At 25.3% G+C, this 72,089-nt stretch overlaps 3 protein-coding genes across 3 annotated transcripts in view; 2 read left to right on the top strand and 1 right to left on the bottom strand.

Moving 5' to 3' along the window:
- The window catches only part of LOC135924073 (MFS-type transporter SLC18B1-like), a 13,843-nt gene extending 2,888 nt beyond the window's left edge, over positions 1–10,955 (bottom strand). Inside the window, exons 1-7 of the mRNA XM_065459121.1 lie at positions 10,854–10,955; positions 7,784–7,879; positions 7,479–7,613; positions 6,538–6,606; positions 5,156–5,249; positions 4,469–4,643; positions 2,415–2,510 (exon numbers count right to left, since the gene is read on the bottom strand). Coding sequence (XP_065315193.1) covers positions 2,415–2,510; positions 4,469–4,643; positions 5,156–5,249; positions 6,538–6,606; positions 7,479–7,613; positions 7,784–7,879; positions 10,854–10,955 — 767 coding nt within the window. The remainder of the gene's footprint in view (positions 1–2,414; positions 2,511–4,468; positions 4,644–5,155; positions 5,250–6,537; positions 6,607–7,478; positions 7,614–7,783; positions 7,880–10,853) is intronic.
- Positions 10,956–21,544: 10,589 nt separating this feature from the next.
- On the top strand, positions 21,545–22,794 carry LOC135924969 (m7GpppX diphosphatase-like). Its single transcript, XM_065460103.1, has 4 exons — positions 21,545–21,880; positions 21,917–22,056; positions 22,111–22,344; positions 22,388–22,794. The coding sequence occupies exons 1-4, from the start codon at positions 21,619–21,621 to the stop codon at positions 22,637–22,639; spliced, it is 888 nt and encodes a 295-aa protein (XP_065316175.1). The 5' UTR covers positions 21,545–21,618; the 3' UTR covers positions 22,640–22,794.
- An 8,852-nt stretch (positions 22,795–31,646) lies between these two features.
- Positions 31,647–38,031, top strand: LOC135923135 (uncharacterized). The gene is made up of 7 exons (XM_065457726.1): positions 31,647–31,811; positions 31,859–31,889; positions 31,948–32,060; positions 32,099–32,209; positions 32,250–33,993; positions 36,203–36,728; positions 36,805–38,031. Exons 1-7 carry the CDS (start codon positions 31,671–31,673, stop codon positions 37,973–37,975), a joined length of 3,837 nt encoding a protein of 1,278 aa, XP_065313798.1. The 5' UTR covers positions 31,647–31,670; the 3' UTR covers positions 37,976–38,031.
- Positions 38,032–72,089: the final 34,058 nt, after the last annotated feature.

The raw sequence follows: 72,089 nt of genomic DNA, 5'->3' as shown, positions 1-72,089 counted from the left end.
AGTACTGACTTTATATATATCTTTTTGTCGACTATTTAAATATGTTTTAATAAATCAATAAGCAAATGATCAATCATTTTAAGTTACGCAAAACAGAAACTAAATATAAATTGTGTCAATGATATTTTTGATTGCCCTAAGACGTTAAAATGTTAAAACTAAAATAAATATCAATAAAATAAAACTAAAACATAAAATAAATATATATAACAATCCCTCCTTTGTTTTATTTAAGTGGGAAGTTTGCTAATTTAAACTTTTCGATTCAGTAGCCCCTACATTTTCTGAAGGATCGAAGCAGAATACCCACCTGAAAAGTAACCCCCCCCCTATCGAAAAAATGTTTAATTATTTTTTGACACCCATAAATTTTAAAAATAATTTATATTGCATCAATCTTTAATATATAATGTAAATAAAATGTAAAAAAATATTATTTTTAAATTAATAATTTAGATAAATTGGGGGAAGAGAAAACAGAAGGATTTGTAATTCCATCAATATTTAATTGTTTAAATAAATTTTTTCCCAATGATGAAATTAGATTTCTCTCCTTCATAAAATCTTGTGCCTTTGAAAAAACATTCAAAAATTATTGTTATCTATTAGGATTAAAAAATAATTAAAGACAATAATTTAAATTATACTTCTCAAATTAATCAGATCTTTTGCCAATTGAATTTAATTTATTGCAAACCCTACATCCTTCGAAATGTTGGAAATTTTGTACAAGCCAAACTTGTTATCAACAATATTTTATCCAAAACACAAAGTAATAAAATTAAATTAAATTTTTAGGATCTTCAGGATCCTTTAAATTTGTTAAAGCTGCCCTCTGAGAACCTCATTTCAACACCATTAAAATATATATAAATCTTGTCTAATATTCCTAAAACATTTCGCAGTTCTTTTATTTACATAATTGAACAATAATTAAATTTAATCGATGACAATAGCATCAAAAGTTGCCTTTGGCGACTCCGCTCTAATCAAAGCCTGCACTACATTGATTCTTCCACTATGTTTGAGACTCTTTGCCCAACTAGGAAATTCAAGAGGTAAATTCATGGAATCAAGTTTGGATATTATATTCTTTTCAATATCGAGACCAGTTGTGTTTCCAGTCAATATATGTCTATCAGTCTTTCAATGGGCTTAGGCTTCTTGCTATTTTCAACATATCTTACTATCAAAGTTATTTCTGATTTCGAAACATCATATGTGCCATCAACTATGATTGAAAAGCACCTGTTAAATTCAATCTCATTTTGAATTTTTTTTATAACCATATATTTTCATCATTTCAATGAGAATATTTATGTTATTATATGATAATAGATTTGAATATAATTTCGTTTTTAATCCTTTATTTTTTTTTCTCCCTTCTTCATTTTGTTGTATATACATTTTGAGTACAAGTTCAGAATCTGCAATGAGTTTAATAACCCATCATATTGCCTTCTTGTTGCCTGTTCTCCAAAAGACTTGGTTACTAGATATTAAATAACTCAGACATCTTATTATTATTCTTAAGATAGAACGGTTAATATCCACACATTCTCTTAGGGGTATTATAAATTGTAATATGGAATTTTTATTATGTTAAAGCCTTCCATAATCGGCCATCATATGTGCCTGTGAAGATTCATGCACAATAATATCACGAATAAATTTTATGATCATTATCAGAGTCAGATACTATATTTTCTTCACATTTTCGTTATTATTAGTACACTTTTAAAAAATAATTATATTAATAAAAATATTTATTATACTAACAGCATTGAATTCCCACTTTTTACTTCTTTTTCCTTAAATTGTGATTTATCACCCCTTATAAGATAAGTATAAACAATTAAATATTTAATAAAAAAATTACTATTGCTATTTGTCCAATTTTGAGAATATTCTTAAAAGCTACTATTTCAAAGCTTTTCTTTATATCATTAAAATTAAGCCCACCATGTCTTTTTCTAATGTGGTCTGTCCATTTATCATCTCTTATATTATGCGATGTGCAATTTTTCATTAAGCATTTGAATTTTTTTTTTGGTCAACATTTTTGGGCATTGAAATTGGAAAAATAATTTATGACAAGAAATCTCGGATAATAACCTAATTTACTAAACATCGACCAAATTTTCCGTCAATACATATTAAATTAAATAATTAGGAGGGGGGGGGTGTCCTTTTATTACATACATAAACCAGAAATCAATTGGTTATGGAAGGATGTAGCAAAAAAAATAAAAGAATTAAATTTTTTTTAAAAAGTACCCCCACTCAAATTTTTAGAAGCAGTTGCTTCGGATCCCCTCCCCCCCCCCGTTGTAGGGGCCACTAAACTATTGAAGATCGGGATATTTAGCTTTAAATAAAGAAGTTCTAACTATTTTGAAATAATTTAAAATTACCGTGAGTATTCGAAAAGATCAGCAATGGCAGGAATAAGTTGAGAGGCGTACGCCAATCCCAGAAACATAAACAGTATAGAGTAAGCTAGTTGAGGACTTAAAAAATTTACATAATTGTAAAAAAGAATTAGAAAAAGTCAGATAAATTGCATAGAGATTAAATATTTTATACTGAAACAAGTCATATCCATTTATTTAGAAGTCTTACAATTGAGTCGGTCCGAACGAAAGCCCGTTCCGCGGGCTCGGTCGGGTGTTTTTGTTTCATTTATTAAAATAAAATGATAAATAAAAAAAAAATAATTTTATAAAATCTTAGCGGGGGTCAAGATTGTGCCTAAGATATATTTAAAAAATCAGACAGGGTGCCGGGTTGGGTTCTGGTGTTAAAAAAGAAATATAAATCGGACAAGGCTTTAAAAATTAATAAAAATAGCTCAGACTTGAAGAAATTGAATTTGCAGGCTTTATTTATAATAACAACTATAAATTGAGTATAGAATAATAATAGTCTATTCTTAAATTCAAATATTAAAGATGAAAAATAACTGCAAATTAGGAAAATCTAATATATGGGTAGAAGGTTAAGCAGTGTTTGAACCGTTATGTATAAGAGTTCAGTTCCATTCCGTTTCTTAGTTTAAAATTTTAAAACAGTTTGGTTCCATTTCCGTTATTTTTGAACCAAATGTTCGTTGCGCTTTAGAAATTTATGTCAAATTTTTCAACGATTGCTTACATTTCGTATTTAAAGATCAACCTCGGGGCTAATAACATATATATCACCGCCATCAGAGTAGTAGATATAATCATAATTATCATTCGACCCCATTTGTTCTAAAATTTTCAAAACAGATATAATTAAAATGGTATGGAAGCAGATGTAAATATATTATTACTTATACCAAAGAATCTTCGAAATAAATAATCTCCCAGCTTTAATCATATAATGTGAAAAAGGAAGACCGGATTAATATTATAAACTTTAAAAATAACGACTACATAAAATGTCCATATTTCAAGATACCACCCGAGTTTTTTTTAAGTCAATGTGCTATTTTCAACTTTTAATAATTTTTTGAGGAAATTTTATAAAATTTAAAATATAATTTGTTGGAATATTCCAGCATGTTTAGAAAACATATGTAATTAATTTTTAGAAATTTTGTAAAATTTGTAACTTAATATAATTTATATTAGTTTTTCCATAAGATTATTTTTTATACAAATTATAAATATTTCTATGGTTAGAGCTAATTTGTCTGAATTTCATAGGGATAGATATTCTGGAATACATTTCTGATAAAATCAAATTTTTTTTAAATTTAAAAAATAAATACATGATAAAAAAAATTGGATTATAACACATTGACGTAGTAAAATTCGCTGCACAATATTCTTAGTTACATTAATTTCTAACTTCCCCACTATTTATTCTTTATATTTTTTCCTATAACATCATACATAGCTATAACAATATATAACTATTTTTAATCATAAATTATTATTTTCCCTAATACATGTAACTACTTTTTTTTTAAAAAAACATACTGTCAATTTTTTTTCAATGCTAATTGTGTGATAATGACTAAAAATTGAGATGAGTTTGAAACAAAAATCTACAAGAAATCTTTGAAAATTTTTTTTTAAAGAAGGAAAAAAAATTGATCAAATTTTACCTTAAAAATGCCATGAAATCTTTTTTTTTGTTTTCAAACTCCTGAAAAAAAATAAAATAAAAATGAAACAAATGTGAAATGAATGAAAAAACTAAATATTTGGTTAGACGTCCGATTACTACAGTGAAAACGGTAAAACTGAGCGATAGGGACATGAATAGCAGACCGATCCGAGATGTTTTTAGAGAAAGCTAATCAAAATTGTGATAAATATTTTAAAAAATTGAAAATATTTTATGGTAAATTAATATAATTTTTTAAAATAATAAAAAATAAACTATACTTCAATTTTAAAAATAATATATTTTAAAGATAAAAATAATTCAAATACTTTCTACCATGTCTAATTTAAAGATAAACAGTTTCTAGATTTACTAATTATTTATGTTAACCCTTTCAAGGTAAACAGCCACGAACGCTACCATATACGAAATGCTAAAAGACCCGCCTAAAACCAAGATATTAACGCAAAACACTCGTCCATCTTTCAACAATGCAGCGAATTGAGACAACATATTTCCATTTTCTCGTCTTTCATTGATTTCTGCTTCTAAAGATTTGTCAAAAAATAATTGATGAAATTAAATTAAATAATACCATATTATGCTAAATCTTTCTTTTTATTAACGTGTAATGTAATTATAGTTAGATTTATGTGAAATTGAGTGATTAATAATATCACAGATAATTCCATACTTTTGGTTGGGGGTTTATTAAATATCTATATCTAACACTAGATTGTATATTATATATTTCATTTTCTATCAATATTTAGTTGACTATGGGTGGAACTAATTCCATTACATCTTTGGTCAGCAATTGGTATTATTGGGTTTATATATTGAAACGAAGACCAATATACAATATTTAGTATTTTTCAGCTCAAGAGTAGGCCGGCCATTTGAATTAGATGTAATTACTTTTTAGCCGATTTGATTTTTATTATTATTAATGCATTAGTCTATATATCCTTTAGTCGCCGCTAATAATAAAACTGTAAAGCTACTTAATATTAACAACTTAAACTAAATTTTAAATAAAAATATATATAATATAAATAACCAATTCTAATTTCTGGTATAACAAAATTGACGATGATAGTTGTCCCCAAAATGATCATTCCGAGAACTATGAAAGGAAACTTGAACCCTCCATACTAATGTTCAATATCATTATTTTATTTAAAATAGTATATGTAGGTGATGATGCAAAATCGCTCCATTCGAGCCGATATTTAAAAACGGCGAACTCAATATTATAGCCAGAAATATAATACCTAAGCCTAGAGATTTCTTTGGACATATATGTCCAAACCTTTAGGACATTTATGAGTAAAATCTTCAGGCTTGCGTAATATTTTTTTGGATTAAATATTGAGTTAGTTAGAAATCGGCTCAAATGGAACGATTTCGCATCACTATATTCATGTATATATATATATAACATATCTATATGCCAGTCATCTTCGTATTTCCTTATTTTATCTTATAAAGTCTGAAATTTATAGATCCGTGTATTCCACACAAGCTATAATACATTTCCAAGAAAAATAGATTATTTAAATTTGAAAAATGCTGACTGATTTAAAGTTGATAAAATAGCTCAGTAATTAATTTAAAGTGAAATGAATTTGTTAAAAATATATTATAAAATACTATCCTATATATTTTCAGATATTTTGATCATGGACTTTCGAAACATTTTTAATTAATATATTTATAATACGCAAATTAATAAAGATTTGTATAAGTGTATATGCGAATTGTCGGATTATGTGATTTGACTGTAACATACACAGTACAAATAGGTGCACATATGGGCACAAGCCTCCTAGAAACTTTAAAAAGTATTCACAAATATTTTTTTAACTAATTTTAAGTAAAATATCCCCCTCATTTTAGAATATAAGTACCTTTTCGCAATTTTAAAAATTTTCAAAAAATAAGCCCAATGAAGTTGAAAAAGTTAGTTATGCCCTGACAAATATTATAAATAAAATATATAATTTCTCTATCTAATATGAGCACCATTTGATAGAGTTATAAGTATACCGATTACCGATACCCTTTTTAGAGACTAATTTTTGATAAAGTTTATGTATCCAATTTGTAATAACAATATAAAAGGGGATCCTACTTTTTCCTCATAATTTTTATGATCCGTTATTTTTTATATATTGGAGTTGTCAATCTCCGATAATTTTTTAAATTAAAAAAAAAGAAATGATCGAGTCGTTCATTTATCAAAAAGTCGACATACCCAACTCTTTTTAAAAAAAGTAATATCAAACTTTGATTTTATTAAAATAATATTATATGAGTGTATTATTGTTTACCAAAATAAAATTAAATTGATAGTCTTAATAATTAGTGCTCAAATTAAATATTTATTATATTGTATTTGTATTGTTATGAAGATTGATTTATTGAGTTATAAATATTTACCATGAACAGCCATCCTCCTAGACCATGGCCTCCCATAGCTCCTAAACCTTCACACGTTTCAATAAAACCCTAAATAAAATAAAAATAGATTTAAGATGCTAAAGTGAAAACGATAAAGGTGCTTTAAAAAACGATAAATTTATTTATATAGCTCTATGAATATAATCTAACGTACCTGCAAAATTAACTAAAACTTATGAAGATGATATTTTATAAATATTCAGATTTTTTTAAATATTAATTTAAACTTAGGGTCATACAGACAGGTGGGCGAGCGTAGACATTGGGGCCGCCAAATTTTGCTATTTTATTCAATTATTTTTAGCCTTTTGAAAAATAAGAATTTCTACACAGAATAAAAAGAGATTGGCTATTTAGATTATTATAAAAACAAAAAGAATAAGGTGTTAGTTCAAAATCTAAATAGACTGGTCAAAAATATGATGAATCAGGGCATGTAGTGTTGTTAAACGGCTCGTTTTGAGCCGATTTTTAAAAACGGCTAACTCAATATTTCATTTAGAAAAATATTACGCAACCTGAAGATTTTGCTCATAGAAGGAACAAAGGTCTAGACATATATTAACGAAATCTCGAGGCTTAGATAATATTTTTCTGGCTAAAATATTGAGTTAGCCGTTTTAAAAAATCGGCTCAAAATGAGCCGTTTAACAACACTAAGGGCATGGTCTTTTGTGAGTAATGCCGAAAGTTTAATGCTTTTAATGATTTGTTCATTCATTTTATAAAATATGTTAATTTAATTTTTGGTGCTCACCATATAAATAGTGCTCAAAATATACATTTTTTTATAATATAATACTACCCATTTTAATTAATTTTTTAAATTACTATTTTTCAAATTCATATGAAACAAAATTTGACGGCCCTAAATGCCCGGTGCCGCCTCCTCATCTGCTATGTAAATATAAAGAAAATACGAAAGCTAATCCAATGTTGTCATTAAACAGCTGTGAGACGTACACGAAAGCCGCGAGTAAATATAAACAGCAACCTAGGCCTTGGAAACCTCTAGCTATCATGCAGCACATAATGAAGATCCAAGGTTTTTCGGTCTTGATAAATTAGTTTATATAAATATATTTCAAATTTCTTACTACTCATTGGAATAATTTGATCTCAATTTTTTTATTATATGTTAACCTATAAAATTAATCTTTTATAGTAATGATTTCGTAAATCAAAATAAATCAATTTATTTTATATTTTCACATTTATAACTAACCATCTTTATTTCGCTGACCATAGAAAATGCTAGAGTTGAAGTGGCCACTATCAAAACTCCACCAAGAAATGCTACTCGATAACCTATCTTTGAAAGCTTTTTTTAAAAAAAGAAGTTTAGACAAAGCTTTTTTTAAAAAAAGAAATTTAGACAAAGCTATTTTTCAACGAATATTAGTCTTGATTATCATTATAAAATTAATTCTCAGCATGTGCTTCTGTGTCCTGTTTCCAACCCCAATAACTTTGGTGAACAAGGAGGGAAGTGCATCAAAATGATATTGGGGCGTATCTTATGGAGGTGTATCACTCCTCAGTAGTAATTTGATATATAAGCTACGTCACCCCTTGTTTCATTATATACATAAAAAGATCCCTTTTACATATTGAATTTTTGTATATGTGCGAATAATGAGATATGAAATCTTTGGTTATTCTGAATTTCTCAATTTTTAAGTCATTTACTGTGAACGATTTTGAAATTTAAAAATTTGATATGACTGGAAATATATTCCGGTATGTTATAGAAGTATCTACACTACAAATTTCAGACAACTTTGCCTGTAAACTTTTGAACGACTCTTCATTTATATCAGAGTTTTTAAGGAGCTACATTTTTAAGACATCTGGAGCGCCTCTCCTTTTTAAAAATGAGAAGCGGGAGTGGGAGCTAGTTCCTTTTAGGGCTGGAGTGGATGAGCGCCGCTCCACTGCTCCTTTAAATTTAAGGTATAAATTAAATTATTTTTTAAATATTAATAATATTTGTTAATAAATTCGATAAAAATGAAATTTTATTTTATTTAAATTTATTCATTATTAAATGTTGAGCCGAGTTTTATATTGGTTTTTCTTCTAATCATTTAAATATTAAACATCAAGTTTTTCATTTTTATATTGAAAATTTTGTGGAAAATTTTGTAAGTCATATTAATATTTAATAGATATATAATAAAAAACAGTTTTCGATATTATGGATTTAGAGATCATAGAAGAAGAAATCGAATTTCCATTTCCATCTAAAGGATTGATCCAAATTATCAAACAAATTTAAGGGCAAAATGCCTTTTGTGTTTCATTAAAAGTATTTTATTTTCAAAAGTGAGCAATTCCAATCTAAAAAAGCATCTAAAAGTAAAAAAATATTTCTTACGAAATGATGACTATATTTTTTTTAATTTGGAATAATTTTTTTTAAAATAGTTATAATTATTTTTGGTCAATTCATTATAGTTGAGCTTGGGTTGTTGGATATGATGCTTGTTTAAATATATTTTAATATTTATTTTCATTTTCTCATTACTTGTTCAACCTCCTTTTTTATACCTGAATTAAAAAATATCTTTATAAAATACAATACCCCGCTTCCCTCTAGTGCTCCTTTTAGTATTGCAAAACGGGACTTAGGGGAGAGTGGATGTTTGTTGGATTCTAATTTAGAAAATTTATTACTTTTAAATGCTAATAAAAGATATAAATATTTTGATAGATCATTTAATATAAAAAAACTTTTTGATAAAAAAATATGATTTTGTTTCGTGTCCTTTCTGAAAAAATGAAAATCAAAGGAGCGGTTATGGAATGGCACTCCATTACTTGGAGCGGGAGCTAGCTCCTTTTGAGAAGGTAGGAGCGGGAGCTAGCTACTTTTAAAAAGGAGCGTTAACAACTCTAATTTATATTGATTATGGTATTGCATTTTATTCATATACGCAATTTGGCAAAATTGTCCGAAATTTAAAAGGCGAGAGTTCTATATTCTAAAAGGAGTGTTCTAATGGAACCTATGATATAATTATATTCTTATGTTAGATTATGAAAAAGAAGAAATTCAAATCATTTAATAACTTTTTAATAGAATAAAAAAGAGATTAAAGCAATTTTCAACTTGCATTCAATTCACTTCCTTATATTTTTAAAAAAAATTGGCTAGAAATCAGGATTTTAGGCAAATATTACCCAACACTCAAGATTTCGACTATGGCGGAAAGATATGGCCAACTTCTAGTCAAATCTCCAGGTTTCTATAATATTTGTTTGGATAAAATTTACCGCTTTTAAAATATATCTAGGTTTTTAACAACACTAGTTTGGGAAAGAGAGGAACCTATTTAAAACAATAAATCATAATATTGAATAAAATTTACTTTTGAGTAAAAAATATATAAAAGAAATGATAAAATTTTAGGGTCAGTCAACTTATACAAAATATTTTTTCAAGGCTAGAAATAAATTAGCAATATATTTTAAAACTTAGTTAAAATAATGCAGTATTCCCCCGCAAAAAATTATAACGGGCTAAGCCAAAAAATTCTTATTTTAACGGGAGGTGGGGGGGGGGAGGTCCGAACCGTGCCGTGCGTATCTCATACTAAATCATATCTAATTAATAGATTTATTAATATTTAAATGAAAATTTCACTAGGATATTTTCCTTCTACTTAGTTAAAATAAATGCTGTTAATATTTATTATATACCTTTGGACTCAAGATTATGAAAAACACAAATCTAACCATCTGGAACATTGAAAAAATCGCTCCGATCCAAACATGATTGACCCCTCTTTTAAATGCCTGAATTTTTTTTTTTAAATATAAGATTTTAAAAATATTCAATTTTTAAAAAAAGAAAAAGAGTTTAAAAAAAATAAGGAAAGTTAAAAGATTTTTGACGTACACAATCCGTGAAAATATAAACTCCTAGATTATCTTAGTCTCATTCTTTAACGGTACGTTTTAAAAACTTGGAATGTTAATAGTTAAAAGTTACGCCTATCTTTTAACATTAAAAGAGTTTTAAACGTAGCATTAAAAAAATGTGGGTGTCAGGACATGGCCTTACATAATTACGACTCATTGGCAACACGTTATATTTTAGCGTAAATATATATATAAAAACTGAAAATATATGAATAAATATTTTAGAAAGTTCATTATGTTATATAATAGTATGGTACTGGCAACTATTTCTAGCTTATAAAGATAAAAGATAAGAAGGTTGAAGGTTTACTACTTTTTAAAAAAAATTTAATTTGGAATATTAAATATTTTTTTAAAATTCCTAATATAACCTCTTTTGGAAAGAATGAGGAAATGATGGAAAATGAAGCGTTGGATTGAAGATCCAGTATGCCAATCAGGATTAGAATTAGTATATCTTTCCAGACTACCATGATTAATATTATTTAATCATTAAACCTCCGTATTTGAAAATAATAAATAATAAGGAAAATATATTATTATTTATACTTATCGTTGTCTATATGTAACATTATATCTACAAAAAGCTATAGGCGCAGAAAGATTACTATATATATATATATATTATTTTTTTAAACCATAATATAAAAAAGAGTACATAAATTTAATGGTCATTTTATAAATATAAAATTAAATTTAAGTTTTTTTTCTAACAATTTGATTAATAGTAAACAAATGTATTTTCGATTTTTTTTATTCCGTATGGTAGTTCACTAATGATAAAGATATTGTGATATAAACAAAGTAAAAGAGGAGAAAATTATAAAAATATGTGCCGCTTTATTTATCTACATAAGTGAATACTACAGTTTTTCCTCAGATCTCAGATCGGAAAAATTACCCGACTGATTCAATCACAACATTTTTTTTATTTTATTTTAAATAATCTCGAATCCAATCCGGTAAAAACAAATTAAATTAAATTTGGACTTTTGAGAAATTATACGATATTTTAAGGAAAGTGGGAAAATTATTAAAAGCTAATGAAAAATATAAGTTTTTGGTGTTATTCTTAAAAGAAAATATTTTTGAAAAAAAAAAAATTTTTAAGTTTGTCGAGGTTCAAAATTGACCCGAATTTAAATTTCAAAATAAGATTAGACCCCAATAGATGAGATATTTATCACATCAATTGGAAAGACTGTTTATCGAATACCATTTATTTCATAATAAAGATTGACGTTTATATGATTCACTTTAATACGTTTACGAGGCGCTTTATCACAACAATACTTTGTTATATAAAATTTGATAAAGCGATTCATGATCACGCGACTTTTAATTACATTTTAAAAGGGATTTATTGATTTTATCATTTACTAGTGATGGGAATTACAATAAAAAGGATTGTACAGAAGACTTATTAAAATAAATATAAAATTTTATGATTTATGAGTTAGGCTAAATACTAGCAAAAAAATTATATTTAAATACAAACCGGAGGTGATAAATTTTTGTTTGCAATACCAGTGATAGAGGGGTTTTAAATTATAATGGTAATCCTTTCATATATTTTAAAAATAATAATTTAAATTCTCAATACCCTACTAACTATCATAATGGTTAATTTTAAAGAGTTATTATTTCAAATATGAATAATTAAAAAACCCCTAATTTAGAATGGATGCCTTATTATCAGGGTCAGACTAGCGATGTTGCGGCCTCGTGAGCAAATGTTTTCTAGCAGCCTTATTTTTATGAGGGATTCCCCCATGCCCCAATCTGCGGGTCTTCGGCCCGCTTATACCCGGCCTTCAGTCGGGATCCCTTTAATGGCTTATTCATATTCGCATGTTTTTACTATTTCTTTTAATTTATTTTTAGACAAAAACATATCTAAAACGATGGGTTAAACACAATATTAGTTATCATTTTTATTTTAAAAAAAGATTTATATGAAATGATAATCACATATTTTATTTTAAGAATTGTATATATAAAATCATTAATTGCATATAAAGACATCCTTATAGTAATTGAGCATATAATAAAATATATATTACACATATAAAATAATATTAATTGTACATATAAAATAATATTAATTGTACATATAAAATTATTACATATTGATTGCACTATAAAATCTAAATCATTCATTACATCATATTGCACCGAAAATAAGACTTATTATACATATAAAACCAAGCATATTGCAAATATAGTTTTCCAAATAGAATTTAAATAAATCAATTAAACGAATATTATATATTCTTTTTCAATGGGCCCTAATAAAAATTCCAAATAATTGACCCCATATTTACCCTTAGCCTATTTTTATAGTTTTAAATTTACTAGATGTTCTTTAACAATTTACCAATATGTTGGGAAATTTATTAGTGTATAAATTTTCTTCAAGGATTTTCAGAATACCTTAGATATTTATTTCATCAAAATTCCTGGGATGTAAATATTGCACATTCTGTATAAGCTCTTTATTCCCCGAAAATCTTTTGATTAAACTATTTATAATGTAATTCATTATAAGAAATTGCTTAAAAAAATATAGAGATTAGTCGGATCTTCGTTCATATTTGCATTGATCGCTATACATCCTCCTTGTTAGACTTATTCTAGTTTTTTATATTTCATTTTGAATCCAGTTGTTATCTGGACTTTAAATCAGAAATATTTATATTTAAATTTGTAGCCATTTTTATGTCTTAATTTGATAGGAGGTGGAGGTTATAAAAGATACAGAAGATTTGGCATCTTCAATCATTTTCCAAACCGATCAATCTAAGAAAATTTCAAATTCTGTTTTGCCTTAGTAAGCTCTCTTCATCATATAACTATCTACGGTCATTTTGGCCCATCACCTTGTTTAGCTTCTTGTACTACATATTTGCAAACTAAATTTTTGATACCTAGCTCCCTTTTTTAATATTTTACCTAGAAAAGCATTAATAACTTAACGGTTGTTTTTGTGATAAAATTATTAGAAAATTTCTTCCATTGGATTGTGATTTATCGGGAAGTTTCAACTTGTTTTCCTACGTTTGCTCCTGTAAATAGTCTTTTCAAAATAGTGTTTAAGTATTTTATAATTTTTTATATAATTTGAACCATTTCAAGGAAATTTCTATGAGGCTAGATTTCATTTTCAAGATTACTAAGCGTTCAATTGTGGCCTTAAAAAATATATATTAATCAAAACTTGTTCATTAAAACGGAAACGTTTTTTTCTGAGAAAATAAAACCCTATATAATGGCATCTAAATGATTATTCTCAGGAAATGTATTTATATGATATTCTAAATGCTAAAGGGAAATAATTAACAATAACTTTTAATATATGAAATATATGAATATGATAAGAGAAAAGTCATAACTATAAAAAAAATATATATGTATATATTTTTGTTCTGATCGGCCTCTTTTTTTCATTTTTTTACTAATCGGCCTCAAAAATCGACATTTTCTCGCGGTCTCGTGGGCAAAATGCCCACTTCTTTTTATAACCTGTCCGCCTCTAATTATCTTAGTATATTGTTTCATAAAAATGAGTTTGCTGATAGTTATAACCCTTTTAAATTAGATTGTAAATGATAGCATAAAATTATCCAGAATAAAGTTTTATTTGAAATATAATGACTATGATTGTATGCAATATATGAATTTGGTCGATGTTTAGTAATATATATTATAATAGGAGCAATATATTGCCCTATTTCATCTAAAAAGTTATTAGGTAACACCCCTATATATTTATCCTACTTCTAGTCTACCCCCTTAAAAAAGTAGCAAATTGCACCTCCCACCAACTAGCTCAAGTAGTCATTGACTACATAATCAAACCAACCAGGTCGAAGTTAATCATGTGATTTCTCAATTAACGTCTATAGCAATTGGTCAAAGACTTTACTCAAAAGCAATATTTTTATTATATATAAAGATAATTCATTTAATACGTTGTTATTTTTATATAAAATAATTGTATTTTAACTTGTTAAATTTATTTTTATCTCAATTATATTTAGTAACACTAATTGTGTAAAATATTTTATAAAAACCTTTTAAAAATTTTTGGTTTTGTTTTGAATATCGATGTTTATAATTGTATAGCAATTTATATATTATAAATCCAATTAATTATTCTTAGAACTTGTTCACTTGATTTTTGTCTCATTTATATTTTTATGATAGAATTCAAATAAAAATATTCTTTTTGGATAAGATTAAATTTTTAATTGAACAAATTCGCATTATTATATGAGAATAGTTCATAAAATGATAAATGTAAATTTTTTTCTGCTAGTTAAATTTTCTTTAGTGATTCTTATAAAATATAAAACTAAAAAAAAAAATCTTGTTTGATATTTATTTTACTTCGTAAAATATGTTCTCAGGTAACCAATTTGATTCAAATATAATTTATAAATACTAAATATAAATATAGCAAGGGAACCTACTATTTTATAAAATACATAAGAAAACAATTTTAAATATAAATGTTTTAATTCTAAAAATTCTTAAATGTTAATATTTAATTTCGCCCTTAATTTAATACTTCCGGACAAAAAAAATAACGTATATGTACCAGTGGGTTTTAATAAACCCCAATTTTAAGTGCGTATATTTCCATTTCCATTTCTATTCTTTTTAATTTATTATACTTCGATAAAAAAATTTGGTATAATTATAATTTGTGCCAAAATTTTCTACAAAATTTATTGAATTTTAAAACCGTTATTTCATATAAAACTAATATTTTTTAATTAAAATAAAATAGAAATTTAAAGAAAAATTTCCAATGTTTAAAAATTCTTTCGTAACACTTGTATGTAGGGTTTGAAAGACCCAATTCTCAAATGGCTAATATTTTATAAAATGCTAGACCAAAATTAATATAAAAAATTTGGATATTTCTAAGATAAATGTAATAAAACTACTGATAATCTGATATCATTATGAATTATATAATATTTATATTTACCCACTCTAAAAGTTAAAATATAATTTTTATATTTGCCATACTAAAAGTGGTTATTTAAAATTTTTAATATTAACACACTTTGCGGGCATCTCTCCGCGGTCGATAAAATACATGGAAAATTAAAATACGCTTGACTGATGTTTAAATTTGCTATTGTAAATTTCGACTCGTTATCAACATCTTCGTAATCGGAATCGCGCACGAGTAAGAAAAAAATAGAAAATTTTTTCCTTGCTAATAGGTGTTCGGGGTACAAATATCACCTTCATAAACTTGTGTTATTTGATTAATATTTTAAATCTAATAAAATATATTTATAAACAAAATAGTATGGGAAAGAAAAAGAAAAAACATTCATAGAATTCAAAAATCTATTGTTTAAAAAATATTTTCAAACAAAAGGAAAGTTGAAGGAATATTTCAATTTTATCAGTGACTAAGTGTCCATATGTAATGGAAGCTTGTTTCCCTTCAGTGGCGTAGGGATGGTGAAGAAGGAGGAGGTTAGGGCCCTCCCCCCTTTTTTGAATTTTTATTATAATTTATTAAATTAATAATATAAATGCTTAATTTAAAAAACAACTATATTTATATTTTTAATTTATAAATAATAATTTTGATTATTTGATATTTTTAAAAGAAATTTTAAATTTTCTTGCAAAAAACTTTTCTAGTTTGTCATATTCCTTTTAAAAAATATTTTGTCAATTTCATTATGAAGAAACAATCATTAATTTATTTCTACTTCCACAAACAAGTCTATTAGGCTGCATTTTTATGCTGCTTCTAAATATAAAAACAACCATATCAAATCTTATATTTTGATTTTTTGTAATGATAATAATAGTAAAACTTATTTTAGATATTTGTTTATTTAATTTTTTGTACTTCTAGAATCTTCGTTCTATATTATTCAATGTGATTTGAATTACTTCTATATTTATTAAATAAACTGAAAAGAAAGAATAACTCCAATATAGATCATATAATCATAAGATTCAAGAATACCTTGAATCGGGGAAAGATAAACCTTAATGTATTCAGACCAAATTTTTTTAATTTAAAATTATATATTTAAAACTATCTACCAAATTGGTTAAAGCAGTAAAGAAGTATGAAATACGCATTAATCATTGACATAAATTTTCGAGATAATGCTTCCAGATGTTTGGCTAACTTTACGCTTAAGGCGTGATATCATAGGTTTTTGAATTCGGTTATTTTATGATGGCTGGCGAAATTGGTTAAAGAATTAATAAGACACTAAATATTAGCGCAAACCAGATAGTTAGAACTTTTATATTCTCCGTTCTGGCATGATGCTAATTTTGACATTTTTTTATTTTATACCGATAATTCTTTTCCTCTTGAAACCAACTACCCAAGAGAATAAAGCAATAAAATATACCAATAAAGCTCTACTTAATGGTTTAGTATAAAATTCATAATTAGTGGTTATAAAAGCATGACTCACTTCATATTTAGAGCGCGACGTCAAACGTTTCATTCTGTTTATAACTCAGTTTCTTTTGTGGTTCTAATATTTGAGTGAGGAATTGTAAGTACTAGTCAGACATTAAATATTAGCGCATGCCATAAATATAGTTTCTTATATTTCTATTTTAGCACGATAACTATTTTGTTAATTTTCTTATTTCTTTATACTGTCTACTAAACAGATTAAATTAATATACAATAAAAATTATAATTTAAACATTGATAAAATTTACTGAATAAATGCTTTCAGTCACTTTTTAATCTTAAGGTCTTCCAAAATCTTGTTACTAATAATTTTTTCTTTTATACTGGTTACTATACTGGTTAAAATCAGATAAATAACAAAACATTGCTATATTTTAGAATTAGGGCTTGTTCAGTCAACTTTAACAGAGATTATATAAAGACCACTGAAAATATATATAAGAATTATTTATAGTTGAGACCTGGCCGAAGGCCGAGCAAAGTCTGGAGGCTTTGTCCCCAATTTTTTTTAAACCCCCCCTTCCTATTTCCCATTGGAAAATCCTGGCTACACCACTACTTCCCTTGTAATTTTTTTTATAAAATTCTTAAATAAAATTAATATAATTTTTATACTATGTTAAAAAAATAAATACTATTCTTACTACTTTAAAAAAATTAATACTATATTTCCTACGTTATTGTTCTACTAACTAAAAAATTAATATTATTTTTATTACGTTCTAAAAAATTAATTATTATTTTTACTACGTTAAAAAAATTAGTTATTATTTTTTTTTAATATATGAAAATATGATAGATAAATATCAATCGAAATTTTACTTAAAAACAAAAAAGAATTTTGTTTATTCATAAATTTAATTTTTTGTGTGGTTTTACTAAATAAAAAAAGTTTTAATTAATTTCCTAGTAGTAAACTTGACGCCTCATCACTGAATTATGCTAATATACATTGAAAATGAAAAAAATTAAAAGAAGATATTGCATAATATCTTTTACAAGATATTACAATTCATCCTATACATAGTAATTATATTCATTTAATTATTTACTGATTTATATCAAATAACTAGCAAAATAAAAGCCAATCTATTTAAAAATATTGGTATAAAAAAAGAGATAAACTAAGGGTTATCACATTTTATATAAACAAATGCAAACTTTCACATCTTTCTGATGAATGTACTTTTTTTAACAAAAAAATGTTCATTTTATATCTTAAATAAATAAATCAAAATAGTCAATTATATAAAATGAAAATGATGGTTTAAAATTGAATTAAACTTATGTTATAAAATAACAAAAATTATAAATTGTCAATTTTACTGAAAATATAAAACGATAAAATAAATTGATATTAAAGGTAAGAAGCAAACATAATTTGCAACGATAAAATAAAACGTTAATATAAACTAAAAATAAAATATCCCCGAAAAATATAAAATAAAATTTTAAATCGACGTATTTAACATATATATATTCATAAAACACATAAAAGAATCTCAATAAATAAGAAATGAAATCAAATGCCCTCTTGATATAAATCTTTATAAAATGAAATATAAATCGCACCTTAAGATTTTATTATATGATCAATGTTATATTAAACCATTTATTTTTTTGGATTAAATAAATATAATTATTAAAAATTAATTAATAGATCTATTTAAATTCCAAAAAATAAAGCCTTATATGATGTAGAATCGAAATTCGTATAATTTTATTTATTGTATTCCAAAAAATTTATTAATAATATAGTATTTTAATTTCAACTCCAATTATTGTATTATAACTTTTCTATGATATCGTTGATAATCAACAATTAAGATCACCTATTTTGATGCTTATAGTCGCGTTAATTTTGTATCTGTCGATTTATAATTGACAGATATGGACGTTGTATATTTTTCGAGAAGATGATATTATTATTAATTGTCTTTGTTTTTAACTTGATCACGTGAGATGAAAGAATAAAGACAATGATATAGTTATATATATCATTGAATAAAGAAAATAAAGAAATATTGAAAAAAATGGATTTTATATGTATAAATGTAATAAGAATATATTTGGTGACAGTTTATATACTATATTAAATTTGTTAAGTTAAACAATCATTTAACAAAAAGTAAAAGTTATTTTTATTTAATAGATTTTGGTATTATAAAAATTATGTAAAAACGGTTTATGGTAATAACAAAAAAATAGAAATTTTAAAATTCTAAAATAAAGTATATCCTATATATAACAAAAACAAAAAATTTTAATATAAAATAATAACAAATTGACTATTTCATCATTATACATTCAATATAAATTGATTATATTAATTAATTATAAATAAATTATATTCAATGAGAATTAATTTTATTCAATAAAAATAAATTATAATTCAATAAAAATTAATTTGAAATCAAATTCTGATATATTTAATATGTTTTTGCCAGAGTTGTACATTTGCTCAAAATAAAAAGATCTTGATCGTAAAATTTGAAGATCTTTTATTTTTTAAAAATTTTGTGTAACGATCTTCAAAGATCTTCATGATATATATTTTTTTCCCCTTTATTAAAAGCCCAGATGTTTTTCAATTTTATTAATATAATATTTCTTTTATGTTTTATACCTCTCCTCCTGCCTTAATGAAAATTGAAAAACATCTGGGCTTTTAATAAAGGGGTAAAAAAAATAAATTTCATGAAGATCTTTGAAGATCGCTTAGATCTTTGAAGATCGTTACACAAAATTTTTAAAAAATAAAAGATCTTCAAATTTTACGATCTTCAAAGATCTTGCTCAAATTTTTGAGCTAGATCTCCCTCAAAAATCTTCAAAGAAGATCTTTTGTACAACTCTGGTTTTTGCATAGAGTTTTAGTTAATTTGAGAAATTCAGAGATTTTATTGAATCTTAGGGGTGGGTGCCAAATAAAATATTATATTTCTTATAGTCGAATATGAACCCATATTAGCAATAATCTAATTACTAACGTGGTTCACTAGGTTGGAATTAAGACTTAACCTGAACGTGTAGTTAGGTAAAAATGAAGATACCTAGAGCCAGCAGCCTTTGGGGTCTCTATAGCAGGCTATTCGCTGGATGCAAACCTGCCTCAAAAACCAATATCTACCCCCTTAAAAAATTCCCACCACCTAGGCAGCAATTTTTCATCATTATTAATTACATACACATTTTTAATTATAATAGTACTTCCTGTAGTAAAGAAGTAATCTAGTCTAATATTTTATTATATTGTATATTATATTTGCCAATTGGATATGATTATATACATATATATTTACGATTAATAAAATAGGTGTTGTTTAACTTCCTAATGTATTATGTATACACTTATCCATTATCGTATAATTATAATCGCCATTTCTAATTATGTTGTTGTATTATATGAATATTGTATAGAAGTATAGAAATAAATAAATGAAAATAATGGTTCTAATTTCGCAAAACTTCCTTCATAAATTTTAAAAAGAATAACTTAAATTATTAATGCTCTACTACTAACTATCAAAATATTGTGAACGTTAATTATTTTTTAGAACATGAATTCAATTAAAACCCCCCACATTTACATATAAAGTATTAATATAATATAATCTTTAACCCTTTTAAATTACCCTTTTGGAAAATAATGTCTATGTGTTTGCAGTATATAAATTTGACTGTCGTTTTATGTTGTAGATATTAATAATATATGTATACTTACATAAAACATAATATTATAACTTTATTATTTATTCGTAATCATTAAATTACAGAGGATTAAAAAATATATATTAAAATGGATATATTAAAAATTAAATATAAAAAAAATAAATATATAGTATATATATAATCTATGAAGACATTAAAAAGGACTATAAAAACAATATATATATTTTAAAAAAAGGGGGGTATAAATCATCCAAGAGAAGAGTTTAAAAAATGTCAATCATTATTGATTCATTCATTAATTTTTATATAGATTCGTGATGTAAGAGATTTTGTAAATTTTTCTGTGTAATTAAAGTTTAGCAATATCATTGTATTATAATAGATCTATAATAAAATTATTAATTTCTATAGTGATATTTTTTGCCCTATTTCATTTAAAAATTTAATAGATTACTCCCAAATAAATTTATCCTACTCCTCTCAATTGCTTACCCCCGCCCCCCTTAAGAAACAGTATTTTGAATAATCTAATACAAATCCCAACCCTAATCATTGCAGCATAACCATAATAAGCTAACTCCTAATGCAGTTCTTCAGCTTGATTAGACTTAACTTGACCCGCGTAGTTCCGTTAAAGCTAAAAGATACTTATTAAATATTCCTGAAATCTCAATAATATTCTTAAGTTAAGAATCTAGAAATTTAAGCTTGATAATAATTATAAATAATCAAATTATAAAATAAATCATAAATAATATAAACAAATCTTTAAAGATAATATGCTAGAAAGAAACCAAAATATTTTTAAATTGGTTTCTATTATGAATTTTTTTTGTCGATCTTTACCTTAAACAGCCTTTTAAAAGTTTCGATACAGGTTTACCTCCATGATACTGATGAAATGACATATATGTCATTGTTATTACATCAGTTTTTATAAAAATCTGTTATATCTCACGGAGCGAAAATTAGGGAAATTTATAATAATGGAGATGAAAAAATTTATGTCACACTTTTCCTCAGAAGTAGATTTTAACGCTTTTGATATCTATGAAATAGTTGAAATAATGCAAACATCATTAAAATTATCTTGTACATATAAAGATTTAATAGATAAAATATTAATTACAATTAAAAAAAGTCAATTTAAATTATCTGATTTTTCTTGCCTAAAATTTAGTGTTGTACTTCATAATAATATCAATCTTGATTGTGAATTTGACATAGAACTACCTTCATTAATAAATAGTAAATATTTATTTATACTATACTAAACATATTTAGAAGCACAAGTTTTGTGTATATGCCCATATCATCCAGATCATAAAAAACATAAGTTTAAGGAATTTTACACTCGCGAAGAAACACCACAGATGTTTTATATTGAAGTAGGTAATTACCTAAGAACTCATAATAAGCCTAAGGTAAGCAAGTTCTGATTTATAATAAAAAATATGTTATATTTAAACCACTCATAGTATTGGATATGTAATATATTGAATGGGAATGCTACAAATGAAAAGATAGTTTACACAACAGATAATCTAATTCCTCAAAAATTTGGATTTGTCTTGCTTCAAGATATTAAATGGGATGGGATATCTGATAAATTTAGATTCATTGCAATTGTCAAGGATCGTAATCTAAAATCTCTTAGAGATTTAAGGAAATCCCATTTACCACTTCTTGAAAATTTAAAAAATTGCTTCAATGTATAAAAAAAACACTAATAATTTTTTAATTTTTTTAAATTAGATTATATCATCAATGCTGCACATGCCCAAATTCAAAATAATAGCATATTTTAGATATCCGCCAAAATTTCTACACCTGCATTTATTAATTGATTCTTATGCTCATCACTTTCAAGGACATTCATATTATTTATCTGAAGTTATACAAAATATTAATCTAAAAAGTGATTATTATGCAAATAAAACATTTACCCTTCATTTAAGAAAATCCGATTCAAATCTAAAATCATATAATCAAAGACCTAACAAATAAATCTTATCTTAATATCAATTTAAAAAAAAATAATTGTTGAATTTTTACATTTATCACTATGAATAACAGTGATGTAATATTGCATGTTAGTATTATTATTTAAAGTAATTAGCTCAGAATTAAAAGTATCTATATTAAAAATTCCAATAACATAATTTTGATAGCAAAAAATATATATATGATTGGTGTAAAATAATATCATTTATATAGTATGTTTAATTTTTTAACAAAACAAAAATTAATATGTCAATTTACCCTATCAACAAGAAAATAAATTAACTTAAATTATCGAAATTTGATTTACTATTCTGCAGCAATATACAAACATATATTAAAGTTAATATATTATAAAAAGACCATTGAAAGATTAGGTAAACAATGTCACTTCACTATTAATTTCTAAAGATAAATAAATTTTGATTCTTTCATAAATTAAGTAGTATAATAACTCCCCATTCCTCCCTCACAATTGGCCTGGAATCTGGCTTATATACATAGCCTCTAGCAGACTGTAAATTGTATAATTTCAAAATCTTATCTAATCTTTAAAATTAACCAGAAAAAATATCAAATGAAAAAAAAACCACCAAATCCTTTACCCCCCACCCTTTTATAAAATTGAAAAATTAGTACTGAGTAAATTCAAACAGGTGTCTATTTTATATTACTGTTTCCTAATCCAAGGGCTTAAGCCAATGCTGTATGGTATAAGTGTATTAAAGATTTTCTTATAAAGTAAACACTATTAGGCAAGTTTTTCTCCCATAAATTTTAATGTTGGTTATACGTCTAGGTGAAATCAATATGCCATTGTGTTACTGCTCAATTGAGCCTTTTTTTAAAAACGGCAAACTCATTACTTTATCTAGGGAAATACTCTGCAAGCCTGAAGATTTTGCTCATATATAGCACAAAGATTTGAGACCGTCTCAAGGTTTAGACAATATTTTCTGGCTAAAATATAGTCAACCATTTAAAAAATCGGCTCAAATTAAAGTGTTTATTAAAATATCAATCTCCATAAGACGAGTTTAAATTGCCATAACATATAGACCTGGCTTACTTACGATTTAGGTTGCAGTATCCCACTAATTGAATTTCTGTCTCACTGAAAAAGATGCAAATAAAAGTCTCACAAAATAGTTAATATGATATCCTAAATTTCCTCAAAACTATCAAAAAGCAAATAAAATGTCAATTCTGATAAATTTAATATATTATACAAATTAGCTTACAATTTAATTCATATTTTATATATTTTAGCAAAGTCAAAATAACTGATTGAGAAATTTAAATTATTCAAATATTACTAATGTTGGAATTTACTAATTATTATTGTTAACTATTGAGCAAACAGTTGTTAAAGGATCGATATCAAAAGATTGACCATTCAGGATTCAATACTAATTTTGGCAAATTTCTCGGTACAATGATTTTCTATTAAAAGAGGATCGTAATCGAAATAATTTTGTTAATAAACTATCCTTAGATCCTTTTTAAAATTTATTTTTACTTTTTCATAAAATAAAATATTATTTTAAATAAAAAATCTATCTCAATAATATCCCTCAAATTTTTCATTTCAATCTTAATACAACATTTAAATCGATTCACAAGTATATTTAATTAAAGTTAAGATAAATATAATTTTTAGGATTACATTTTTTTCAAAAATACCTAGAGCGCCGCTATATTTTAAAATTCGGGAGTGGGAGCTAGCTCTTTTTAAGATGGAATGGAAGAGTGTCACTTATCCTTTACTTTATTTTCTCTTCTAAAAGAGCCGGATCTTAATGTAACAATTTTATTAGGCGTGACGGCTCATTGATCGACTCAAAATTATTGCAAAGAAAGTCTGCAGCTTTAGCTATAAAACGTGTTGAAGGACTAGAACACTTTTATCTCTTGACCAAGATTATAATTGATATACATAGAAGTTATAAATCTGGATAAGGTAATAAAAAACGAACTGACAATGGTAGAAACTTTGTGAAGGCTTTCATGTTATTCTAAGAATATTTGAGGACAAACGATATGAAATGGATAAAGATTTTCAAGCTATGAATATCAATTATATCTTGAATAACAGAGTAGGTTATGATTTTTACTACAGAATTTATAAATTAAATGGCCACATTTGATGCTTAGAAAATCGAAGTTTAAAATTATATTCCATGGCTCATATCAAAAGTGTCAGTCTTTGTGGCATAACCAAAATATGGCCTATAATATAATTAAAGAATTGGGAAGATATTTGATATATCCAAAAAGATGGAATCCATGTGTTATATATAAATTATATAGTGAAGAATTTCAAAATCTTGATCATTTATGTGATAACAATGAGTTTAGGCTCTTTAACTCTTAAAAGTAAATTTATTACGAATATAGCCAAGTAAATATAAATATATCCTTAATTTTTCGAAGCAAATAAATTTAATGTTATGGAGTCTTTGGCAAAAACTTGAAGGTTAAATGCATATGAGTTTTAAGTAACTATTTCTAGCATTTCAAAATTAAATCATTTTTCAGAAATTGAATTTTTCCAACCACTTGTAGATTCTTTTATAATTGGCATTAATAAAGTAGATTCTTTTATAATTGGCCTTAATAAAAAGTTTATAATTTTATAAAAATAAATTAATTTTTTTTAAATTAACTATTGCAGGTTTTTAAGTGTTTATAAAGATGATGATATTATCCTTCAATTAAATTGGGAATCGATAAAAACGGATCAAAATAAAGAACTAAAAAATAAATAAATTATTTTACTAGGAAACGAATTACAAATAAAAAAAACCAACTATCACATTTAATGCCTTCATAAAATTTATTTTGGAATCAATCAAATAGATCAGGAAAACATTTATTAGACAAACATTTTTAAACAAATAATACTACAAAATAAATTTTTTCGAAACTTAAAATGATTTATAATTTTTTGAAATCATTGATAGATAAGACAATTAATTTTGCTTATTCTATTTCCATAAATTCATTCTTTTATATATAAATATTAGCTCTGTACTTAAGTTTGGCCCAGTGATAAAAAAATTTATATTATTTATAAAAGAATCGTGATCCTTTTCTTTTATTTCTTTGTTACATTAATTTCAAAAAATTCAATCTATAATAATAGTGCATATATATATGTATAATAATAATAAATATAAATTAGAATAACAAAATAAAAGTTTTTTATTAGGATGTTAAGTTCATTAAAGTAAAATATAAATTACATGATACGTGATTTTAGCTCTTAACCCTCTATTGGATATTTAATGTAAGGGAAAAATAAGGAGCCCTTCACACGTTTGTGGGCAAGCCACACGGACTTGTATGCATAATGGTTCTAGGACTATTAATTAACGTCCCTGGACTTATTAAAGAGGTATTGAGCAGAAACACAACCTACATCCATAAATTGCATATAAATATATTTAATTCCTTGCTGGTTGGAAATACTGGGCAAATAATTTTATACTATATTGAAGTATGAGCTAGAAAAAAAACATATTTATATAATTAATACCACTTTGTTGAGTCTTCCAAAGTTGTTACACTGGATGAATTGCACCAAAAAATCCTATCCATCCTCTCAATTCAAAAAAATCAATTTTTAATTTGAATATTGAATTGGAATATATTAAATTATACATATCGACAAACGTTATAAAATTTTTTTTAAATATAACAAAATAATATTCTATATTATTAAATAAATTTCTTTCAGATATAGCAACACTTTTTTTAAGATACTCGATTCTGGAATTAGTTCCTTTTTTGAAAAGATGAAGGATTGGTTCCTTTTAAAAGGATCTAATTAAGAAGTCTGCGAGAAGTAAGAATTTTCGTAAAAATAAACGAATAATACAAATTTTATGAAATTCGAATTGATTCTGCCAGTGGTCACAGTTGCAGCTAAAAATGTCAAAATATTATGCCGTTCAATATTCAAAAATATCTATGAAGATCTTGAAACCAACTTAGAAAATAAAGGAAAGGAGTTTTAAAAATTACAGATTGTATGCTATCGAATAGATATCTTGTGAAGAGAGTTAAAAGATGATTATGATTTCTTCCTGCATTTATTTTTATTATAATTTCGAGCCTTTAAAAGTTTTAATAATTTCACTATCAGTTTTTGAAGATGAATTTGAAGACGAATATTTTAGCTGTATGTGGCTACATGGATAAAGTCATAAGATACTGTGCTAACATTCAAGGATTATTTAGTAAAGTAATACTAATACTAAGAGCGCTTTTAGACTTGGAAATAGAAAATACCAACCATCAATCTCACTCAAATTATTGTATATTTGGGAAGCATTTTCTTTTTTCAATTATATATAATAATTTTTTTAAAATGTTTTAAATGTGCCTTATTATCGATTTTTTTATGAACCTTTTTTTAAAAGAAAAAGAAATTTTTGCATGATATAGAAATAGAGGTAATGTTTTAAGGAGGGTGTTATTTAAAAAAAATGAAAACAGATTTTCACCTAGATATAAATATATAAGTATGAAAATATAGTATTTTACCAAATCACATATCCATAGGAGGTTTATACCATAACCCTCATTGTCTACGCCTATGCAGTAAATAAAAATATAACATTTATATTCCATTTGATTGTGGTTTTTTTAAAAAATTTTTATTGTTAACAATAAAGAATTAATTAGATCTCATTTTTATCATTATAAAAAGCTTAATCATTTACTTTACATAATGTTAGAATATAAAATAGGTAAATTATAATTTATTCACGAGAAATTTCCAGATAACCATTTAAATTTTAGCCATTTAAAATACTACTTATATATTAACAAACCATGGAAATATAAACATTGATATTATTTTTTATATTTTATTCCATTTTTTATTTTAACTCTTATTTTCCATATTTTGTGATTTTATTATGCCCTACTTTGTGGTCCATAACCATTTGTGATTCCCAGTCCACACTCCTAAGCCAAATGCTGGTCTAGGGCTAAATCCTAGTATTGATAAATAATAAATAATGTCCTAATTCTTAAAGCTACTTGTCTTTTTTTCTTGTAAAAAAACAATAGAGCAAAACTGGTTTCTTCTCATTCCCATCAAACTTGTTAAAATTATTAAGGGTTTCATTTAAATTAGAAAAATAATCCACTGTTGGGCATTATGCAGTTACTTGTGAGTTCCATGCTGCGCTTATGGATAGCGTCTACTTGAGCGGAGAGGGAATTGGTGCAGCTTGCTTCCTATTTATATTAGGGGGTATGCTAGGTAGGATAAATTTATTTAAGAAATTATTTAATACTTTTATTATAGGCATATTATGATACAATGATATTGTTAACATCGATTAAATTTTTATAAAGTTACAATCAAAAAGTTATTATTTTTAAAATAAAATTTATTTCCGGATAATTTTTTGCTATCTTTTTAAATGTAATTTTAAAGGCTTAGGCACTATAAAAAAATAGAGAAAATGCCTATGCCTTATTAATAAAAAGTAATAATTAGAAAGGGATTTATTAAGGTTAATGTTAAATTATTAGAATTCTGTTGCGAAAAGGGTACCTGAGAAAAATGATTATGGTGCATAAGGGAAATTATTTTTAATCATATGACCTGTCAGATTTGACAATTTTTTTATTAATAATGATTAAGTTATATTAAAAACCCTATTTAGTATACCTTACCCTTAACCCAGATCTTCTAAACGTTTAATTAACCTTAACCTATATTTTTCTAACCATTAATCGTGCTTACTTGTTTAACTTTATATATATTTCAACCAATTAAAATATTTCCTTTAGTTTTATTATCGGGAAAAATATATAACATGATTAAATAATGGTACCAAAGCGAGAAATATAGTGAATAAAATTCATATAATTTTCCTCCTTAAAATAAGGCTAAAAACTGACTTAATGAGTTATGTAAATTTATAAATGTATTTACATAATTTTTAGTTTGGATTCTTGATTATACAAGATTTTAATATTTATATAGTTTACATACTTTGTTAGATTTTTGATTCGATATTAATAACTCATATTTTTAATAGTGCTTTATTATAATTGAATTTACAAAATTTTACATACACTTAAATATATATTTTATTTTTTGTTATTAAATTATATTTAGATATGTATTATGTATCCAATTTGTTCATATTCTTTTAGAATATTTTTACACATATTATATATATTATCTTATAATTTTATAAAAAATTTTTTTTTTTTGATTATTAAATTTTATTTCTTTTTTAAAACAGATTTAAAATATAAACATAGATAACAATATATCAATATAAAATAAAATAAAACATTATTTTATAAAAACGGAGATGGGACTACAAGTTCCTAAAAAACATGAATAGTTATATTTTAAAATAGTTATTTGTTTTAAAAAATAGCATTCTTTTGGTTCTGATGTAAGGGCTCTTATCTTATCGCCTATAATTTTTAAGAATTTTAAAATTCCGCTTTGCATATGCCCAAGGGAAGAGATAACGATCGGTGTAAAAACATAATTTGTGAATTTTGAATATTTCATTGTTTTTTTTCTCGTCTATATCAACCGGATTAGAATTTAAATATTTTGGGAAAGAAGATACGCATGTGAAGTCCCAAATTAAGGATTTCCTTAAAGACGAAGTCACGGAAGTTAAGCCATCTGGTTTTAAGCGATCATCTAATGATAAATTTGTAGGCTCCAGGATGTTTGGTATTCGGACCCTGGTAAGAGAACGGCTATTAGCTAAATTAATTGCAGCATGCCTTGCATGCCTGCCTTGACTATATATACAATTTAGACCATGTCTCCCTTTGGAGTCAACTAATATTTTAAATTTGATGCATGTATGTGGTTGAACAATGTTACATCCAAGTCGATGGGCTATGGCAACTCTTAGTTGTTCATCTGATAAGAGGTTACCTAGACTTGGTAATGCTTCCAACCATTCATAACCACTAGTACAGTCAACATTCTGTAATATTTGAATATACTCCAAGAATTAAAAAATTTTTTAATTAAAGGTTCGAAAATAGATTGGTGTGTTAAAATTGTGGGTAAAACAGCTTCAGGTGGAGCTAAAGATACCCAGGCTGTCAAGGCTGAGTTTAAAAGGTTATCTTTAGGAGAGATAAAAGAAGATATCATGCCGTTATTTATCAAACGCGATGCCAAAAATGAGGAAAGAGATATAAGATTTAAAGGATATAAATCTAAACCACTCATTTTCGAGGGTAATTGTCAGAAACCCCAATTAAAATCTTCCAATTTAATATTTAAAATATTTTCTAATAAACTTCTAAAAAATTCATGAACACGATTAATAATTTCATTATTTAAAAAAAAGGAAGAAGATCTAAAAATATGTAAAATCTTTTTTAAAAGAAAAAAGCTCTGGTGTGAAGGAATTTCTTTTAAAATAGTTATATTTTTTGTTTACATTTTTTTAAAATTATCTTTTTTTTAAAGCATCGTTATACCTTTTTTTAGATAAAAATACAATATCTTGTTTCTTTTTCAAATTTTTGCAAAGTATTTTATATTAGATAAAAAAAAATAATTATCTATCTATTCGAATACAATTTATTTTTCCCAACCCTGCTTCTCCAGCATACAAACGTTTATAACCTTTTGTATATTAAGAAAAATTAAGAGCGTTTTTTAAAAAAAATGATAGACTGATTCTCATTATATTACTTATATATTAGTGATGTTAAAAGTTACTTTTGAAACATAACTAGTTACAGTTACTAGTTACATTGGCAAAAACATAACTAGTTACAGTTACTAGTTACATTTTTACAAAAGTAACTAGTTATTAGTTACAGTTATTTTCAAAAGTAACTAGTTACTTACTTTATACATCCTTCATATGCGCATTATTTATTTATTGAATGCATTTATTTAATATAAAAAAAATTAGGATAAACAAAGTATAATCAGTTATTTAAAATAATATACAATTTATTTATATAAAAAAATATCGCAAAATTGAATATTTACATCGAATATAAAAATATATATTTGCATTGAAAAAAAAACATTTATTTTTCATAAAAATTAGAATCTAATAAATGTTTATTTGCTTTTAACAACAAATTAATTTCAAAGTTATTATCTAGGAGACGTGCTCTTTATCTTTAAAAATGAGCTTACCTAGACTGAATAAGCGCTCTACGGGAGCACTTGATGTTAGAAACATTATATTTAATAAAGAGTAATTTTAACTTTGGAAAATCGTTATATAAAGAAAAAGTGTTGTTATTAGATTTGATAAAGTTTTCTATAAGTTCAATATCCAGAATATTTTGGCGCTTTAGGTCAAAAAATCCAACTACATGAAGTGATGTTAGTTTTGAGCATGATTCATTCGTCTGGGATTAACTTTGAGGTATTAAGGTATTCATTAAATTTACAATTTCCTTTTTTTGCTTTATTCGTTTCTTGCCTAATCCAAGGCCAGTCAGTTTTAAATAAAGGGTGAAGAATTGCAGCAATGATGTTGTCATTATCATAAAGATTATTTAAACCTATAACATGATATTATTAATTTATAAATAATTATTTGATTTAAGTTACCTTTTTTCAATACTAGCTAATATAGTATCCTTTAGAGGTTGACAATATTTTAATCCCTGCACATCTGCCATACATATAAGTATTTGTGTTATTGTTGGGAACAATCAGACATTTTCACAAAATTTTAAATTAATAAATTTAATTTAAAAAATAAATTTAATTTAAAATTAATTTATCACAACATATTAAAAATAAAATTAATTATTTGAATATATCTTTAAAAGTAACTAGTTACTTTTGGCTAGTTACAGTTACTAGTTACAATTTTAAAAATATAACTAGTTACAGTTATTTTTTAGCCAAAATGTAACTAGTTACCTTAAATCACTATTATATATATTATACTATTAATGTCTATTTATTTAGCATTCACTAGAATGACAGTCTCAAATATGTCAAATGTCATTCTACTTTCTACTAAAATAGGCAGAGCAAATATGATATAATATGAGATCTTCATTAACGATTGACAATGTGAAACAAATCATTAAGTTTTTGACTAAAGAGGAAAAGGAAAATGATTTATTATGTGAAAAAGCTATAGGAAAGCTTGCTAATTCTTTTCTTGATGACACTATCAGAAGAGAGGTATATATATAAATATATGTATAAGTTTTTCCAATATTAATTTATAGATAATTCCTTTAAAGATAATTCCAATATTATGTAAGTATTTTGGGAAAAAAACATTGTTTTCTTATAGATGATATATTTGCTTTCATAGTTACATTACTAGCACAAAGAAATGATAATCACATTATCACAGCTCAACTTTATAGAGCTTTATCCAATTTGAGTAAAGATGAAGATTTTATTCAAAAAATTATTCTAGAAAAGGTAAAAAAATAATATTTTTTTTATAAACTTTATAATAGCCAGGAAAATATTTAAGAATGACTGCTGAAAAATGTTCAGATACAAATTGTTTAAAAAATTGTTTGAGGCTTATAAAAAAATTATTGTCTAAACCTATATATGTTAAGAAAGTAATTAGATCTATGTCTAATCTATATATTTTTTTTAAAGTTAGTAGTTACTGAAGATATAACAACTACTTTAGTTAAATTCTATTATGCAATAAAAACTACTAATGAATTATCTCTTATGGGTATAAATAAGGAAAAAAGAAATGAACTATTTGAACATATAATGGAATTATTATTGATAATTATAAATAGCTATTCTAATATAATTGATAAAGACTTATCAAAAGCATTTAAAGATAAAAATCAGGCTAATGATCATTTTCTATCAAGTAAAGCTTGTTACATAAATCCTTTGTTAGATGAAAAATTCTTAGAATCTTTGTTATCATTGTATGTTAGTCAAAATTCTTCAGATTGTTTTATCAAAAAAAAATCATTGGATTCTCAAAGTAATAATAACAAAGACAACCTCTTATTACACAATAATTCCACATCCGTATTGTTTAAATTGTTTATAGAAATGTTGCATGTATCTGAAATAAATCATGCATTAGGTAATATTGGTGCTGTTAAAGTATTCTTAATTTTACTACAGCAAAATTTGGCAAAAATTAATATGAAATCCATTCCAAATAAATTTGATTTTCATACAGGTGAGCATGCTCAAAACACATTATTTAATTTGCTTAGGGTTGTACATTTATTCTCAACTGAAGTAGCTAATAAATTTAGAATACGTGACTTTGGTGGTCTTCCAATATTGCTATCATTAGCTTGGAAGTTAGTACCCAAAATGTTTACAAATGAAGGATATTTCTGCCATATCAATTTGATAATATTGATTTTCATAAATTTTATTTATGAAAACTCATCCATGGTCATTCTTTGTGAAAATGGATTATTGAATGTGATTAATTCAATTTTCAGACATTTTTTGAGTGATAGTGACCTTGATTTTGAAGATCAAAATTTAATAACTGGTGAAGAAATAGTTGATAAAGATTTTACCTCGGTTCCACCCTTACACAAAAATTTATCATATTGTGAAAATGAGGTGGTAGTACTCGATAATAATGAAAAGGAATCAGGATTAATAAATCTACCTTTCACTATACTCCACCCACTTTCAAATGAGTTAGATCTGAACAATATTTTGAAAAGCGAATATGATGCACACCTCAGTAATTTGTTTAGTTTAGATTTATCAACTCATCACACCAAAATTGTCAAAAAGATGTCTCCATCTCAAAACAATTCTTTTTGCTCATATACTTCTCCTACTCACTCATCACCGGGCTATGTTTCCATGAGCAGTCCCAACAGCTCTAACCAAAATTATTATTATAGTTCAACTTTTTCCCCTACATACTCTTACTCAAGAAGTCCCCCCTTTAGCCCTTCCTCAGTATACAGCAATTATTCTGCTGAATTCAATGATCCTATCCTAAACTATTACAGCAGTGAGGAGGAGTTTTACATAGATCAAATGTCATCTAAATCTCTTGATAACTCTACTCTACAACCATCCTCTACTTTATTGAGTGAATCAGAAGATATTATAAATAATAACATCCTAGCCATAAACACCTCTCAACTTAAAAGTGAAAGTATTAACAACACCAATGTGAGTTTAGAGTCTGGTGGTTATGAATTAATATCACCCGATCAAAAAGAAATTTCAAGTCTTAGCTTTAAAAATAACCACAATATTTGTTTTTGTTCCAGTGGTCTAAAGCCTATAACTATGCCCTACCATAAATTAATGGACATGATATACAATTTGCTTTCGCAAGTTTTTAGAATGTATCATTTTAATCCGACTGCCATTATAAATCAGAACTCAGGTTATTATGATGATTAAATTAATTTTTTTACTAACCTAGTCAACAAAAAATTTTTTGGGCTCCCAAAAAATTCAAAAATTTTTTTTTTGGTGGGTGGGGCAAAAATATTTTAAATTTTAGTTTTGACTAGGATTATTTTTTTTTCTTCGATTTTCAGTATAACGCGTTATTTGATTTACAAATATTTCTTCCAGCCAATTTAATTATTTGTTTAAACTTGCTGAGGAGGTATACCGAATAACTTTTTGGCCCAACCTTTTTAATATTTTTTTTTGCATACTATAGGAACATCATTGGAAGTCATCGAATCAAACATGTTAGATTCCATGTCCTTATAGTTCCTTAGATATCAATGGTTAAAAGTGCTCAAAATGATCTTTTTTTAAAAAAATACGATTTTTTAAATTGAGATATGGCTTTTTTTGTACTTTATGTTTATAAATTATTTTTTAATATTAAAAAAATTATGATGTTGAAATTAAAAATTAGGTTAATTTACGTTATAAATTTGAAACCTAAAAACTCCCAGTGTTTCACTTTCTTAAATTACTTTGAATTTGCTATTTTACTATTCACTCACATTAAATCTATTTGCAAAAAAATTTGAACTTGGGACAGCCATGGGTTTTTTTTAGTTATTACGATTACTCATATAAAATGACGCATTTTAGTTAAAATTATTTTGTTTAAAAATTTTTAAACATAAATAATAAGATCTTCCAACATTAATATCATAAAATGAGATGATTTAAATAGCCGTTGATGGGTTATTGTTAATCTTGTATAAATTAGTTGTTTTTATAATAAATAATTAAATTTCCTAATTGTTAAGATTCCGATAACAAGAAAATATAATCATTAATTCTTGAAAAATAAAATTTTTTTTATCTTAATGCTCAAATCCTTTTAAAGAATTTAAGCACTTTAATTATATAAAACGAATTTGAGAAAAGTTATGACATGGATACTCAATTTCCGAATATTGAGGCGGAACACTATAATTCCATTTATTCCAAACCCACTTGATTCATTTTTTTTTTTAAATCTATACCCTATCAGAAAAATTTTGTTACTTTTCTAAAGTTCAGCAACGCAATACAGAAACAGGGAAAACTTTATCAATGTATATTACTATGTAATCGATTTTGGTGTTCAAGCAGAATGACATTTTTTGCTACGGCAAATGGTAAAGTGCCGATTCACACCAAATAATTATACTTAACGAATAAATTTTCTCTATGCCGCCATACTAGACTATAAGGCAGAGAAGATAAGGCTAAGTGAGAGATTTAGTAAATCTATCTCAATACCTGGGATGCATTGTTTCCATTGGGTTTAACCTCGCCCAATACTAAAATATATTCAAATTCACAGACGTTTATTTTGGAGAATATAGTAAATCCATATGAGGATCTTTTGATCGATGAAAAAGAGAATGTGTGACCTGAATGTAAGAAAACAATTTGTAGTTAAGATTTGTTCAAAAATTGGATGTAAATAGAGATAATTAAAATAAAAATAAATTTCCTTCATCCTAAAGGACCAGCAAATTCTATTCTTTATCCAGCGATACGATCTCCTTTTCATACCAAAAAATAATATTTTAACAATAGTGAGCCCATCAACGGTGACTGACCGTATTATAATTTATTGCAAAATGAAATTAAGGCGTCAAAACTCGATTTAATAAAAATCCGAAAATAGGTAATAACTTTCATGAATTTTAATTTATTTGCAAAATAGATATAAAATAATTTCGAAATTTAAATTTTTTACAAGGAAAAGATCGTCATGATATTAATGTCGGAAAATATTATTTTTAAAAATATAAAAAATTAAAAAAAAACTCTTTTAAATCCATGTTTTACTTTTTATTACTTATTTTAATTTGCTCAATTAAAACAATTGTGCCCCCTTAAACCCATACCTTAGTGTCTATCTTATCGTTTAATTTGCTCAATACCTAACTATGATAAAATATTTTATAAAAAAAAAATTTTCTTTAACAAAATCACTTTATTGAATTTCACCCCTCTTCTTTCTTTTTAAATTGAACCAAATTTTATTTATATTTTTCACAATTTAAGATTAACTTTCCTTTAACCCTTTACATTAACCCCATTCTCACAATTACAATTCACTAAAACAATTTAAGTGATACATATATTTTTATATAACTAGCATTTAAATTTTTTTCTCTTTCTTTTAGACATATTTTGTACAATGCTTGACCTATTACTCAATTGCGAAGTCCCCCACAGGAGACTCATAAGAACACTGAGTCGTGTCTGCAAAAATGAGCGTTACGTTGAGGTTTTGCTTGGGAGGCGGTTTCCTTTTCTGCTTTACAAGTTACAAATTTTATTCCAGTCGTTGCAACACAAAAAGAAAAATGATGAAACACCCATTACAAATTCGTTAAAACGCGAAAGTGATCAAGATTTTAAGATCTTCAATAAAAAAAATAAAAGACCTCGATTAGCCATAGATTTGTCTAAGAATAGTCTCATCACCAATACCACAATTGAAGGTTTGAAAATCAAATGTTCGTCCTGCCATCTCAAGGCTTCTTTCATACGAAAGCTTATGAAATCTTTGCAACACACCTTTCAGACGTCACATGGAATGTTGCACGTTCAACAAGTGATGACAAGAATCCCTGATTCGAGTATTGGAGATTACAAATCTTCTTCATACTTTAACACGATCTTGTCTTTCCCCTTTCTCATAAAAAGGTTTAGAATTTAAAAATACTCAAATAAATTTTATAAACGAATTTTTTTCTAATCGATTTTATTTATTTTTTTTAAGCAAAAACTTTAGAAAAATATGTTTGGATAAGGGCTATCTTAAAGTACTGGAATCTATTATCGAACATGAGTGTCGTGATGATAACAATGCCATGAAAATATTTATGCGTTATTTTTCGGAATATATTTTGTTATCTATCCAAAATATTTACGGAATTTCAAAAACTAACACCAAAAAATCACACCATTATCAATTCCCTATCAAATTGGTCAAACAAATTCTACAAGTTTTGTCGAATAAGAATACGACCCAGCTCGAAAAATTAGAAAGTGATAATTCTCTGGAATTGGAAACTATCAAATTATATACTTCCAACCACTCAGAACGTTGTCAAGATCAAGACGCTCTATTACCATATAATGCACCCTACGATTCAATCATGATAGACTATACATCGATAAGCCAAATATCGCCAGTTTTGAATGTTATGCTCAGCAAAGAAAGCGGTTTCAAAGAACGAAACCGCGAAGCTGTTTTGATTGGGGAAGCAAATCCCGAAGAGTTACAACTTTTGTTCAAATATGTAGAATATTTTGACAAAAATACCTTAGATGGTTTCGAAAATAATTGTAATCATTCCACCAATGATTCAATGGAAAATATTTTAGAAGCCTTCAAAGAATTTTATAGTTCCGACGATCCTGGTGACATTCTGCCAATCATTGACGTTCACTTGGGAATCTACAAACTTAGTCACCGATTTATGATGAAGACTATCGAAAAATACATCCGCTCTCTGGTTTTACCTTCCCTGTTCCTCTCTTATATGCAACATGACTTCGATTTTATTCCTTTACATGGGAAAAATAACAATCATTCATACACATTTAAATTTAACCAATTAGTTGTTGATAATGAGTTTGGCATTGTTACCCATACAACCCCTAGTCATTTATTTAAACTCTTATACATTTTTTATACCACCAATCATTTTAGCGAGGCATCTCGGGATCTTGTTGAATTTTTTATTCATTCTTGCCTACCCCTATTACTTACTCATCATTCTTTTCGCGCTGAACAAAAGAATCGTATTGAAGGTGATCTCAATTTTTTTGAATTTTTTTTCGAGGAATCTTCAACTATGAAGGAAGAGGACGAATCAATCCTATATCGGAAATTTATAAATGATATCTTTGATATATACCGCAGTATTATAGAACTCTCCGCATAATTGTATAAATAATTAAAGTTTTATAGACTTAGATACAACAAATTGTAATTATAATATATAGAGATTGTTGGAGTTTTATGATTTATTTATTTAATATATGTATTGAAATTTTAAAGTTAATAAAGCGGTGTTAAAAAGCCAAAATTGAGGTTGCATTTATATCAGGATTGGGTATTTGACCAATCAAATATAATTTGGTTAATTTGACCTGTTAAATATGGTAGGACTGTACCGATATTTTTTTCTGATACCAAAATCACCTAAATATATATATCTCAGAATTGGCAGCTAATATTTTCTGCATAAACAGAATGTATAGATATAACATCACAACTTATAAAGCAAAATTATCTTTAGGAAGCGTCTAGAACAGGGTTGCCAGATGTCACGATTTAGCTGTGATTCTCACGATTTCATACCTAATTTTTTACTTACCCACGTTTTTTCGCACTACGCTTTTCTCACGTTTTTTGAGTAAATTAAAATAATCACAGTCTCACACTTTTTTTCACGTTTTTAAATTTTTTTAAAATATTTTTAAATATAAAATTAATTAATTTTATTATAAAATATTTAAAAAAATTGTAGTATTTGTTAATAGTCCAACTAACCAATCATATTCATTGATCAATTACCCACAAAAGAAATTCAATTTTTAGAAAGTTTATAAAGTATAATTATTATATAATTTAAATAACTATAAATTTCTTTTATGGATTTTATAAATCTTATATTAAAACTCGTATAATTTTAAATGAAATAAATTAAGGGCAAATATTATAAAAGATCTAAAAAAAATCATCCGTTTTCAATACTAACGGATTCATAAAATAAAAGTAATATAAAAACGTTCCCTTATTACTTAGATACTTCAACAAAAAGAATGGAATAAATGTTTAATTACTTAAAAATTTTTCGTCTGACAGTGAAACCCCTAAATACATGTCTAGATGCTTGCTAGAAAATTTAAAATTCGCTGAACTTGATATTGCTAATGTAACGGCCTATTGTGCAGATAACGCATCTGTAAAATTTGGGAAAAATTAAAGTATTTGGTCAGAATTGAAAAGCCATAGTTAATAATATTATACCAATGGGTTATATATGCCACATTCTTCACAGTTCGTTTAAAAAGGCCATAATTTTTCTTAAATATGATATTGAGAGTATAGTAATTAAATGTAATAATGAATTTAGCAACTCGACAAATAGAGTTACAATTTTAAAAGAATTTGTAGAATGGTGCAATTTTGAATGGTCAGAATCACTTCGCCATGTTCCAACACGCTGGCTTACATTAATCCCAGCGATTAAGCGGATGCTTAAGTTTTTCAACCACTTAAAGAATATTTTTTATCATTATCAGCAACCCCACCAATTTTGAAAATAATTGGAGATGATTTTGCAGAGGCATATTTAGGTGTTGTCCTTAAAGTTGGCACTTTAGTCAATAACATAAATTTACAATTGCAATCTGAAGATGTATTAGCAATATATATACATGATCTTATCCTAAAACTAAAGAATTCATTATATTTAAAAATTCAACAAAATTTTTATGGGAGCATTTCTAAAAATATTTTACAACATAATAATGATGTAGAAAAGGCAATAAATTTCAAAAATGAATCAAAGATATTTATAAAAAATATTATAGAATATGTAGAAAAACGTTAATTATAGATAATATATGGAAATATCTTAACCCTATGACATTAAAATAATGTCCAGAATTTGAACAATTACAAAAAATTATTAGTAATTATAAAATACCTAACATAGATACAGAAATTCTCTTTGAAGAATATTCACAATTTTATTCCTATTATGAAGAAAAATTATCAAAAACTATCACATGATACCCAAGAAAAATGGATGGATTTTCTTTCTAATAAAAACTCACCATTGATAGAGAAAATATGCAATTTTATATTTTTTATTCCGCATTCAAATGCTTCATCAGAGAGAATATTCAGTCTAATGACTACTGCTTGGCAAAAAGAACGTCATCATTTGAAGCTGAACTTTTTGTAAAACAAAATATAACTATTCATGCAAAGAGTTTTCAGCCTATCTCCACAGTGCCGATGGGAAATCTTTATTGCCTCTTTTAAAATCATCCATAAATATAATAATTAATATTATGCTATATTTATAAACATGAGAAAATTATATATCATAATTGTTATTAGTAAATCAATAAAGAATTTTCATTGTCTTTAAAATCTAGTTATATTAAATATAACATATTAACTTAGATGAGTATGCTACATCAATTACCCAAATTGGGGGGGGGGTATGGAAGGCGAAGTCCCCCATTAATTATTGTAAAAGAAAAACTCACGTTTCAAGTGAAGAATATCTGGCAACCCTGGTCTAGAATCTGGCAATTTAAAATTTTCAAAATTGGATTTTTGTCTATCCAAAACATAGGCTGATTATATTTGCCAATACCAACCTTTCCTTCAAATATTTTTGTTTTAAAACATATTTTTAAGTGTTATTACCAGTCTAAGATTATAAAAAAATATCTATCTATCTTGTGACAATTTCTAAATATACACATTTATAACCAGGCCATTTTAATATCGGCAAAAAATTGGTGCAGTTCTATTAAAATCAATATCATGTTTATGGCGATATTATATTTGGTATAATATAGTTAGTGTGTATAAAATATGTTCATAGGTATATTTAAATTATATGAAATTTTAATGAATTTATTTTAGAAAATGCTTTATTGGCTTTGGGGTAATTCTATACCAAATCGATAACTTTTCGGCCCTACCTTTTAATTTCGATAAAATTTTGTATGCTGAGAGAATATCATTTGAAAGCATCGAATCCAAAATTTTAGCTTCCTAGTACTAATAGTTCCAGAGATATCAATGGTCAAATGTGCCAAAAATGACCTTTTTTCGAAAAATACGATTTTTTGAAATTGAGATAAGTTAAAAAATAATGATTTTAAAAATATAAGTTATATGTCATTTTGTAACTCTATTAAAGGCCTTTTATTAAATATTAAGGATTTTTTGAAATAATATTGTTGCGGTTTTTATTTACGTTTTAAATTTTAAACATAAAAATTCCAGTGCCAATTTTTTGAATATTTTTCTTATTCTCTAACCTTATATCTATTCATAAAAAAAATTTAAACTTGGGACAGCCATGGGTTTTTTAGTTATTACGATTTAAAAAATCAAAAAATAAACATTTTTGTCAAAAATAGATACCGCTCTTTTATAAAATAACGTGTTTTGTTATAATTATTATTTTTTTAAACTTTTTTTCATTTTTAAACATAAATAAAAAGATTTTCCAGCATTAGTACCATGAAATGAGATTATTTCGCTGCGGTTATAATCATATTTTTTTTATAAAAAATTTTAATTTTCGAAAAATTATTTTATAAATTTTGAAGATATAATAGATAAATTAAAATTCATGAAAGATATTACCTATTTTCGATATTTCATTAAATTTAGTTTTTTTGACGCCATGATAATTTAATTTTGCGATAAATTATATGTACGCCCAGTAGCCGTTTGAGCTAACTATTGTTAAAATATTATTTTTTGGTATGAAAAGGATATCTTGTGCAACGGATAAACAAAAGAATTTGCTGGTTCTTTAGGGTGAAGAAAATTAATCTTTGCTTCATCTCTAATTACATTCACTTCTTGCACAAATCCTAACCACCAATCGTTTTCATATGCTTATGTTATTTATCCTCTAATCTCATCGATTAACAGATCCTCAATCAAAGGATCCTCACGTGGATATACTATATTCTCCACAATAAATGTCTGCGAATTAGAATATAGTTTAGTGTTGAGTTTAGTTAAGCCAATCGGAAACACTGCATGAATTTCTTGTGTCCCGGGTATTGAGATAGATTTACTAAATCTCTCACTTAGCTTTATCTCTTCTTCATAATCTGGTATAGTGGCATAAGAAAAATTTATACCTTTTATATGCTCTTCCGCATATTTATAAAATTGTAAAGATGTAATTATTTGATCCGTATAAGGTCTTTGTAAGCTTGCCTTGGAAACTAACCTTTTTACTGTGCCGCCTATGCCGTCGCAAGCACTTTTACCATGTGCCGTAGGAAAAAAATGCTATTCTGCTTGAACACCAAAATCGATTAACTTTGTTGTTCACAAATAAATGAATAGCATATGAGAATATTCATTTTATCGAAAAAATAATTAATACATTCGTCTGAAGATTGGTTCTATCTACCGAAACCCACTGTTTAAAAGTAACAAGAGCTATATCATTTTTTATAAATAATTTTTCGATGCGTTCTTTTAAGAGTGCCGAGCCAGGACATTCGTTGCAGTCACCAAAATAACAGGTGGGTAACGGGGGATTGCAAATCATTCTGCCTATAACATCTCTATATGTTGTAAATGTATCCTCACCATTTTTAGTCAATGTTGCTAATTCCCAGCCTAAAATCATAAGTTTAATATTCTGGTGTATGCTACAAACGCATACACTATGTGTTCCGCTAGCCCCTGCTAATATACAATTTTTTGGTCTTAAGCTAGTAAATTTCGAAAATCCAATTGTTAATTTACTCGCCTTAAAATGATTATATAATTCTTTTAAATTATTAAAAACTAACCTTTTTTGAGCGTTCACTCGTTCCCCCTTTTCAGTGATAGATATGCAATCTTTTTTTCCTGGTAATACCCTACTAACTTCATCATTGCAAGAAATTTTTTTAACAATATCAACTGTTTTTTTATTGAGATATTTTGCAGGCTTTCGATTTGGAGTTGAAAGAATCCACTTTTCTTCTAAAATGATTTTGGAATTATATGCCATATGATATGTAGCGTTGAATGTCGTTTTTATTTTATTTGCGCTCCAATTAGGAGGCAGAATGGTCAGCAATTGATAAATTAGGATATTGTAATTTCATGTTATTGAGTATATCATTATTATCTTTTGTATCCGATTCTGGATTGTTAATTATTATATCTGTAATCGCTTTTGTTATTTTTGCTACCTTTTTTTGGATATTTTTTTTCGGTTAGTTTTTTTTTCTTAATAGGAGATATTCCAATTTCATTTAACGTTATATTGATTTTATCTATTGATGTTGATGCTGTGCTGTTATTTACATATTCGCTATCAGAATTTATATTTTCAATATTTTTTTGTGATAACCGTTTACGACATTTATAACAAATGTAGTGTTCCGCCTCAATGTTTGCATATTGTGTCATCCACGTCATAACTTTACGCAGGTTCTTTTTATAATTAAAGTGTTTAGATTCTTTAAAAGGATTTACGCATTTATATTTATACATTATAAATAATTTTAAGAAGAAAAATAATTAATATCAAAATATTTGTAAAATAAAAATTAATTAATATTAGGGCAGGTGCATGAAAACTTGCTTTTATCTTTCAACAATTAATTATTAAATTTTCTTGTAGGAGATATCGGAATCTTAACTATCTTTTTACGAAATTTAATTATTTATTATAAAAACTAATTTTTACAAGTTATCAATAAAGCAATAATAATAAGTAAGCCTATCAAACGATCTATATAATATTTTTTTCCTGATAGTAATGCTGGAAAATCTTATTATTTATGCTTAAAAATGAAAAAAAGTTTAAAAAATAATTATTATAACAAAACACGTTATTTTATAAAGGAGCGGTATCTATTTTTGACAAAAATGTTTATTTTTTGATTTTTTAAATCGTAATAACTAAAAAACCCATGGCTGTCCCAAGTTTAAATTTTTTTTGTGAATAAATATAAGGTTAGAAAATAAGAAAATATTAAATTCAAAAAAATTTGGAAGACAAAACACCTGGAATTTTTATGTTTAAAATTTATAACGTAAATAAAAACCGCAACAATATTATTTCAAAAAAATCCTTAATATTTAATAAAAGACCTTTAATAGAGTTGCAAAATGACATATAACTTATATTTTTAATTTTTATTTTTTAACTTATCTCAATTTCAAAAAATCGTATTTTTCGAAAAAAGGTCATTTTTGGCACTTTTGACCATTGATATCTCTCCAACTATTAGTACTAGGAAGCTAAAATTTTGGATTCGATGCTTTCAAATGATATTCTCTCAGCATAAAAATTTTTATCGAAATTAAAAGGTAGGCCCGAAAAGTTATCGATTTGGTATGGACTTACCCTTTGGTAGAGTTTTTTTTATCGGATTCAACCTGAGTTATTATTTATTTCATATTTTTAATTAAAATGCTACAACTAATTTTCCCGTAATAAGTTTTAAATCGATCGGTTCTTTCACAGAATGGATTATTTATTATATAGAAATAATATAGAAACATTATTAGAATATTAGGTTAATTAAAATAAAACGTCATATATATAATAAAATTTAAAAAATTCATTTTTTACTAGTTTTTATTGATTTTGCCTATTAAGTTTTAAGGCTCCATTTGGCCGATTTTTAAAAATTGTCCCATTAAGATCTTAGACAAAATAATATTATCTAAGCCCGATATAACCAGTTATTTAAAACAGTGGTGAATATTTTAGCATTATAAAGAAAATACTCTGATAACAACAATTTTGGTAAAACAAATTAACCATAATCTTTAAGATAAAACAAGATTTCATGATATTTCTTAACATACAGGAGCTACCTTTCTGTGGGACTGGTTTAACAAAAATTACGGATGCAACAAATGTAGAAAACATAATTTATTCTTTCTGGACTATTTATAGCAATGTTTTCATACACTGTCCAAAAAGATTCTGAATTAAATAAAAATACGAAATTTATATACAAAAATACGTGATATACATCACCCAGATTCAAAACGAAATAATATCTATTATGGTAGATATGGTGCTTGATTATATTTCAGATAAATATAACAAAAATGAGATGCCTTTTTTTTGTCTTAAGGCTGATGTGACAAAAGATGCATCAGGTTGTGAAAACCTGAGCATAATTATTTATATTTTTTCTGAAGAAGTCCAAGAAAATAGGGATTATTAATTTTCAGTGTTTTTCTGCTGAAAGCATTACTAATTGCATTTTAAAGCAACTTAATGAGTTAAATATTAATTCAACTAATATGATAAACCAGGCATATGATAGTGCAAACGTTATGTCTGGCCGAAATGGAGAGTGCAAACCCTACATAAAAAAAATTTAATAAAAAAGTTTCTTTTATACATTGCTACAACCACATGTTGCATCTTGTGGTTAAAAATTGGTATAATAATATTGTTAATATCTAATTTTTTTAAATTTATTCAATTCATTGCATAATATTTTAGGCGGTTTAACGTATCCTGTATATATGCAGGCCATACTCTTAAGAAACCTCTAGACCAGTAGGGGACTGGTCATTTAGAAACATCTCGCATTTATGTTAATTTTGAGGCTATTGGTGAAGTATTAGTTTACTTTTCTAATATAACTCTTAATTCAGAGGTTTCCACTCATGATTCTGGCGAAGCCTCTGGTCTTTTACCTCAATACTTTAATATAAATTACATTATATTAACCATTTATGAGATATTAATAACAATAGATCTACTATATAAGTATCTACAGTCAGTAGGTACTTATCAAGTGGATGCTAAAAATTGTATTGATTCCACGATCAATATATTAAAAAAATATAAGAAGCAATAATTCTATTGATTTGATTAGAATAAAGGCTGAAAAACTTTTAGCAAAATTTAATCTCACTCCCCACAAATCATCAAGCGTAAGTAAAACGCCTATAAATTTTTAAGATTTTTTAGTCGAAACCAAATTACAATTTGATTGCGAAAAAGACTCCAGTTGGAGTTCTTTAAAATGGAATTATTATGAAATTATTGATTAATTGTTGATAACGTTTTAGATAGATCTACACAAGATGATTATAATCTTCTAGTTTTAATGTATTGTCCCCCTTTGATAGTGAATATTTTATATCGGACAAAATGGCCCAATTAGAATAATTATTAAACTTACGGAAACTTTACATCATGAAATGAAAATAGCTAAAGGATTATTAGTTGCAGAAGTTAAAGAAACGCATAATTTTGAAAATATCCTAAATATTATGTATAAAAAAATATCGTCATGCATTTAGGGAATTGTATAAATGCTACTCAGCAGCCACCATCATTGGGTACCAACGGCTTCTTGTTTGGCTTCTTTCTCTATAATAAAGAGACTTCTATCGAGCATTAGAGGGTCGATGAAAGAACAAAGTAAGCAAAATTTAGTATTGATGGCTTATGGGAAAAAATAAACACAAAATTTATCCTTTAATTCATTTATGTTAAAATTTAAAAATAAAAATCGTCGTATTATATTTTAGTATTATTTTGTATGTTCATATTATAGTATTATTTTATTCATATAACTTTAATAATTTTTTAATAAAAATGGCAAAAAATTTATATGAATGCTTAATTATTTGTTTTATTTAAAAAAAATAGTGCCCCCCTTCCAAGTAAGCAGATGGCCACCTAACTTAAAATTCCTGGCTACGGCCCTGGTTCAAAAAATGACCCAATTTTTTCCCAAATCTACTATTTTTAACCATGATAGTGGCGATCCAAAAAAAGGTGTTAAATGCAGATTTGTTTGGCGGTACCTTTGGCACCATCTAACATAATCTCAAAAGTTCTTAATATTTATTTATTACATTTTTTTGTTGAATATTATACACGCATCGAAAGCTTTGAGCACTAAAATTTTTTTGTTTATTCTGATCAAAATTTGAAAATCAATTGTTAAAAATAAATAAAAAATTGTTACAAAAAAGACTTATCTTACAATATAATATTTTTGTATAATTTTGCTTTTTAATCTATGGGGAAAAAAAATTTATAAAAAGAAAATTACAAGTATAATGCGTTTCTTTTTTGAGCAACGAGTAACGCGCTTCTTTTTGTCACAAGATAATGATTGACGATAACAGGTTACTTATTTTTTGATGGTAACGAAAGAAGTAAATCGATTCTTTTTGAAGTAATGTTTACAGCACTACAAAATAAGCATCTTTAAATCGTAGAATGATTTATTCTCAGGCAGAGTAATTCAAATTTGCGTTGCGTGCGAGGTGAATAGCCAAATATCAAGTGAAAATTCAGACAATAATAAGTGATGCGTATAGATAATTTGCAAAGAAATTTAGTGTAAAACTATTTCCATGCCCTCTACTGCTAGAAAGGAAAAGTATCAAGATTAAATAGACAAAAAAGTCTATAAAATTCGACGAGTTATGAGGTATGGAATTTTTTTTTATTATTTCTACCATTTCAAGGCAATCTTGTTTTTCTCATTCATTTAGATAGAAAGAGAGATAGGTAACTTTTCACTTTTCCTGAATATATTCTTTTTGACTACCTTGTAAATCTTTCATTAGAAATGTCATCTGGTTCAATTGCTTCACCTTGCTATATTTTTATTTAGCCAGGAATGGGTTTGTGATTGTAGTTCAAATTCTATAGTATGCACATCAGCGGGGCCTTAGCCAGGAATTTCAAGCTGGGAAGGGCAAAGTGTTTACTTAGAGAGGGGGGGGTCTATATTTTTTGAAATGAAACAAATAGTTAGGCACTCATAGAAATTTTTTGATATTTTTATTAAATATTTGTGAGCGACGATTTATATTTTCAATTTTAACATACATGATAAAGGCTTAATTCTCTATTATTTTTTTCCCCAAAAGCCATTAATATACATAATATTTAGGATATTTGGATATTTTTAAAATTATGTTTCTTCAACTTCTTCAGCTAATTATCATATTGCTATTTTCACATGATGTAACGTTTCCATATTTAAGTTTGATAATGATTCCAATGGGGTCATTTTATCTGATATAAAATAATCATGGTCAAGAGGGGACAATGTATTATAACATGATAGAAGATGATAATAATCTTATGTATATCTATCTAAAAACGATATACAAAGTACTCAATAATTATATATATTTTTTTAAAGAACTTCAATTCAAGTCCTAGAAACGATCCGCTTCCTCAAACCATCAGACACAGTCATAACTGTGCAATGGTCATACCATACTCAAGTGCACATATCAAACCCCTTTTAACTCAAAAAGTTGCAAACCCCGCATTGGAAACGATGTAGTCTTCAATGCAATATCGCTGATGCTTTGAAATCTGCTGGCATTCCTTTCACTCCCTAGACTGGACTTTGCAAGACAGATAGTAAAGGTCTTGATGGCTCATCCAAAATCTCTTAGAGGAATGGTGATTTATTTGCCTTAGACTTTTCTTGTGTATATCTTGCATTCTCAAACTTAAACCATGTTGAAATAGCCGACGAGATAAGAAGTAAATCTGGGTTGCCTTCCGACCATTTATAGAGCATCGCACTTCCAAGATCAAAAGTCTAGACAAAAATTTTTAACTATCGAAAATTAATTTTGTGTAATAAAAAATTATATTAATATTAATCAGATACCTGCAAGTCTGGATCTAAGCCTCGGGTATACAGACAGGGCCGTATTTTTATTTTTTTAAATATACCCGGGCCTTAAATTTTAAATCGCTATTATTATCCATAAAGGTTAAAAATAAATATTATATATTTTTTAAAAATCCTGGCTGGGCCTGAAAATTTTTTTTAAAAAAAATTCGGGCCGGGCTGTGCAAATGGTATCTTTGCAGGTCTCTGATATAAATTTAAAAAATATGTATATTAAGTTGAGTTTAAAAAAAAAATATAATAACAAAGTAATCAATTAAGATATTTTCAGATTCCCTTCCTAGCGACATTACTTTTCAAGAACTAAATAAGGTTATATGTTCTTTTTATTTTTTAATGGTTTTATTCTTTATTCTGTTCCGACTTGCTTTTAACATCCTATTTTATTTACTACTTTCTCAGATCTATCTTACATTAATCTTATTTTATATTTCCACTTGCTCTTGTATTAATTATCCGAATAATAACTTCTTTTGTGATAAATTAATATCGTTCTATTTGTTTTTGCTACCTCTAATTTAATTGCCTTTGAATTGTATAATACATTATTTTTCGTAATTTTTTTCGGCTTTATATTTTTTTTCCTTTCACCACCATGTATCCAATAATATTTATTAGACTTTTAACCAAATATGAATGGCTCCTTAAAGTTTAATAGGAATATTTATCGTTTGGCACTAGTGAGTCATATTTATACTTCCCCTTTATCGCTTAATTTTATAATCTTATCATTTCTATCAATCCTTCAGGAGGGGGCTGCAACATTCTACCACTCAATACCCTAAAAAAACAATCTTAAAACTGTTTTATGTAATCTAGATAAGTTAATCTTCAGACACTCTTATATGTAACGAGGTGTTTTTTCTGTTTAGTTGTTATTTCCAGTTCCCAATTCAAATATTTTAATAATCTCTAATATTAATATTCCTTTTCACAATTTTTATAGCAAATTCTCGTTATACTCCTTGAGATCTCTCATATTGTTTCTTATATTCTTTTATATATGCACTTAGATTAGTTTATGGGAAAATCCCTCCATCTCCCAATAGTAAATATTTTTGTAAAAATATAAAAGGTTTCCATGAATTTCAAAGTATTCTATCTCAAATAGGTTATATTCTATTTTAAATTTTATCAAAGGTTAAAAGTATTAATATTTTATAACATGAAAATTTAAAGTAATTTTCTTATATTTTTTTTAACCGTAAACATTGATGGATACATGATAATTTTAACCAAAGAAAAATATATATAAAATAATAACTACTATTAGGTAACATTTCAAGAGTGTATAAAGGTTCAGATATGTAAAAAGACAGAATTTGTTGAATAGAATTATTTCGGAGACCTCCTGTGCTATTAGAAGAAAGAAACTGCAAAAGGCTTGCCTGAAAAGATGGAGCCATAGACATTAAGCTGTCATAGCATTTTTGCATCTAGAAGAGCCTATTTTAAAAACCCTTGAACAAATTAGAATGCCCAGAATTAGTTATTTTAACTGAAACATATACACTATTTGATTCAATATGACCGCAGATTTTTGCATTGGAATGTATTAATAAATTATTTAATAATACAAAATTTTATGCAATATTTTCAAGAATATGATATGAATTTGGCGAAAGCTATAATAATAGCGAATTGTTGTATTATCACTTAGAAGACTAAAAGATAATATTTACATCTCATAGGATTTTCCATCCTGTGTTTATCATTCTTTTCTTTATGTTTGTTGAGACAAAAATGAAATCATATGATTCTCGTCAGCCTGACAAACTTTTAAATATTTTTTAAATCAAAGTTAAGTCTTTTCTTATAAATAATAATGATTAGATGGACACATTCATTCAAAATATTCTCTAGCTACCATTTAATAGTTTAGTTTCCTAAGACAAATAACAAATATATTATATTTGACTATAAAAATTTTCCTAAATTAGATTACTTATGTTTTAATATTAACGTGGACTAATTTAGGATTACTATAAAATACTGTATTCCCACTCTTGGATATATTGCTAAGTCAAATCAATGGCGATTTGTGATTCGTCAAATGGCTCTACCCAATTTAAAAATATTATTACCTATAAATCCTTCTGAGGATATATTAAATCTTTAGAATTTAATTGTGGCAAAAAGATTAATTTTAGTAAATAATTTTTCAAGAAACGTAATGGATGCATTGTATGCTTTAAAATATATTTTATTTTAGAGTATTTCCCAAATATATGAAATTACTATATATTTTGGCAATAATATCAATTGGCAGTGGCCCCAACACTTTCTGAGCGATGAAAGCAGAATACCCCTTTGAAAAGTACCTCTCCCCTCTCTCCGAAAAAACAGTTAATAATTTTTTGACACCCTTACGGCAATACATGCGTTAGTAGGAATAGTTGATAAATATTTATATAAAACTGATAAATTAAGGAAAGCAGAAAAATTTTAAAACAATAAGATAAATTAAACGATTTTCAGTCTGAATAAATTTCAGAATCATCATCAGAAGAAGAGGCTAAATATTAATATAAATATTTTAATATAATAAATTTACAACTTTCAAAATCAAAAAGCAAATTTTTCCCCTTCATAAAATCTTGTGCCTTTGAAAAAACATTTTTGGTTATTGATGTGGGTGTGGTAAAACAATAAATAAAAATTTTTAAAAAAGAAAGTGCCCTCACCCATTCAAATTTTTTGAAGTAGTTACTTCGGACTCCCCCCCTCCTCCCCCTATTGTAGGGGCCACTGAATTGGTATAAGCACATATGAAGATCTTTTCTCCATTACAGAGGAAAAAAAATATATCTGAAATGTACTATATCTTAAAATCGATTGAATGGACTAGCTTTTAATTGAATCGCAAAGAAGATTAAATTTTGATTAACCCTTTAAATCGTCATATAATGCTTAATACTATATTTTACTGTGATTTACATATCTGTTATAGTAGCTGTAACATTTTTAACAAATTATATTCGCTCGTAAATATTTTGTATTTTTCAATATGATTAGTTATAATAAATTTTATATTGATTAGTTCTAATAAATTTTTAATGTTCCAAGTAAAATTATTTCAATATGAAAAAATTATCACCCTCCAGTAGAAAATTCCTAACTAAGGGTCATAAACATTTTCACTCATTGATGACCTTGATACTATCTTTTATTTAATTTTTGAATTAAACTGCTGTAAGGCTAAAGATGTACTTTTAAATATTATCGTTTAGAACCTTTGTTATCAACTCGAACTGCATGAAAACAAGGCAAATATAATTATCATACACAATAATGGTTGATAATTATTACAAATGTAGATTATAATAGTTAACCACTTCTGATTGAACAATAAATATACTTGAAAGTCTATTCAATCTGATTCTTAAGGTGCTATGATATCTTTAAAAAATTTTATCCCAGTGAACTGCTAATTACGATATTTTGCTATAAAACCTTCCATACATTGATTATAAAAAATAATTACAATATTCCCTTGATAATTTTTTTTATAAAAATCTTAATATATTTGAGTCTGTCATTGTAGTATACAAAAAATTTCGTGATATATCGAATAATTACTAAAGAAAATATACAATTTAAAAGAAATCTTATTTATAAAAAAAAAGATAAGAAAACAATGGATATATGATAATTTTTCATTCATGACTAAAAATGTTTTGTGTTGTTACCTAAGATATCTTGTCGTTAATTTATTTTTTTAACGAAAATTAATTGTTTTAAAAGCACGTTCATCCTTTAATTTATCTTAATTTTTTTTTGGTTTTTAAATAAAGGAAGGAATATATTTCAACAAAAATTGGAAATATAATTTGCAATGAATAGATGATTTTATAACTATAAATTTCGTAAATTATAATATAGCTCACATAAAATAAAAGTTAAAGTAATGAGGGGTTCTAATAATATTTAGAGAACGGCACGAACTGGCTCGTTAAAAAACTCTAAAGATATTTTTCAATCCGCCTCGTAATAATTCCCGGCCAAGGCTTTCGGGCTACACCTACATCCAGCAGTATTATTCTTTTGGTTAAAATATCTAAATATAATTGTTTATCAACATATGATTTAGAAGTTTTGATAATTTGATTAATGGAAGCAGAGAGTTCATTAGTCACCATCTGGATCATCCTAATTAGATATTACATTCTGATACTAAAACATATAGTAAGGGAGACAAGCAGGTGCGTAACCAAGGGAAGGGGTCCCTCAATCGCAAATTATCATTTTAAGTTAATAAAAAATTTCCGCCTATACACTCCTCTCTTTCCCAAATCACTATATGGAAAAATAACTACGCAAAAATCTATATTTTTTAGATGAATAACTTTATTGAAGTGATTCTATATATATGTTGAAAACGTTATTAAAAAATGCTCTGTATTATAGAACGCTGGTGATATTTTCGCCTAAGATATATATACAATAAATATTATTCTAATATCCTCTATGTTCAGAGAAGACTACATTTATCTTATCAAAAACAATTTAAAAAAAAATATATATCGCAATCATACAAGGATATGTTTGGCATTTTTAGATTAAGTGTTTTAATTTCCCTCTAATTAAAAATTTTTTCTTCTGAGGACCAAATTTTTTGAGGGGCAAGAAAATAATCAAGCAATATACATTCTTTCTTTAGTCAATTTATGTTTTAGCAACGACGAGCAACCCCAAGCTAAAAATTGTGTACAGGCCAGACCAATTTTATTAAAAAAGAAATTAAAATAAATCAGTTGAAAATACGATGGAGTGTTTCATATTAATTCACTGCTCATATTTTCAATTTTTCTTTGAAATCAATCGGAAATTCCGGACCGAGTCCAAAAAATTATCCAAAATAAAAATCTAGGTCTGGCCAAAAAAGTAAAATCTCTGACCGAGATTGTAAATAATTTATTTTTTCAAAACGAACCCAAAATTTTAACAATAACATTTGTAAGGCACATATCTTGTGATTGGGATCTATCAAGAAATAGGCTTATGAGCACTTGTTGTTTTAAGCAAATAGGTAATAACAATTATTATTCCATATTCATCTTGGGCTAAATGAAAATCCATTATAAAACTGATAAATTTTTATGTAAGGAATAAATTAATATTTTATAAAGATTAAATGAATATTAAACTAAAAAATGGCTTTTAAAAAATGAAATATCATACAACATAAAAAAGTGAAAGAATATTAAATAATAATTACTCCAGCTCAACAAAGAATATACGAATAAATTGGCTTTATTTGTCCATTTAGCAGGCTTATATGATATTTAATATACCAAAAAATTATTTTCCTCAAGATTAAATATGGATAGAATTTTCGAAAATATTTGTATAAAATAAAGTTCGCGCCTTTATACCAGAGTTTGAAATGCTCTTCAAAATAAAAAAATCTTTAGAGGTTTTAAAAAATTAAATTTTTTTTTGCCCAAAAAGGATTTATGATAAATTTTACCTAAAATTTCAAAATCTTTTATGTTTTTTATGCATATAAAATATTTCATGACAAAATTATAGATTTTTTATCTATCTTTACATAATAAATATTTAATTCTATAGGATTTTTTTTCAAACTCTGTTTTATACTATAGAAGGAAAGTATATAATATATATTTATTTTAGAATTTTCCGCATTTGTGCTATATTATAATTATACAACTCAATGTATATTTTTGAAGAAGTCGCTAGATCATAGGCAAGGCGTCATAAGTTGAGATCCCATAACCTAGTATAACTAATCATTAAAATATAATATTATATACTTGCACGTGAGTTAGGATTGGTTGGGATAGATCCGATACATAATTATTAATGCATATCATATGAATTCTAATGATGATATTATTTTTGTTATTGAACGGTGAAAAAATACTCCGGTAATATGTCAATAGTTATAAAAGAGGAAGTATTGAACATAGTAAGTTTTAATATCGGTAATACTGAATTCGAATGGTGCTAGAAATTTTTTTTTACTCAATCTGGCTATCAAAAGAATTCAGTTTATCAAGTATTAACTAACTCTTCTGTATCTCTATAAATTTTTTTGAAAGGAGAGAAAGAATGATGTCATTTATTTCATAGCTAAGCACACAATCACACATGGAGAATAGGATTTCAATTTTTTTTAAAAAATATTTACTAATTTATAAAATTATAGATAAACTATTTCAGTGGTTTCTTATGGTGCTAAAAATTTGTTTTAAAAAATTTCTTTTTTTTGCCTTTATTGAGCGGCGGGTAATTTAGCCACCTAAAGAAACTACGAAAATCGATTAAATATTATATAAATTTAATACTAATTTTTTTTTAAAATTCATAATAGCAAGAAAATTGAAAAACTTATATTTTTTTAAATTAATATATTAATAATTTTATTTTGTATTTGAAAAAAAAAATTAAATGATTATTTTTTTAAAAAAAATCTAATTTGTGTTTTGTCATTAGAATAGAAAGTATAACAGATAATCAAAAACAAATATATCAAAATGAATTATTATTTGTAATATAATAATTATTTATCAAATATCTTAAATATATATTTTAAAATTTTAAGTATATAGTAATAATTATAACAAGACTAAACCAATTGTAAGACTAGAAATTTAAAAAACTATATAATAAAATGTTTAAAAATTACAATATAATTTCCTCTGTATCTTATGTAACAAGATATTATAATGGGCTTGGGGTATATGAATATTGAATTCTAAGCTTGTTAAATCATCCTCTACCATTTAATTAATACTGACAAATTGTAAAAAATTTAAGTTATTTTTTATATTTAAATTCCATTTTTTTGTGGATAATGAAATAAAAATATGGATAGAATTCAAGGTTTATATCAAATTTTCTAATTCTAGGATAAAATATCAATTTAGTGTTAATATTTTTTTAAAAAATTCAATACATTAATTATGCTCTTATGAATTTAATTATACAAACAAAACTAAGATATTTTTTTTTGAATTACTCAAAATTTGTCATATGCAGAGAGAGAGAGCACTTAAATATTATAATCCAACAATTTGATTATGAATTTTTTTATAAAATATTTAAAGGATTGAGAATTAAAACTGGTATATATAATAATTAATTGAATCTGACAAATCAAACTGAAATTTATAGCACCAATTTGTCAAATCTCATATGGAATATATTTTTTTTAACTTTATATAATAATTATTTTTCATTTAAATTTCTTTCAATTTTGATTATGAGAAATTTTTTTTTATTATTTTTAATACATATTTGCAAAATGTAAACATACGATTGACAGTTTTGAAGGTTGCAATAGCAAAAAAAAATTCAACAGAATTTACCTGTAAAATTATGCCAATATTAAAAAATTTAATGTTTTATTAAAGCGTGTTTTAAATTATTTGGTCATTGATTACTATTAAATAACATTTTGCTAGAATAAACATTCCAGTTAGATTGATCTTTGAAATCGGTCTTCAGTCGGTATTTAAAATGTTTAAATACTAAATATTTTAAATTGAGATTTCGAGTTTAAATAAATTTTATAATATATATTTATTTTATATTAATATCAGATATTAAAATTAAATATGATATAATAACCAAATGTGTCTTATTTTAAATTATTTTTTTTTATCAAAATGAAATCGAAATGGCTTAAATATTTTCTTAATAAAGACCACAATCATTTCTTAATTTTTGACCCCTCCGTCGTCCGCTCTGTTATTTAAAATAACTATGAAATATATCATATTAACAAAAACGAAACCCGCAATTCAATATAAAATTGCTAATTAATGGTGATTGGATTATGGAACCTTGATCTACTAATATTTTGCAAGCAATATATAACGTACCTATTCTTATTCAGTTGAATTTAGGTTTTTAACACTATTCCCAACTTTATAGGTACAAATGTGATGAATGATAAAAGACTTGGGACTTTTAAAATATTAACCAAGTAAGTGTCCTATCGTAGTGGTCCATTTCATTCTTTTATAAAAGGTTTTAAAGTCATTATTAGATTCTAATGTTGGTTAATCGCTTACATTGAGGCTAATCCAAAAGTGCATCTCATTGCTAAACAAGGAAAAATGGCAAACGATTTAGCTGACTGATCCAAAAATATCATGGTGAGCTCTTTTTTTGCATAGCCTTCTTAGCCGAAGCCGTTTTGGATCAACTTGAGTTTGACTATAGAAAACAAAATTAAAGGAAAAATAATTGGTATCATACCAATATATTTAATTAATATTACAAAAATAGACACATTTATTAACCTAAATGTCCACAAAAAATTTGTAATTTAAAAAATTTTTTTTTTGACATATAGGTTAAGAAGTATCTCCTTTAAGTTAATATTAAATTATTTCATCATGAATCGTATTTTCAATCACTCAACTTTTCTCTAAAGGTTTAAACCAGGCTACCACTATCTTGGTTAGGTTACGGCTTTGGGTAGAAACTACTGTAAAATTTTTAGATTGCATTCATAACGAGTATTGTTAAAAAGACCGATTTGGGTCGATTTTTAAAAACGGCCCGAAATTTAATTTTGGCCAAAACCTTAATCGGGCAGTTTTAAAAATCGACCCAAATCGAACCTTTTACCAACACTATTCGTAAAATTCGGTATATCTCTATGCACTTATTTATGCTGACATATTTCTTCAAAATTTTAATATAATAAAATATGTAGTAAGATCATCTGAAATTGTGACTATAACCTTACATTTTAGCGCGAATTCGCGAGTATACAAAAATACAGCATATTTTGTATACCCTCAAATTTGTGCTATGGTTACCCCTCATTCGAAATTAGTTCGAATTCGCTGTGAAGAATACAAAAATAGAGCATATTTTTTATAATTCCGCGAATAACTATGAATGAAAGAAAATATGGAATTCTTCCTTATTCGGAATCTCTCAGTTTTTAAACATGGACTAGAGACTATTTATATTTTAAAAAATCTGATTATACCGAAAATTAATTCAAACAAGTAGGCATTGAAAAGAATACCTATTATCCAAAATTTCAAAAAAAAATTATACGAACAAATTTGAATTATATTAATTTTTCATATAAATATTAAAAAATATAAATGGCATTTTTGAAATTAATAGGATAAGAATTAGAGATCTGCAAAAATAGGCCCCGCCTACCCAGCCCGAACGGGCTTCGGGCCTAATATTTTTTAAGAAAATTAGGGCCGGGTCTTCCCTTAGAAATTTTTTAAAATATATCTAAATTTATCAATTTTATGTTGAATTTTTTATGTAAAATAAAAATATGCGATTTTATTTATAGAAAGTGACGCCAAATAACATATATCATTTATTTTGAGTAATTATAAAAATTAATTTCTATATTTAAATAAATTCGGACCGGGCCGGCAAAATTATTTTAAAAAATCGGGTTCGGGTTTGACCCGGGTCGGGCAAAACTTTATAAAATAAATTTCAGGCAGGGCTGGGTTTGAAAAATTAGGCCCGATGCGGATCACTAATAAGAATGGTCAACGGAGAACCGAGTTGAACATAGTGGTAATAATAGGCCATGCCAGTACTTAGGCCGAGCCTATTTTCTAATATAAAATTTGGTTCGGGATGGGTGAGCCTAATATTTAATGTATCGAAAAGATAGGATCTGGCTTAGATTTTGAAAAAAAAATTGATATGTTTTAAATTTTTGCAAGAAACAAGGCATCAATATTTTCCATTTGTTTGTAGGATGAACAAAAACTCGATTATGTTCAGTGTAAAAATGTAAAACTATATTTTGAAAAAATATTAATTTCGAGCCGCGCTGATAAATTTTTAATGGGTCTTTTTGGGACAAATAAAAAAAAAATTAATTTGAGCAGTTCTGAGCTTGAAAAATTAGGCTCGATACAGATCACTAGCAGAATTTCTCGGTCTCCCCTACATGTTTAACCGGAAGAAATCATGTAGCCAATGTTATGTGTTGGTGAAAATAAAATTGATTTAAGGATTATGTTTTATTAAAAGAATTTATAAATAAAATGAATGTAGAGTTACGCTGACATCATTAAAATTGAATTTTTTTTACCGTTTTATCTCTAAAACGGGTCCCTTAAATATGCCATTGACCAAAATTCCTGGGAAAATCAGATTTTTAATTTCGTGATAAGTAAATGGTTTAAATTATTTGATAGATTTCGAATCGCTAAGGATAGATTCAGGTTATTCTAAGCTAACTAATTATCTCAATAAATTTATCGTTGGAATAGTTCTTGTTAACTCTTCGCCTTTTATTGACCTAATTTCTACCTTTTCACATTTTTTTAAAATTATTTTTATAAATTTTTGCACATAGGTAAAAAAAAATTTTATATTATATGTTTTTCTTCACGTAATCCCGTTATTTTATTAATTTTTATTTAAAATTATTTTTTGGCTTTTTATAAAATCACCATAAAAAAATGAAAAATAATATAATTTTGGTTATAATAAAAGTATATAAAAAATAATAATAGTAAAGTAAAAAAATTTATGTGAAAAGTTTTCCTAGCCGGTTAAATTTTTTTATACTAATTTTTATTAAAACTTCCTCTATATTTTTTCCTTTTTTAAAAAAAATACTCTTAGAATTAAAAATTTTATTTTTTTTACTATAAATATTAAAAGTAAAAAAGGAAATATTATAAAGGTAATAAAACACCGTATCTGACAATATAGTATTTCAAAATAATCCTTTAAATAGAAATATTGACACTTCATAGATTCAAATAATAAAAAAATTGACAGATAAGAAAAATGCCCTACATTTTACTTTTTATGATTATAGCTGTGTATTGATAATATATAATTGTAATCATCAAATCATCCCTAGGTGGGGATCCTAACTGTAATGAATCAGGTTAGGTCTGCCAAAAAATATATGTTCGGTTAGATCTATTATAAACTGGTTTCAATACATTCTCTTATAAACTTATTCGATTTATGTAGAAAAGCATATTTTTGTAAAATTTATTATTAAAACCCATAATATAGTATATAAAACAACTAAGATTTTTATGGTACCTTACATACACATCATTATTTCTAAGGTATTTTTTTTCTAAATCCTACTAAGAACGTACAATTAAAATACCTTCAAGATTTTTATCTATACGGAGAAAGAATATTTTATAATTGAAAACACTTTTGTAACTAAGTTCTTAAAATTGATTGATAATATTTTTGTAACATTTAATATAACTATAAAATTAAAGTCCTTTTATTATTCGGTTGAGATTAATAAGGTCAAAACTTTAACGATTTGGTAAATAAAAACAATTGATACCGGTTTTAAATTAGTTCGATTCGGGTATAGGCAGGTTATTTAAAATGTTACAAATTCTCAAGGATTTTGAAAAATTATTTAAAATTTTTATTACATTTGGATACATATTTAATCTTTATGAAATATTTCCTAAAAATTTGAAAATTTTGGCATATCAATTAGTGTTTTATTTGATAAATTCTAATAACGAACGATAAAATTTTTTTTAAAATAATAATGGTTTCCGATCTATTAAGAAATATATTTTTTTAAATGTAAATTAATGAAACGAAGGAAGTTTAAAATTAGAGCAAGATATGACAAATTGTATCAGATATAACTAAGAAAATGCAATCAAAATTTAGAAATCAAATCCCGCCCTATTAGAAATCGAACTACTAATTTTCATTCAGTAAGGATTTTGAGAATAAATTTGAAACTAGTATGGAAGCTTAGATTTTTTGAATGTCAAATTTTATAGAGACTCGCATTAATTATTTAAACAATTAAAGATCATCGTTTACAGAATCAAAGACAAATTTTTTTGGAAAAAGTGGCCTTAATAACATGAATTGGTATAAAAATGAATAAATATTTTGAGTGGTCACTTCAAAAAAATTTAGTGTGAAAATAATTAGGTATATTTACATTCTTTAACGGGTTTAAAAAGTAGTAAACGGGTTTAAAAACTTGTTACAGTTATATTTTAAAAGTAAATAGTTACATTGCGAGTTACTTACTTTATTAATAAGTTATATAACTAATAATTCTAGTATTATCTTTTCAATATATATATATCTTCTACATAAAAATTTGGGCTTATTAAATTTTTAAATGACTTTATTAACAATAATAATTTCAAATTTACTATATATAAGGGTGCCCGTATTTTTCTAAAAAAGGGCTCCCTGGAATAAAAACTTTTTACAAGAGCAGTGTAGTGAGACATTACAGTAATTTTATATTTAGAAAAATCATAATAATGAATAAATAATATACAAATATTGAATATATTTTAAAAAGTAAGAGTTACTCTTGTAGTTACATTATAAAATATACAGTTGCTAATTAAATTTTTCATAAGGCAAGCTATTGCCAAAAAAATTGGTTGGGACGCTAAAATGGGCAAAAAAATTTAGACGAAATATTATTTTTTGCGAAAATTCGAGGGAAATTATTTTTTTGAATTTTTAAATAGTTTATATCAAAGAAAATTGTATTATATAAAATAGAAATTTAAAAATTGAAATATATTATAAAATATATATAGTGCTAATTATATATTTCAAAAAATTATAAAATGCATTTGAAATTGGAAAGGATCAAAAGAAAAACATCCTTAAAAACATATGTTACAACAGATATTACCAATTTTTTCTTAACCGAACATTTCTTTGATTGATTATCGTTAGTATACCTGTGACTTAGCACTTTTAATATATGGAGAAGAATTCAACAAACTGAGAGGAGGCCCGTTAACGTTTATCATCATTAAACTTGAAATATGTTTTAAGATAAGATTTGTTACTCAAATTCATCATAACTATATACGTTAGATGAAAGCCATGCACACATTCGACTGTCCCACATAAAGGTGGGTTATTACATTTTTGGAACTCTTTCAAATCATAGAACTCTCATTATTATCATCAAAATATTTGCTTATCTCATTTATTGCGAGATTCGCATCGAGCTTTAGTGTGAAACAAAGTGTTTGCATTTAATTTTTTTCCTAACAAATTTTGGTGACCAGTTGGGTTTTCTGGATATTTTATATCAGATAAGATATCTAAATAGACAATTGTGCATAATTTAATAACATTCATAATTACTAAGATAAATCGAAATTAGTATTATCCATTAAACTATTTTGCTTATTGTCCATTAAAGCACTAGTGAATTAATTTGCGTTGATATCAAATTGTCCTCTGTTTTCTTCAATATTATTAATCCATAATTTATTTATTTCCCGAGTGTCTTGAGATATTTTAATATATTGTCCTTTAGAAATTATAAGAGACTTAAAACCTACCGGGCATATTCTCAAAGATTCTAGAAAACGAATTGTTGTTTCTAATAATTTTTTAGCTTTAAACAAACGGATTGTTTTTGTTTAAAACATTAAAGATAGAATGGATAATTCAAATAAATCATGCATCAAGGTGCTTTACAGCCAGTTAAATCATGAACTGATTATTACTATTCGTAGAATCAAATAACTCCATATTCATACAAAAATCAAAATAATTATTCGATGTTAGGGGAATATTCGATCCGAGTATTCACATCAAATTTTTTATATTATTAAATTTAGAAAAAAATAACTATAAATATGTGGAACTATATTTTTTTTTAAAAATTCTACGAATAATATGTTGAATACTTACAAATAATTTTAAATAATTCGAATGAATAATAAAAATAAGATTATTCGACATATAATTTTTATTATCCGATTTGAATTTTTATCCATTTATTTTTTTATCTGTAAAATTAATGCGTTATATTTATCAAAGACCTGTAGGTCCAACCAGTATTTTAAAAAAATATCCAGACCGGGTCGTATATTTTAAAGCCAAATATTTTAGATAGCCGTTATTATCTATAAAATTAAAAATTTATTTTAAAAAATTCTGGGCCAAGCCTGAAAATATAAAACCCCAGGGTCAAAAATTTTTTTAAAAAAAAATCCTGGTCGGACCGTGCAAATGGAATCTTTGTAGGTCTTTGTTATTTATATAAATACTTTGAAATTAAAATAATCAAAATCATGTTTACTTATTTTTCCATGATAGTGTGAGAGATAGGTGGTTTGAAAAACACCGGAATACTTAATCCTTTACGTCTTAGTCCAAGTGATCACATTTACATTTCAATTATCTGCCAACTAGTAAAAGCATATATATCCGACTTTTATTTTTTCACTGTAAACTTCATATTGGATCTATCTATTGAAGTTTTTATATTAATTTTATTTTGCAGAATTATGATTGACAAGTTTTTTCTATCTAAAATTATCCTTTAAAAATTGGGTTTTTGGCAAAACCATAATTTAAAAAACTTTAATACTAAAAAGTTATAAGTTAATTTGAAAAATAATTATATTTTTACCTGAGCCATTTTCATAATTTAAGTGTTTGGAGACAGTCCTAAAAAATTTCAGAATAAAAAATTTGTTTTTTCACGATGGCAATTGCTTAGAGAACGTTCTGGAACTTCTAGAAATTGGTTTAGAAGAAAACCATATCCTTTTCTTATTGGTCAGATATGCTTCTTATAATATTTACAAGTATTTTAAATAAATAAAAGGCAAAAAATCGAACAAAATAAAATAATTTTTTTTAAAAATATTTTAATAAATATATTTATATTGTCTAATTTGACACAAAAGCTATAATAATATAATATAAAATATAATTTTTTTTTAGTTGTGTTTAAACAAGAATGAGTATCTTTTAATAAAATAATAATTATAAATAACATAAATAATTTTTTTTATAACAAGAATGATCATAGGATAGGATAGTCTAAATAATACCACCCTCATCCATTTATATAAAATAGAGTGTAATGTAACCTGGTATAGCTACTATGATGATGAATGTATAATTCCATTTCCAATTAATCGCTGCTCATGCCTTTTTCTTTATAGAATCAAAATCAAACATCAAAATGACTTTTATATTATAAAGGATAACAAACCTAATATAAATTAACCCTTTAATAAACCACTCTTAAAATTTGGTCATTTAATGCAGGTTTTATGGATAATTAATACCTTTTATAATATCCCATTATGTGGTTTTAAAAAAATATATCATGTAGATTGTTATTATATTAGGTAGATATATAATTGCTTATAATGATAATTTTAAATAACCCCATCATTATATTCGCGTTATTATTATATAGGTAGAAAAATGTTTCGTTATGGACCTATAAATTATTAATATTTTTTTTTACTATTAAAAATATAAATAATAAAAAAATGTTTATTTATTAATTAAAAAAAAATGTATAACTATTTGTCATTGTCATTTGTCAATGTTAGATAAGATATAAATTTGAAATCTAATTGGATTTTTTTTCACAAATTGTATAATATTATAAAAAATTTATTATTAAATTTCAAACAAAATGGCATTAAGATAGGGAAGGGTTTTATTTTTGATTTATATTACATAATATGGTAATCACCTTAAAAAAAGTTGCTTATTAAAATACGGTTATGCCATTTTGAAGTGTAAGTATAGTTTATTAAATTAAAAAGTTTCAAATATACATATTTATAATTTGAATAAAATTCCGATTTAAAAACGTATACAATTTACAATAAAAGGATAAGATATAAAAATAAAATCTATATTATTTATTTTAAAAGAAGGTAATAAAATACTGTAAGCTAATTAGTTAAAAGTTTAGGATATCTCTTCAAATAATTTTTCTGAATGGAGAAAAGACTATTTAAGTGCGGGAAGGGGAAACATGTTTCAAATGAGCTAATCTCTAAAAGTGTAAGTGGATCAATCGTATTTATATATAAAATAAATTTTATTTAGATGATAGTTTGAATAATTTTTATCTATAATTTCAAAAACATCTATGTAAATAATAATGGTCCAATGGTCTTTTTTAAAAAATTATATAATTGCTTACCTAAAAAGGCAACCACACACGTTAAAATTTATATATAATATACTATATAGGGTGGCTCAATAATTTTTAAAATGAAACTTCATATTTTTTAAAAGGGGGTATGAAACTTAATAATATTTTTAGAGTTTGATAGAGATTTTTTTTTTCGTTTAGAAAATTGATATCAAATATTCTATAATAACTCAATTTTTTTTTCAAAAATTAAATAGATGGGTTCCTAATTCCTATGGTGTAGGACAATAGCCAGAAGCTTGTCTTTTAAAAAAAGTTTTGTATAATAATAAATTGTATCTAAAAAAAACATACCTTTGAACCTCATTTAAAATACAATTATGGAATTATCTAAAAAAAACATAAATATAATTACCGAAACATATCTTGGAGCAGATATAAAATTCCTGCGTGGACAAAGTGTTATGTGATGGGGCATTTTTTTAAACAAGGATCATATTACTAAGTCAATAAGGCTTTGGCACACATTTATATATATCATATACTTCTTATTTTTTGCGGGTTCAAAATATATAATTTTTATAATATTTTTAATAAAAAATTATCCATCTTGTTTTTTTTGGATGATAATAAAAGAACTTTCATGTATAATCTTTATTTGATATCCGAAATATTTTCTATTATAAATTTCTGAAAAAAGTGAGACCAATGGGAGCCTGTCTATTCCATTTTTGAAGAAAAAATATTTGTGGATTTTTCGTTATTTTTGTTAAATTTTATATTTTTTAATATTAATATTTCTAAAAAAAACGAGTTGATCACGATTGATGGGTTTTAGAGTTAAAATATTTTAAAATGAGAAGTATTTTTTAAGTCACCCGCTAATAGAGCAGATCAAGATACAAATAATAATTATCTGTCCCCCGCATCATCAATCCAATTATATTATATTTTAATCAAATAAAATATAATTTGGTTCTATTAATATATAAAGGAGGAATAGGTATATATAAAAAATACAATTAACTAAAAGTTCTTTTCAGTAAAACTCGGCAAATGAAAATAAAAATGACACACATTTCTTTCCCAAGGAAAAAATAAATAAGCTAATATAAGTTTTAACAACTCATTGTAATAAAAATGCACAATGATTTTCTTATTTTTTTTTAGAGGAGAAACTTGAAAAACAAGATGAGAATAAGATAAGAGATTATATATTTTATTAAACGAATATAATAATAATATTTAAAGGTAAATTTTTTTATATTATAATATAATTACTATGTGTAGTGTATAATATATACTTGTATAGTTAGTATTATCCTTTACCTTTGTGCAGTGGATTCTCTCTCTTTTGTAAAATAAAAATTTCAAATCGGTTGTCTCTTTCCGTGATGAATAATTTTTTTTTTTAATATGCAACAATATGATATATTATATATATAAGAGACATTATATTCATACTATTTTTCTTTCTTTTTTCCATATTATACAATCATTTTTAAACAATATAATATGTACATATATAGAATTTATACCTTTAGTTTTCCTTTTATGGGGCGCCAATGTGCAGTGTATATTTAAATTATTAGACACAAATTTTAATATTTTTGAATTTTATCAATTATTTCCTTGATTTATATTCTTTTTGATCATATTTTTTTTTGAGTAGCCATAATATAGTAAAATTTTGATGACATTTATATTATAAATGACATAGACAATTGCTTTCTTTGAAATATATTCACCTTTTTTTTATAAAATATCAAAAAACCAATTATTAAGCTTGCTTTATGGTATATATATAAATAAGTTTTTGGTAAAATTATAAATAAAATTTAATTATTTAATAGCAAAATTTAAAAAATAAACATTATATAAGCTTTTTAAACCAGTTTATAGATTGTGTTGTTACTATTCATTATAAGTTTAATATCGAAAATGAAATGATCAAATATTACCTATTTGTTGTTATTATAAATCTTCTTTCAAATTTTTTAAAAAAATATTATATAAATTACAAGTTGAAAATTGAGATATTAATAGGATAAAATAACAATAAAAGGCAGAGTATCATGCCTACGAGCGACAAATTATTGTTTAAGTTATAAATTACACTATATTATCATATAAATTTTCAATTTTTTTCTTTATATTTTTTTGGAAATAATATTTGCGCAATTGCTTAATAGTACGCTTTATACCTTTAGTAAAAAAAAAATGATAAAATAAATATCAAAAATATTTTTTAGTATAATAATGTAACTAAATTTAACATTGTATTTTGCCAAAACTTGCATTATTAAATATTTTTTCTGAGTTATAAATTACTTTCACCATTGTTAAAACTGGTTCACAGAAATTTTAAAATGGCCTTTCGGTTCCAGTTCTTATCAACTTTAAAAAGAAGGTTTCGGTTTCATTTTTTTGTATCCGATCTATATTCCGGTATGATGACTTTATGACAATTTTAGTAATTGACTGCTCAATTTTAATGAAATATACAATCGAAGATAAAAATCTTTTGCTTTATTGGTAATGAATTTCACAAACAAATACAAAAAAATATGAACATATCGAGTAATGGTCAATTGTTTGATTTTATAACATTTTTTAACATAGTTAAATCAAGTTGAACACATTTTTTACGACCTACATAATTTTCTATTCCCGTCATAAATATTGTTTTGAGCTAAAAAAAATAAAGATTCCTTCTAACCTACCCCCCTGTCCCCTATAATATAAGTATAAATGTGCCATTATAAACCTCTATTTTTTTTAAAAGTAAATTGAAATTTAACTAAAGTTATTTTGTTTAAATTTTACCCGGATAAAGGCCTTCAAAGGGAGTCTAAAACTATCCAATAAAATTCATGGTAGAAAAGTATCCCCACTCCATTCCTTTGGAGCTGCATGTATCACCGGACACTACTTCACCTCCTAAGCGAGTGGGAATATCACTCCCTAAAAAAATTAACCCCTCCCCCCTCCATTTAAAAAGCTAAATCAACAAAATAAAAGAATTTCACCGATGATCTTGAGTTAAACTCCCTTCTGCGATGGAAGTACCTGGGTAGTATTGAAAAAAATGATCACAACTAGCAGTACTTAGTGTGCATTAAAACGTCAAAATAAAAAAGATGGGCAAAATAATAATATATACCTCAGACTTAGTGGTTATCATTGGTAATAAAAAATAACCTTGTGGTGAGACGAGGTACAATACAAATATTTATTTATACATAAAAATTATTTAAAAAAAATAGGACAAAACGTAAAATTAAACTCATAATATTTCATCTATTTCTACACGCTTACCCCCTCTTTATAAACTATCAAATTCATCGGATTCTATGAAATATAACGCGTTAATTATTGCATATATTGTTTTAACTTGTATAAATATGATTTATGTTGCGTGTTTTAATATATAATAAAATTGGATTTATATATATTATATTAGATTATTATTCTCATTTTTTTAAAATGATACTGTCATTTCAGATTCAGGTCATAAATTATTAACCTTTTTTTTTATTTTTCAAAACTTTATTTAATATTTTGTCATAGATTAATAGTCCAGGCCAGACCTACTAATAAATAATTCTGAGCCTATGAAAAATTTTATCTCTTCTTTTTATCAAAATATTTGGCATTAGGGAATAGGACATAGCAATTAGTAATTTTTATTTACTTTTAGGTAGGATAGGACTTAAACAAAAATTCTAGCCGGGTCTGAAAAAATAAGTGAATGGCTCTAACTTAACTCCACCAAGTAATTTATTACTATTATCTTAAATAATATATAATGCAAAATTAATATTCCTATTTTAAAAAAAAATAAAGACGTTTTTATTTTTACCACAAGAGAAGAGAACGCATTATTTTATATTTTAGAAAGAAATATTTATTTATAAAATAGCATATTCGAGATTTTTAAAGATCACAAACGATGCAAAATATACTAAATCAATTTACTAATATAGAAAGAAAAAAAGCATTCCAAAAATAATCAATGAAAAATATAATTATACCTTTGCTCAAAATTTTCTAAAATAAATTTTTATATGGATAATTTATTACCGATATTTATTTTTTTATAATGAATGTCGCGGCTTCGCAAATATTTATTAATTAGAAAGCTGTGAACTCCTCATTTTACGTCCAGTGGAGATTTAGGAATTATTGTTGTAAAATATACATGATACTTTCTTTCGAATTATAATACTTCATCATAAATATTAGCATATTTTAAGATATTTGTTAGAGTTATTAAATAAAATTGGTTTTTAATAACTCCTTTTTTTAAAAAAAAATAATGTAAAATTTTATTAAAAATCCTGAAAATTAGTTCCAAGAATTTAACTAATGCATTAAATATAATATATTAATATACACAAAAACATTATGACAAACAAAAAATTTTAAATGGTAAAAAAATAATATAATATAATTGCAGTTATGACATTTTTGTAATATGAATTGAAATATGATCCCGCTAAAAAAAAAAAAATTTAAATAAAAATGTATTTAAATAATAAGTGTCTAAAATGGAGCAGATGTGTTAAAGGGGACATAAAATAATGATAATACGTTTTATTCTCATATTTATTTATTATTATGTTTTTTTAAATCCTAGTTTATATAGTATTAGCAAATCAGAATTGCAGCTTAATTTAATTCTTCTTCAAAAAAATTCATCATAATTGAATCGCCATACTTAATAAATTATGTGTATTTATTAGTCAGATATAGCACTTGTTATTAATCTTAGAATAGATTTTTACCAAGAATGGGATGGGGGGGAGGGCGTCGAATATTTTTTTTATAAATTAGGAGATTTTTTGGTTAAATTAAAAGTAATTCCATTTTATATATAAAATTTCTATCGTTTTATTAATATAATTTTAATTTATTAATCAAAAATAATATAATATATAAATTATTATTGCAAATCAACAACCTAAATGAAAAGAAAATATAACATTGTAGGTTAAAGTTTAATAAATTTATAGGTTAAATCCAATTGAAAAACTTCTTAGCCTAAAAATTATTTAATCACCATCCTAGAAATAATATGCTAACATCAGCCTAGACAAGGGTGGTAACTCTCCTATGGAAAGTATGATTAGATGAAATAAAGTTTTCATAATACCTTTTACGAAAAATTGATTTTCATTTCCTTTAAATTGATAAACTTCCTTCTAATTTTATAATATAATCTCAGAAATTTCTACTTCTATATAATAATCTCAGAAATGTATAATTCTAGTTTACGAATCTGCGAATAAACTTTTTATTTTATAAAATTATCACGTAACAAATTTGTTATAAATTAAATTTAAAAAACGAGGCGCTTTCAAGACATGCTATGAATCTTATTAGATTGGCATTTGAACTTTTCTAATTTTAATTTTAAAAGCACTTATATTACATTTCTAATCAACCCCTCAACTTTATCACTTGATGATAAAATGTCTTATCAAAGCTACCAATTGAATTTCGTATTCTGAAATACGATAAAAATTTAATTTTTTGTAATATAGTAAATTACTTTAGATAGTTTATTTCATTTTTTTATTATAATTGCTTTAGTATATCTAGATTCTTTTTTTCTCGAATCTTGATATAAATTTTAGTAATTTTCTAATTTGGTAATAAATACTGTTTACCAGATGGATTGAAGAACTAAAATGTAAAATACTTAAGATACATTTTGGCCTAAGCTTTAGAATTATTTCATTAAGAAATCTTATATTTAACAGGACTACGTCTTAATATAAGATTCATATCAAATTTTAGAAAATATAACTTGATTTAAAATATGATAAGATTTAAACGATTTCTCTTCTATTTATAAAATAAACTGAAATGAACATTTATAAAAAAAGTGGAAAACCAAATAAAATATTAATATCCGTAAAGATCATAGTATTATAAGATTTAAAAATATTTTGAAATGGGGAAAAGAAACCTTAATTTATTTATAATTATGCATTTATATTGTTTTTTAAAAACTAATTCTAAATAATTTGATTTAGATATATCGAATAATTTACTTTATTATTGTTATTCCAGTCACAGATAAACCATTTTTCTTTAAGCTTTGCCGTTTCATACGTGCAAGGCTGAATATTTGTGCAAGGGATTTACATTTATGATTGTAAAAATAATCATTGAGAAAAAAAACTGTATTAGATTTTATTATGCCAAATTAGATCTCATGACTTTTAAAAGGTTAAATACCTTTATTTAAATATAAGAATAGTAAATAAAAAAATATTTCCGACCCAATAGACCAAGAAAATTAACAAATCAGTAGAAAAAAAAATCTATTTTGAGATTTTGATTTTAAATTCTTTAAAAAAAATTTTTTTAACGACGATATAATTAAAATTTTTATGGCTATTTTGAAATATAAAATAAAAGTTCATTTAAATCTATGATTTTAAAATAAAATTAAAAGCTTATATTATATATTTTTTAAGTTTATTTTAGTAATTTATGATTTTTAAATTACATAAAATTATTTGAAACAAAATCTATGATTAGTTTAGATAAGAAAGATTATTATAAAACTTGAAATTATATTATAACTCAAAAAAATAATTCGATTCTAAATTCGCAATTTATTTAGATTTTTTTTTTAAAAAATATTTATTTAACATAATTATAATTATTGATAAGGATATTTATAATATACTATGTATTACTAAGAAACTATTTTAAAACTCATTCAAAAACTATTCCTGATTTTTTTTAAAGTCAACAATAATCTAAAGAACTCTAATTTAAGATTTCATTAAATTTAAATAAAACCCACTTTATAGCAGTATTTTATTATCATGAATTTATATTTTATAATAATTATCTTGTTAAGTCATCTATATATATAGAAATTTATATTAATTTATCCCATTCATAGTGGAAATAAATATGCCACTAACTTATTATATGAATATTTATCAATTCCAGAATTTTCCTTGGCGTTAAATTTATCTACCTTTTTAAAATTTCCCAACAAATCATTTGAAACTTTTTCACTACAAGGATAATGTAAACTATTTGTATATGGATATATGGGCTTACCAGTATTGATGAGAGTCGAATCCTGAAATAAAAAAATATAAAAGTCCTATTATAGATGCTCTTATTTAATATAATAGCCTGGAAAAAAGATTTTGCTTTAGAAGCACACAAATTATTAGACACAATACCAACCAATTTTTTTTTAAATTAGAAAGCATTAACAAATTATTTAATTACACAAACATTTTATGCAATATAATTCAAAAAAATGACATCGATTTAATTATGACTATGAGAATAGCTGAAAGCATCATACTGGAACTTAAGGAAATTGGGGTAAATGTAGATGATGAATTTCATAATATGTCATAGTCATAATCAGAGCTCTATGAATTTGATATTGTCTACATTGACTCGCAAGTTTATCCTTCCAATATTAATGTAAGATCAGTAAGAATAATAGTATACACCCCCTCTTGGATAGTTTTATGACTCAAATGAATGAAAAGGTTTTGATTCATCAGGCAGCATTTAAAAACTGCGAATATTAATTGGAGAATTCTTCCGAATCTATTTCAAATCTTGATAGAGATAAAATTAAATGTTAGAAGATTTTTATCGTTAGGATGGAAGTCTTCTCTCATGCATTACTAACTGAATTAAACCATGGTATAAATGGCTAATATGGTTAATAATGTTCCAAGCTAAAG

Source organism: Gordionus sp. m RMFG-2023, chromosome 2 (assembly GCF_954871325.1).
Source record: "Gordionus sp. m RMFG-2023 chromosome 2, tfGorSpeb1-WG-v2, whole genome shotgun sequence".
NCBI classification, from domain to species: domain Eukaryota; kingdom Metazoa; phylum Nematomorpha; class Gordioida; order Chordodea; family Parachordodidae; genus Gordionus; species Gordionus sp. m RMFG-2023.
This window is presented reverse-complemented; position numbering and strand designations above follow the sequence as displayed.

Excerpts from the sequence above, each read along its gene's own strand:
- LOC135923135 (XM_065457726.1), top strand. The coding sequence starts at position 31,671 with ATGAGATCTTCATTAACGATTGACAATGTGAAACAAATCATTAAGTTT. Across the intron at positions 33,994-36,202 it reads CATTATAAATCAGAACTCAG|ACATATTTTGTACAATGCTT; the intron begins GTTATTATGATG and ends TCTTTCTTTTAG. Across the intron at positions 36,729-36,804 it reads TTCCCCTTTCTCATAAAAAG|CAAAAACTTTAGAAAAATAT; the intron begins GTTTAGAATTTA and ends ATTTTTTTTAAG.
- LOC135924969 (XM_065460103.1), top strand. The coding sequence starts at position 21,619 with ATGGAGATGAAAAAATTTATGTCACACTTTTCCTCAGAAGTAGATTTT. Across the intron at positions 21,881-21,916 it reads ACTACCTTCATTAATAAATA|AAGCACAAGTTTTGTGTATA; the intron begins GTAAATATTTAT and ends AAACATATTTAG. Across the intron at positions 22,345-22,387 it reads ATTTAAAAAATTGCTTCAAT|ATTATATCATCAATGCTGCA; the intron begins GTATAAAAAAAA and ends TTTTTAAATTAG.